Here is a 72,089-nt window from a genome sequence, read left to right as displayed (position 1 = left end):
CTTGTAGATCTGCTATTTTCAAATATTTTAGTACTTTAAGTACATTTTGATGCCAATACTTTTGTACAGTACTTTTACTCAAGTAAATTTTGAATTCTGGACTTTTACTGTAACGAAGTAAGTATTTCTATAACCATGCCCAAAATATTCCCACTTTCTGGATTTTTTTTTTTTTTTTTTTTTTTTTCTGGATTCCCACTTAGTGGAAAGATAAATGACTCGCTCTCGCTCTCTCTATCTCTCTCACTCTCTCGCTCTCACCTGCTGCCGACGTAAATTGCGCAGCCTTTCCTGGTAATAATCGACTTGTGTTGCTTTTCCCACCCAGGGCTCTCTTTCTATCTCGTTTGGATCATTGTTCTTCTATTAGCCATAAGAGAGATAAGAGAGCGATGACTAGTGCAGAGTGGATGGAATTCCGAGATGTAATTCTGTGCATGCGTTAATTGCGTCAAAATATTTAATTCATTCCATGTATTAATTAACTCAGTTAACCCATTCAATCCGGGAACGCATACTGTGTCATTTTAGTTTTTTTTTTAGCTATAATCGTTTTTTTATACTTTGGGGTATTCAAAAATAGCAGATATACTAGCTCATAGCTACGAGTTTGTAGATCTGCATTTTTTTTTTAATCGTGCAAATGTGTGCAAATCTTTCTGTCAGGGACCACCCAAAATGATATGTATTAGTCCGCGGACCCCCCATCTCAAAATATTTTGTTCCAGGGACCCCTCAGAAGCAAAGATTTGCATAACGAATGTAAATATTCAAGATTTGCACATATTTGCACGATTTATTTTTCAAAAATAGCAGATCTAGATCAAGCGCATATGCCCTTGTATATCTGCTATTTTTTAATATCCAAAGAAATCTTAAAGAGGTGGTGCCATGGTTTTGCACTTTTTCTGTTTTTCATGTGTCTATGAGGTTGATAGAACTTCATTAAGCCCCCTGGTGGTGTTTTTATGGTGTTTTATGTCTTCTCTGACTATTTTGAGTTTCTACCTGGGGCTGAAACCTTGATGTTCAAACGTGCCAATAGAGAAACAGCGCTTTAGTGACATAGTATAAACATACCCTCCCCCTCATTATCATAACACAACAGGTGTGGGTATGAGGAGGAGGAGGGACTAGGACAGGTGGGTGGTGCTAAGGTGGTGGAGGAGGTGCTAAGGTGAGAACCAGGTATACCTAATGAACTGGAGGCGTGTCCACATAAAAACATAATTTTAACACTTTCTGTACACTTTTTTGAAAAAAAATCTTCCTCCTAGTATAACCATAATACCTGATGATTATGTTTTAGGGGGGGGGGGGGGATCACTGAAAATCACGGCACCCCGTCTTTAAAAATGACACAGACGCGTTTCCGGTCTTAATGGATTAACTCAGTTATTTTGACAGCCCTGGTAAATACTGTTGTTACAAAACAAAACCACCGTCATCCTTTGTTGCTGCATTATCAACACTTCTGCACATTCAACAGTGGGCCTGTCAGGGATGGGAAAGTGCCTCATAACAAACAACTTGAGGAGAACGAGCGACGGGGAGATCGCTCCTTAAAAAAAGATTCCAAGTGCTTCTAGAGAGGGCTAATCTTAAGGTGCCACGCGAAGCCTCATGCATAAATCATGCAATCACAATCAATGCATATTCAGTGCGTGTGCGTGTGTGTGTGTGTGTCTGTCTCTCTCTCTCTGGGAGATGAGACTCTGACACAGCCCCAATGATTGTAATGAGCAGCTTTGTGGTTTCCTGTACCCAGAAAACAAGTCTAAATTAATCATAATAGCACCCGCCTACTGTGGCGCGGGAACCTCAAGCATCTATCGGCACGTAATTTGGACTTTGAAATACGAGAAAACGGTTGAGATACAGTACAAAGCGAAATAAGCCCCTGAAAGCGGGTTTAATTTGAGTCGTTTGTGGGGAAATGGCTGAAAGAATATGTCCTCAATAAGCAAGTCTTTATGGAAGCTGACTCGAACGGCTGTTGGCTGCGCCATCTGCAGTGAAAAACCTTCAGTAAGTGAGAGGAATGAGGGGACAAACAAGTATTTGGCAAACCCCGGCAAATGCACTGAAATCTACAGCTGGACTCCCGCGTGCGCACACGCATGTGTGTGTGTATGTGTGTGGTGTGAACCAACATTAAAATCTTCCCCCTTCAGTGCTATGCTAATGATTTATATTGCTTGGCAAACTTTGTTAAAACTGATATACTTCACAAAATCATGCTAATCAAAGTCTTAAAATATCATATTTTAAATTTGATTTAAAGGACCACTGTCTATTGACAGTTTCAGTTATATATATTAAAGTTAGGCCTGGGCAATTAACCAAACATTTATCTAAACCGATATTTACTACAATAACCATCTAAATCTTGCTCATGTAGGTTTAATCGAATAATTGCTTAGTTCAATTGATTGATTTTTCCTTTTTAAATCGACTAAACTGATTAGTCTGATTAACCCTGTATTGGTGGTGTACTAAAATAGAGCTTGTAGATCTGCTACTATCAATATTTTGAAATAAAAGTTTGAAATAATCGTGATATTGACTTGAAGTCATATCCCCAGTACATATTTTGTAGAGTTTGTTTGTTTACATTATCTCACAGCCATTAAAATGTTACTAAAATGAATGTAATAAAAATGAATTACAAGGAGGGAAAAAAGGCAGAGTGTACAAATGGAACCAAAAAACTCATTGCACAGATAAGAAGCTGCAAGGACATTCGAATTTTGTTCATAAATCAATCTCGTCTCCGGGGACTATTTGGGGCCCAGACTGTTCAAATCAATCCACGCTTTAAATGCATGAAAATGCAACGATAACATAACTTTGACCCAGAATAGAGGTGACAAAAGGGGATTAACTATCTATCTCAAGCAAGTCACAATTCTCTGAAAGTTGATTTTCATGCCACGCGGTATCGGGTTCCCAAACTTTTCTGGAACAGGGCCCGCTCGAAAAACTTGTGTGACCATCTGACCACTTGAAAGTGGTCGGATGGGTGGGCCTCGTACATTTTCAGCGCAGGTTTATTTTAATGATCAATCAATCGATGTGTTCCTATCACTAGACCATACCCGTTGGGGAATATGAGCACCTAAAGTGTGCAGTTTGGCTTATACGCTGAGAACAGAGAGTTTATCAGGGATCGCTATCATTTCAATGAATGTGCTCAGTGGCGTTTTGAAGCACCCGGAAGTAAGAATAGGAACCAATATGGAACCAATATGAACCAATGGAATCGCTCCATGCGTCGTGATGCGTCGTGAGCATGCGCACAAAACGGGAGAAGCACACGCAGTAGCATTTTAAGTGCATTCTCAGATTTGACCACCAGGCTTGGCCGCTTCAATGTTCTACCGTAGTTCTGGGGGCTTGGTTCCTATAGGATCAATGGAACTAGCATAGTATACTCCTGTTTATCAGTATCAGTAGGATTTTGCTTTAGCTAAAAAAGCATTATTTTACACTTTGGCTATTCAAAAATAGCAGATATATTGATATATATGTAGATCTGCTATTTTTGAAAAATAGTGAAAATATGTGCAAATCTTTGAATATATATTGTTTTAAAGCAAACATTTTGAACTCAAATCTTTGCTTCTGGGGGGTCCCTGGAACTAGATATTTTGAGATGGGGGTCGCCGGCCAAATACTGTACATATCATTTTGGGGGTTCTTGACATGAAAAGGTTTGAGAACCACTGATATAGAAACATACGTTTTTTCCAGAATACCGTTGGGATTTAGAAGACATTTGTAGAATCGGCTTCGGGTCTTAATGGGTTAATATCAATGTTATATTATCATTCAAATCCAATTATTTGGGGGCCCACTTGCAATATCCTCCCGGGCCACCAGTGGGCCCCGGCCTAAAGGTTGGGGATTGCTGCTGTACGAAAATGAACAGGCTTGCTCAACTAGATGGTGTCTAATGCGGCGTTCACGCTGGCAGATACAAACCTACGGGCTACCATTCACTTTCAATGGAGGCCAGCTGACATGAAAGCTACAGGCTACCAGTGGTGGAAAGTATCTAAGTGCATTTACTTAAGTACTGTACTTCAGTACAATTTTGAGGTATTTGTACTTTGCTTGAGTATTTCCAATTTCCAATTCTTTTACTCAACTACAATTATTTGAAAACTTTAGTTACCAATTACTTTTCAGATATAAATTATGAAACGTACATTAACCACTTAAGCCCTATGTTATACCTAGGCTATTTGAAAATAGCAGATCTACAAGCTCACAAGAGCTTGTAGATCTGCTATTTTCAAATATTTTAGTACTTTTACTTTTGGTACTTTAAGTACATTTTGATGCCAATACCTTTGTACTTTTACTCAAGTAAATTTAGATTTCTGGACTTTTACTTGTAACAGAGTATTCCTATATTGCAGTATTGGTACTTTTACTTAAGTGAAGAATTTGCATACTTTTTCCACCACTACATTCATTTTCAGTGGAAGCCAGCGGACATGAAGATACGAAGTGACGCCCGGCGTTTGTGGCTGCCACAAAATCAACAACAAAAAAAGCTACAATCCAAGTTGAGCTGGCTTCAACGGCAGCTATAAAACGACTAAGAGTTTTATTTTGATGGAGACGGTGAACAAGAGACATGGGAAAGGCGCGGGCGGCAAAACGCCTCAAGGAGGATTCAAACCCAGGCCAACTGCACGCAGGAAAGGAAGGACTGTGGTCTTGTTTACATGGTGTGAGCTCTAACCAGCTTATAGCCCCCCGGCGGCTATAAGCTGGTTCCTTTAAAAGTTAGCTAGCTTTACCTTTTCCATTCCTTTAAAAGTTAGCTAGCTTTACCTGGATCCTGAAATATAAATTCAGCTGATGTACCCACATCTTCAGAGAGCATATGGCAGTGGTTTGTGGTTGGTCTGAGACATTGACACTGTCCGGGGTCAGGATTAGACGGGGGAAGAGAGTGTGCCAAGGGTATGGGTCTCATCACCAGCGCTCTTTAGTCACAGTGAGGACGTGCCGCTCACATCCGCTGTGCCTGGAAGCCATGCTCGTCTCATGCAGCAGGTGAACACCAGGACTTAATGAAGCTATAGCAGACGTGCCCGGAGAATATCAAAAAGTTAGCAGTGTGTTTGTTCTCCTTTCCCAACAAACATAACATCAGAAAACATGTGTGTCCAAAACCATTACTTTCCAGGAAATGAGGGGGGAAAAATAACCTGTTTTCCAGTGGACTAAATGTAGTTTATTTAGACACAAGCTCTTGTTAGTTCAATATAAAATCAATCCACAGATACAATTAACCACTCTACATGTTCACAATGCGTCACATCGCGACTTGCAGACTGTGAACTTTGTAGTAGTGGCTATTTTCGCCACTGTTGCGCGACACTCTTGTACGACGAAGAAGGGCTTTCAATTACGAAAAAAAACAGACAAAGTTGAAACATGGAGATAAAAAGGTTTCTGCCCGACAGCATAAGACTGTCTGGGCTGTTGCTGTTGTGCCCTATGTGTCAGGGTTTCTCAATTACATGCAACTTTTTATTGCACGTTAAACATTGTGTCATCCTAATAACACACACACACAGTGTGTGTGTGTGTGTGTGTGTGTGTGTGTGTGTGTGTGTGTGTCACACACACACACACACACACACACACTGATACACACGGTCAGACTAGGACTAACGCATTCCGCTCACATCATCATTTCAGCAGAACTTTTTTGCACAGACAAGGAGAGAGCTCGTTTTGAACTTTGAACGTGAACTTTTGGCGAGGACTTCTTTCCAGACGGAGACAAAAGGTCACGGAATGTCTGCAGGAATGAAGAGCAGTACTTTTAAGTCCTGAGAGACTTCTGGAGAGGTCCACTTGGCCCGGTGTTATCAAATCTCCAAATCTGATATCTGCAGCAAAAACCCGTTGCTTAGACCCTCCAGAAACATAAGATTATGCGATCGCAGAATTTACCGCATAATCATCAAAATGGCGCATAATTATGCGGGGGTAACGTTTTTCGAAAAAGGCCGCATTGCATTGCATAATATGCGCTTCGCATAGCATATTTCGCATCTTTTCACATATTTCAGCATATTTCGCAACTTCCCGCAATTTCACCGCATAAAATTGCCTGCATATTTCATCGCAAAATCAAGGGTTTTAGCCCGCATAATCAAGAGTTTTAGCCCGCATAATCAAGAGTTTTAGCCCGCATAATCAAGAGTTTTAGCCCGCATAATCAAGAGTTTTAGCCCTCATAATCAAGAGTTTTAGCCCGCGTAATCAAGAGTTTTAGCCTGCATAATCAAGAGTTTTAGCCCGCGTAATCAAGAGTTTTAGCCCGCATAATCAAGAGTTTTAGCCCGCATAATCAAGGATTTTTTCCCGCGTTTTTCTAGAGGGTCTAGTTCATTGGTTCTCAAAGTGGGGTCCGGGGACCCCCAGGGGTCCTTGAGGGAGTTTCAGGGGGTCCCCAGATAAATGATAGATTAGGCACCAAATGGACCTTATGGGTCTGTAACTCTGAGAGTGCACGAATACACTCTCAGAGTTAAATTGACGTAGATTTTACAATATGAATTGTGGTCCAAGTGATAGAAATGCCATTAAATGGGGGTCTGTAGCCCAAATGCATGTCAAACTGGGGGTCCTTGAAATTAAAATGATTGAGAATCACTGCTAGAGCCATAAAAAAAATCTTCTCTTATGGGGGTCCCCTGGCATATCTTTTGAAATGGGGGTCCGCGGGATAATAAGTGCCAATTTGGGGGTCCTTGACATGAAAAAGTTTGAGAACCACTGGTCTAGTTGCTCCAAAACAAGGTTGTGACCAGAATACCGAGGCAAAGCACACACAGACTCGCACATTCTGTGTGAGAATAGGGATGCCCAGAAGTAATTTACCCAGAATGACCTGGCGAATGAACATGGGCCATAAAATGTTGAGGAGTAGTGGTTTAATGAATTGGCCTTGCCCTATTCAAACTGTCCCAGCAGAAAAGAAACTAACAGGAGCAAAGCCATAAGCAAACAGCAGGTACCAGGGCCTGTGCCAGCCCATAATGTACTTGCTGACTCCTGTAAATGACGTTGCATTCCATCGCGGCGCATGTCGTTTAGATGGAAGTGAAAAAGCCATTGAACCGGAGCTCTGTACCGCGATGGGGACTGCATGGGAACTCCGTAACCATGTTTATCAAAGGAGAGAACCTTCTGTAGGGGGTCCACAAAAGGGGGGAAAGTGTTACTGTGACGCTCGCGCGCACACACACACACACACGCACACACACACACACACACACACACACACACACACACACACACACACGCGCGGAAAGTAAGGCGAGGGAGGAATGAAACGGAAAAAGGAGTGAGAGGAATGAAAATGGTGAAGGGGTGACGAGTGAGACTGCAAGGGGAGGTGAAGTGTGTGTGTGTGTGTGTGTGTGTGGGGTGGGGGGGGGGGGTACATGGCAGGACAGAGCCATTATACCTGAGCGGAGACTTTTTTGGCCAGCGGATTTTGGACGCCGTCCAGACACCCAGGGGCTGTTATCGTGCCGCTTTGAATGGGAAGTCAGAAGCTCAGCACTAACAGGCCTTTCAAGGGTCTTTTTTTTCTCTTTCTCTCCCCTCTGATGACAGTGGCGTTTTAGAAGCGGGTCAAGCTGACAGGGCAGCTGCCAGCTCCTCTCCCCCCCCCCCCCCCCTCCCCCCACCCCACCCCCCATGTGACCCGTTCAAGTCTGAGTCCAGCTGACTGTGGGGGAGGAGAGAGAGAGAGGGGGGAGGGGGGGGGGGACACACCTGGTGTGTGCAGGCTAAACTGCCGTGCCTGGCGCAGCGCGCACACATGCGCAGTGACTGATTCCCAACTTTTTTTTCATTTCAAGGACCCCCAGTGCATAAGACCCGCCCCGCCCCCACGGCCCCACCATTTCATATGCAATTTGCTATCTGCACTGTAAAATACTCAGTGGTGGAAAAAAGTACTCAAATGTTTTACTTAAGTAAAAAGTATCAATACTGCAATATAGAAGTACTCCGTTACAAGTAAAAGTCCAGAATTCAAAATTTACTTGAGTAAAAGTACAAAAGTATTGGTATCAAAATGTACTTAAGGTTTCAAAAGTAAAAGTACTAAAATGTTTGAAAATAGCCTAGGTATAAAATAGGGCTAAAGTAGTTACATAATATCATAATTTATATCTGAAAAGTAACTAAAGTTTTCAAATAATTGTAGTGGAGTAAAAGTACAATATTTGCCTCTGAGATGTAGTGGAGTAGAAGTAAAAGTATTGGAAATTGGAAATACTCAAGTAAAGTACAAATACCTCAAAATTGTACTTAAGTAAATGTACTTGGTTACTTTACACCACTGAAAATACTCAATGGTCATGTAGCATTCCATTTCAATAAAGGAGAGGATCAAGTTGTTGTAAACAAAAGGTTTTTTTTGAATGAAAGATAAATTAGAATTAGATAAATTGCAGATGAACCTCCTTCCTTCACAGCTCTAGACAATTGAGATTCTAACAAGGTGGGGTTGGGGGGATGGAGGTGGGTTGCTCGTTGCTTGCTGAAAAGAATGAAGGACAGGGTCAGAGGCGGTGATATTTAAAGGCGGAGCCCAATCGCCTGATTGACTGACTGCAGATTGGCTGGAACGGCACTGCTCCCACTTCACTGTGAATTGCACTTACGCTCAGAGCTTTGTTGTACACTCTCAAGAGCTACAGACCGGTGAGGGTCCACGTGGGGACCCCCTGGTGGTCCCCCGGGACCCGGCGTTGAGAACCAGTGCACACGCACACACATGCATGCATGCATGCACATTATGTGCGAGGAAAGAGTACGGCACGTACGGGCGTCGCGATGCGTGCAAAAATAAGACACAGCAGGCAACCCACCAATGCACACAGCTGGGAAATCTTCATGCATTGTATAAGTGTGGCCGGGCACAAACGTGCACGCCACGTGCACGGAGAGATCACGATACACACAGATGGCTTGCTCAAAGAACACAATTACAGTAACAGCAACGTCAGGCAGAAGAACACAATGCCGTCTCCCACTCTGGGGTCTGTCTTCTAGAGCATATAACACAGTATATATACGCACGCCCCCCCCCCCCCTTTATATAGAGTCAGTTCACGCCACTGTCAAAGATTAAGGAAACGCACTTCATGGCTTTTCCTCTCCTACTTGAAACTTCTCTGGATTACAGAGAGAGGACGCCTGGGAGGAGGCGGCGAGAACTCGGTGTTCCTGAACAGCGACCAGCCAGCCAGCCAGCCAGCCAGCCAGACAGACAGACTTCCATCCATCCATTTCGTCTCCGTCGGGGTGGAAACCTCATACGTCCTAAATTGCTACTTTTCAGGATTCCAATTCGAAAGCACCAAAAAGCAGCAGATCTGCAAGCTCGAAACGCGTCGCTTCGCGCTGCGTTTCGAGCTTGCAGATCGGCTGCCTTTTGGTTGCTTCCGCGCGACCGCCGTATAGCGTGATCGCGCAAGGGCGCTAATTTAACGGAGAAAAAAAAAAAAGGATAAAATACAGAGATAAGAGGTTTTCGGGCCCGACGGGCGACGATTTCAAGGGTGGTTGGTGTTATGGCTGAGTGGAGCTGAGTGGAAAGTGGAGACGGCGGAAAAGATGAAGCAAGCAGAGGGAGGAGGAGGAGGAGGCTGGTGGGGTGGGTGTGGGTGTGGGTGTGGGGAGGGGGGGGGGTGCAGTGAACCTTTAAGTCCTTGGTTCTGTCAGTCAATGCTGATCAAACCTTTTTGTTTCCAAGCTGATTTCCTCGACTGTTTTTCCCTCTGAAATGCTAATGTGGCAAACTAAGAGAGCCGACGTCAGCCCGTTCCTACACTGCTGTTTCTCACATCTCCATATCTCTCCTGGACCAGATCTCTCTCTCTCTCTCTCTCTCTCTGTGTCTCTCACATTCATTCACTCACTCACTCACTCTCTCTCTCTCCATGTATTTCTCTCTTCCCTTGTTCTCCCCCCGCTCTCTCTCGCTCTCTCTCTCTCTCTCTCTCTCTCTGGATGTGCACGGCATGAGCAAAGACGAAGCCCAGAGTTGAGTTGCTTGTTTAAAATGCCTGCAAAGCAAGCACAGGGGTCATCAGTCCAGCATAGTTTAGATCCTCGGAGACAACCGGGACAAACAAGCCCCATTCTATTACAGCACAGTGTGGCTGTGCCGACTCTTTTCCTGCAAAGAACCGATTGCTGGTGCACTAAAAAGTCATATGATCTCAGCTGCAGCTTCCTACGGTGTCAAAGTTGGAGAAGGACGGTGTCCCCTGCGATCAAGCACAGGCGCAGAACTGTTCACGTTCCGGGCCCATTAAAATGCACACCGGCTTCTACCTCTCCCTGGCAGACGAATCTAAAATGTTTCTTCGTCCGAGGAGAAGAAGAACGAAAGTGTCTACGATTGTAACTAAAAGGTAAAAGTACAAAAGTATTGGCATCAAAATATAGTTAAAGTACCAAAAGTAAAAGTGCTAAAATATTTGAAAATAGCAGATCTACGAGCTTGTAGATCAGCTATTTTCAAATAGCCTAGGTATAAAATAGGGCTAAAGTGGTTAATGCATGTTTCATAATAACATAATTTATATCTGAAAAGTAACTAGTAACTAAAGTTTTCAAATAATTGTAATGGAGTAAAAGTACAATATTTGCCCTTGAGATGTAGTGGAGTAGAAGTAAAAGTATTGGAAATTAGAAATACTCAAGTAAAGTACAAATACTTCAACATTTTACTTAAGTACATTACTTAAGTAAATGTAATTCGTTACTTTCCACCACTGTCCACAAGCCTATTACGTCGGTCGACTCCAATGTGTCAGACGGCCGGGTTCAAACGCAGCATAATCAAAGGACGGTCGAGCTGGTGCTGCTGCTACTGTTGGGGTGTAAACTTCAGAGCCGACTTGGCGAGGAACTCTAGGGAGTGACACTTTGGATTAGCATCGCGGTGCACCAGGCCTGCTCTCCACTGGACCTGCTCGTTGCCTAGTCCAGCACTTAGCCTGTATCTATTCTAATAGGGAGCCTGAATTAATGGAGAGCGCGGTCAGACCAACATAGCCTCCCCCTGGGAGCAGCCAGCCAGTGCGGCTGACTGTAGCGCTGACAGGCAGAGAGCATTAAGCACAGGGGGCTCCTACGGCCCAGTGCAGGGGCTCACTGAGCCATGACGGTGTCATTTCTTTTAATAGGGCCACTCTCTCTCTCTCTGTATCTATCCGTCTCTCTTTTACACTCCGTCTGTCTAACTGTTCTCTCTCTCTGTCTCTTTATCGCTCACTTTCTTTGCTCTTTCACTCTCTCCTTATCTCCCACTCTCCCACTTTGTCTCTTCTCATTCCGTCTCCGAGCTCTCTCAAATGTTCTGTCTCGGTTCTCGTTTATTCCGCCCCCCCCCCCCCACGCCACCCCACCTCAGGCATCATTTCCCTCTGAAAATGTGTTTCTCTCCTTCATTCTCCCACTTCCTCCCACCCCGCGCCCCCCCCCCCCCCTCCCCCTGCATGGACTGTTTAAAATGCAAGTGCGAGTGGGGATGCGGTTTGTTCCAGAGAGTAGAACCCCAGCGGTGTGCGGGGAACTCTAATTGGTTTGCTTAACCTTCAGAGCAACAATGAGCGAGCTACGCAGGCTCATGATTCACGGCCAGGTAATAAAGCTGAAGAGGGACGTTTACGCGATGGCACGCTCGCGCGCACACACACACACACACACACACACACCTTAAAGACGCCTGAAGCATTAACACACAGCTGCATATGGCGGTTTAAACACAACAAGCGAGAGTGTGTTTGTCAGACAAGCTTGTGGTCCCTAATAAGGCCTTAAGCTATTCCGTTGAAGGACGATTGGGAGGCGTTCTTACATGGCGAGTGCATTTTGTTTAATCAAAAACATGCAAGCAGCATGGCGACCAGGTGTGGATAATTTAAACATTGCATGCCAAGGGGGGGAAAACTATCAGTCCTTTGTGACAGTTGACAACATAATGTAAACATTTTGAGCAGTCAGCAGCACTGGCGTCCAACAGAGAGCCGTCGACACGCCTACGAGACGTGAAACTCAACACGACTGAGACAACTTGACAAACACGGATTAAACATCGTTGCTGTCGGACAGAAACCTTGTATCTCCATATTTCAACGTCTTATTTATATTTTTCCCGGAAATGTATGTTTTTTTTGGGGCATTTTCTGCCTTTATTTGATAGTATACAGTAGACTGACTGTAAATGGGGAGAGAGATGGGAAGTGACGCGCAGCAAAGGTCGTCGGGATCGGGATTCGAACCCGCGACACGCTGTCAGGCATTAGCAGCCTAGGTGCCCCGACAAAAGTGGCAAAAATAGCAGATCTTCAAGCTCACAACGCATGCAATCGTTGGAAAAAAATATCTACGGGGGAAAGTGATTAATTATGTCCGTCTGAATACTGAACCAATAACAAGTATTAACTAATTCAGTGCCTGACTTATTTCTGGCAGTTTGGCTCTGAGTGCCAGAGCCAAAATTCATTGCTTTGAATTCAGTGCTTAGGAGCCGAGATACAGCCTTTTTCAGTAAGAAGTTAAACAAGAAGTGAATGGAGCAGAACATTTTCAAATCATCATATCTCGGGTTCTGAACATCCCCCCCCCCCCCCCCCCCCAATTTTTTTTTTTTTTTACGTCTTAGACGTCCAGTGGCACTGAATGAGTTAACAAGAGCTTGTGTGACTAAATAATGACTACATTGATTGGATCCACTGGAACACCTGGGTTCTTTTTTCACCCCCATTTCCAGAATAGTAAGCATACGTCGAGGTTTCCACCCCGACAGCAGCAATATACTGTACATTAAGCCATCTAAACGCAAACTCAAGTCAGTTTATTAAAGTGCTGCGCGTGGGAACGTCTGTGGTAATTAATGAGAGTACGCTGTGATGGAGGAAAGGCCTTCAGGAAGGAGAAACTATCACACTACTGCACGGGGGCTGAGGGAGCCTTGTTATCACCATAGGGCAACACTTCTCACAAAACTGAATTAACCCATTAAGACCGGGAAAGCAACCACTTTAACCATCATTTTAATGTTTGGGCTATTCAAAAATAGCAGATAAAGCTCATAGCGCGGCACCGAGCTTGTAGATCTGCAATTTTTGAAAAATCTTGAGAAAGTGTAACTCAAATCTTGGCTTCTGGGATTCCTGGATATTTTGAGATGGGGTCGGCGGCCAAATACAAATAATTTTGAGTGTCCTTGACATGAAAAAAGTTTGAGAACCACTGATGTTATAGCAACATAAGTTTAAAACTGTTAGGATTTAGAAGACGTGTAGAATCCCCAGAAGCAAAGATTTGAGTTAAAAATGTTCTCTTTAAAAAACATGTATTCAAAGATTTTTCAAAAATAGCAGATCTACAAGCTCGTTGCACGGCCCTCGGTGCCGCGCTACGAGATTGTAGATCTGCTATTTTTTAATAGGCAAAGTTTCAAATAATGGTTTTAGCTAAAAATCTAAAATGACACAGATGCGTTCCCGGTCTTAGTGGATTCACTTGTGTGCGTGCGTGTGCGTGTTTATGTTTGTATTACTATACTTTTGAGGACCAAACGTCCCCAAAAGTACAGAGAAATAGACATGTGAGGACCATTTTCCCAGTCCTTAGAAGACAAATAGTTGTTTTATGGTGAAAAAGGATTACATTTTGTAGATCGGCTTACAATTATAAAAAGATGCAGGTTGGGGTTAGGATTAGGATTAGACATTTAGAGGTTATAAATTTAAGGGTTGGGGTTAAAGTTTTCCCTAATTTACACTTAGTTGTGCGGAGCAAAATAGCCGATCTACAAGCTCACATCACGCTGCGCAATTTTTCGTCTAATGTGTGGCTATTTTGCCGTCCTAACCGTTTCATGTCCTCACAAGTATAGTTACACTAACAAACCCGTGTGTGTGTGTGTGTGTGTGTGTGTGTGTGCGAGAGCGAGAGCGTGTCAAGCCTCAATGTGCACAAATGCACATGAATATGCATGAATACAGTATGTATGTGTGCACACACACACACCTGCATTGATATTAAGTCTGAACGCATGCGCAAATGTGCATGAATATGCATGAATATGTACATATGTGTGTATGGGTGTGTGCGCGCGCACACACACCTGCGTTGATATTAAGTCTGAATGCGTGCCCATAGACATGAATATGCATGATATACAGTATGTGTGTGCGAGCGCACACACACACACACACACTCACAGATATTAAGTCTGAATGCGTGCCCATACGCATGAATATGCATGATATGTATCGTCTCCGTCGGGTGGAAAGCTCATATGTCCAAAACTGCTGCTTTTCAGGATAAAAATTCGAAAATAGCAAAAGTATCAAAAGCAGCAGATCTACAAGCTCGAAACGCGGCGCGAAGCGACGCGTTTCGAGCTTGTAGATCTGCTGCTTTTGATGCTTTTGTGTGACGCCGTAGTATGATCAAGTAGGGCGTTAGTATACGAAAAAAACACAAAAAGTTAGAATATGGAGATAAGAGGATTCTGCCCGACGACAGCAGCGATATTTGAGCGTGTGTGCGCACTCGCCCGCGCGCTTGACTGTTAGTGTGTGTGTGTGTGTGTGTGTGCGTGCTCGCGCTGATGAGGTATTTTAATGAGGCGGTATAGAGGCAGACTCCGGGTGCGGCAGGTTGTTGCTGTGTCAGGGTATATCGTCTGCCTTTTTTTTTTTTTGAAAGGGCCCTCTGAATAAGTGATGATATTTGTGGAGATAATGAGATGGAGGGATAGAAAGGACGACCGGGACGTGAAGGAGGACACTTCATCAAGCGAAAGGGGGAGAAAAAAAAGAAGAAAAAGTCCCCGAGAGGGACGACGTGGCAGCTGTGGGAGGTTGGCGGGGTGACGTGTTTGTGGTCCTCCAGGGTCAAACTCACACACGCACGCACACACACACACACGCGCGCGCGCGCGCACACACGCACACACACACACACAGACAGACTGACTCTCTGACTGGCCAAAAAAACTTTCACCCTCCCTCAAAGCAGTTTTTTTTTTACGCCCCAGACAAATTGAATTCAGCCCACTGAGAAGACAAAGCATTTCGGTGACACTTCGGTAACGCTGGCCTGCCTGACACGTTCAGGGTGTTACTTGGGACCGATTTCAAGGACCCCCCCCAAGTTTGATATGCGTTAGGCAACGGACCCCCATTTGATAACTTTTCTTCTATCTTTTTTTTTTTCTGGGACCCAAATCCATCTACACTGTAAAATCCTCTAGTTTAACTCTGAGAGCGTTCTGAGAGAGTTCCGTTTGCACGCTCTCAAGAGTTACAGATGGGTTAAGGTTCCATTTGGACCCCCTGGTGGTCCCTGGACCCAAGGTTGAGAACCAGTGGTCTAGAAGAGTGTCTGGTGGAAAAAGTGCTCAAATGTTTTACTTAAGTAAAAGTGTCAATACTGCAATGTAGAAGTACTCTGTTACAAGTAAAAGTCCGGAATTCAAAATTGACTTAAACAAGCTCAGTGCTTAATGAGTCTCCCAGTTTAGTAGACCTTGTATTGTGAATTTGTACTTCCACGTACTGGTGTTCTCATGTCTTACTAAAGTACATCAATCAATCAATACTTCTACCTGACCGAATTACAACTCAAAACTAACCTAATAATAATTCCTGTCCTCAAAATACAAGTGAACATAATCTAACTCCTTGAACACCTTGATAGTAGAATCTCTGATCTCTGACCCGTCTCCGCCTTTCTATGAGAATATACCTAGATTCTACTGACCTTTATTCCAAAAATGTTTTGTATTGTAATGTAAGTATTATGTATTACTGATTAATTGAGTACAATAAACCACAATTGAAACAAGTTTAGCATCACATTTGCCTGTACTGCCTGTACTGTTAATAATTGTGTTAATAAAGTACTGTATTCAATCAATACATGAAAACACTGAATCATATAGACCAAGCAATGGTCCACGAGCCACCATTTTTGTGCTGAAAATGTGCTAAAAACAAGTTAAATAATAATAAAGAATCATTACACACTACTGTTTCTTACACACAGAAAGGTAATGGTTCTTAAAAAAAAAAAAACTTCACCTATAGGCTACTGAAGAACATTTTTTTTCTAGAATGTTCTTTATGTTTCTTGTATTGTTCTAATGAACTGTGCACATGTTTGAAAATGCAAACATTCTCTGAAAATAGCTGATCTATAAGCTCACACTGTGTCACGAAACGTCACACTGTGTCACGAAAAGCAGAGCGGACCAAAAATAGTCTCCCAGGGGAGACACTGGTCTATGGAGTGTAATATACTTCAACTGTTATGGGTTCTTTATATAACTATTACAAGTCTGAAAGGTTTTTACTGGATCCAAACATGTTTTTTCTTTAGCATTACTCAAGAACCAGTTTCGGTTCCAGTTGGCACCTCTATTTTTCTGGTGTGTTCAGACAAAGCAATGAGATACTTTTAATGACAATGAGATGACAACGAGGCATATGCACTACTTTACTGACTGAATTACATGTGAATGGTAAAGCTATTGGCCAATCTATATGTGTCACACCCACCCAACAATGAATCAGGGTGACTTGGCTCAAACACTGGTGATTTTTTTTGGCATAGACTATTTGTATATTGGGGCCTGTTTTGTTTGAATTCAACACATATATTTTACAGTAGCCTAAATCCATCTCCTCTAAATGATTCTCACTACTACCGTCTAGCTCAGTTATCATTATTATTATTATTATTATTTACAACTGTTTCCACCAAGTAAAAGAAAAAGAAAGCTGTGAGATTGTCCTCTCTGTCTAGTCTTTAGAAGTCTTTAGAGTTCTGGTTCTCAATGTGGACCACCAGGGCCCGGGGTCCCAAGCAAATGAGGAACAGTTTAACCACTTAAGTTTTATTCCCTATCCCACTATTTTATTCCACGGCTTTCACAACGAATCGCAATGCAACGCATTGTGAGCTTTTAGATCGGCTGTTTTGTTGACAAAAGTGACAAAATATTATCTTATGGGGTCCCTCAGTCCCTGGCACATACAGTGTGTTTTCAAATAGGGGTTAGCAGTTTAGCAGTCAAGAATGTCTGCAAGCAGCCCTTACAGTTAACTTATACATAAGTAATGTCCTTCCTCAGTGTGAAAAAGTCCACTCACTGTACACCCCTGTTTAAGTCCCACCTCTAGCTCTGCCCATTACATTTCTGTGAATATACCTTATATGATTCACCTGTGACTGTAGTGCCTGTACTGTTAATACCGGTAATCGTGTTAATAAAGTATTCAATCAACCAACTGGATCACGTATAGACAAAGCAATGGCCCATGAGCAACCGACATTGTGCTGAAAATATGCTAAAAACAAATTTAAAAAAAGAAAATCATTACACACTACTGTTTCTTACACACAGAAAAATAATGGTAAAATAAAGTGTGGTTCCAAAAAGAACCTTCACCTAGGCTACTGACTATTCTTTATGTTCTTCATATGGTTCTAATTAACCTCTTGTCAATGAACAGCATCCCAACTTTAGACATTGTTTGAATAGGCAAACATTCACCGAAAATAGCTGACCTGTAACCGCACACCATCTCACAGCACGAACTGCTGTATTTTCAACAAAGAGATTTGGTGTAGAGGGAAAAAGGAGCAGAGCGGACCAAGTATATAATCTCACAGGGGAGACACTGGTCTATGGAGTATAGTATACTTCAACTGTTATGGGATCTTTATATAACTATTAAAAGTCTGAAAGGTTTTTAGAGGATCCAAACATGTTTTTTTCCTTTAGCATTACTCAAGAACCAGTTGCAGTTCCAGTTGGCAACTGTACTTTGTTCTGGTGTGTTCAGACAAAGCAATGAGATACTTTTAATGACAATGAGATGACAACGAGGCATCATCCATATGCACTACTTTACTGACTGAATTACATGTGAATGGTTAAGCTATTGGCCAATCTATATGTGTCACACCCACCCAACAATGAATGAGAGTGACTTGGCTCAAACACTGGTGATTTTTTTGGCATAGACTATTTGAATTCAACACATTTATTTTACAGTACCCTAAATCCATCTTCTCTAAATGATTCCCACTACTACTGTCTTAATCAGTGGTTCTCAAATGTTCAGGTCGTCAAGGACCCCCACATTTACATATATTTGGCCGCAGACCCCCCCCATCTGAAGAATGTTTTGTGCCAGGGACCACCAGAAGAGAAGATGTGTGTTCAAAATGCAAAAGTATTCAAAAATGTTCAAACACTTTCAAGATCTTTTTCAAAAATGTTCAAAAATAGCAGATGTACAAGCTCGCTGCGCAGCACAAAGTGATGCGCGGTGAACTTGTATATCTGCTATTTTTGAATAGCCAACGTATAAAATATGGATAAAGGGGTTAAAATGATGCTGAGGATCCTGTGGTACCCCCCCCAATAACCCCTGGGGGTCCCCGGACCCCACTTTGAGAACCACAGCTGATCAGTATAAATGTCATACACTATTGATTAAACCTCAAACCTGCAAATAGAGGTGTCTTTTTCAATGTGTTGTTCTAATCATTCTTTATCGAGGTACTAGAAAAATAGCATTAGGAAACAAGCCAAATAAGCAACTACACTTTAGAAATAAAGCAAAACAAAAACCAACCACCAATAGTTTTTACAAGCAACTCGCTTATAATAAGCAGACACGGCAACACCGCATCTGATCTGAATTGCACCGTTTGTTTCAGAGAGAGAAAGAGAGAGAGATACAGAGAAATAGAGAATTATTTAACGTCAATCATTAGCGCCCTGTCTCGCATATATCACGGGAGCCTTTCACATTTTCGTGAGACATTTGGAATAAAAACAAATGTATGTATTGGGTCGGGATCACATCGTGGTGAAATATCTTGCAATGAGTGAACCCCTGTCGCCGACCAATCAATTGTGCGAGAACCACAACGACACATATAGCCCGATTTCAAGAGAGAAACTTGTGCAATGTGAAACGCTTAACGATCTGTTTACTCGCCGACCATTTCAAATGTCGGGCAGTGTGTAGGGGGCGGGGCCCTAAGTCCTCAGAGCGGAAGTTAGGGGCGTGGCCAGGAATAGGGTCCTGACTAAATGCAACAGTGGGGGATGTTAACCAATAGTCGTCCAGTACAGTTTCTGTCTATTGTTGGTGTGTCCCCCCCCCCCCCCCCCCAACTCTGATTGGACCATCAGACCCCTTCTGTGAGTATTTAGCAGGGCTCTGTTTTGTATGGTGTCACTTTAATGTGTGTTGTTGTTAAGAGCTGAACTTCTCTCTTCTGGACTTGGTGAAGTTATCAGGTATGTCATTTGTGATTTCACAATTCTTGTGTGTGTTTATTTGACTAGCAGTGATTTCAAAGGCTATGTGGGGGTGCAGTCAGTCAACCAACAATGATCTGGTTTGGTTTCTCTCTGATGTTGATCTATCTGAGAATTTTAGAGGGGCCTGTTTTGTTTAGTTATTATATTTATTTAACTTCTATCTATGGTTATCATATCTCATAGTAGGCCTATATGAATAAAGAGGTACAATTTGAACAGGTTAAAAACAGGTCACAAAGTTGACAAACTACAAAGACAATAACAACAGATTGTACAAATATTGAAAAGGTACACCTTTTGATTGTTTCTTTGTTAAAATTAAAGCTCTATATTCGGATAGTGGCATATTATAAGCATTTGATTGGTTGTTGCACAAGACACTTCAAATCAATTATACACTGAAGAAGTGTAAAAAACTCACAGTGCATCTTCCTGTGATTTATGCAAAAGCATTTTCTTTAAGCAACTGAGAATCAGAGTGTTGGAAATGTCTTACAACTTAGTTACATTTCAGAAAGTAAATTTCAATAGTGTATGAAAGTAAATTTCAATCAAACGCTGTGTCAAAGTTTATTACGTTTAAGGAAACTACAACTACTAGTGCCACTGCTGCTCAAAATGTTAACACTGTTGTTTCCTCTACTAGAACGTTTGCTGACAACATGGCTTCCTGTGTGACTCAGAGTCAGAAGGAAGAGGAGCTCACTTGCCCTGTGTGCCGTGACATCTTTAAGCATCCAGTTCTCCTGCCGTGTAGCCACAGCCTCTGTGAAGCCTGTCTGCAGCAATGGTGGACAGGAAAACCAACCAAAGACTGTCCTGTTTGCAAAACCAGCTGCTCCCATGAGAAACCTCCCGTCAACTTAGCATTGAGGAACCTTTGTGAAAACTTCTTAGAGGAGAGAAGGCACAGATCTTTGTCGGCGAGGTCTGAGGTTGTCTGCACTCTGCATGGGGAGAAACTCAGGCTGTTCTGTCTAGATGATGAAGACCTGGCATGCCTCGTGTGTCGAGATTCTGAAAAACATGCCGGGCACAAGTTCAGACCTATCGACGAAGCTCTACAATACCGCAAAAAGGACATCCAGAAATACCTGAAACCCTTAAAGGAGAAACTGAAGAGCTTTAATCAAGTTAAAGCAAATTGTGATCACACAGCAGGACACATTATGGCCCAGGCCTGGCACACAGAGCTGCACATTAGGAAAGAGTTCACAAAGCTTCACCAGTTCCTACAAAAGGAAGAGGACACCAGGATCTCTGTGCTGAGGGAGGAAGAGAGGCAGAAGAGAGGGGTGATAAGGGAAAAGATTGATGGGCTGAACAGAGAGATGGTGACTCTTTCCAAAGCCATCAGGTATATCGAGACGGATGACATCTCACTGCAGAACTACAAGACCATAGTGGAAAGAGTCCAGTGCACACCTCCGGACCCACAGCTGGTCTCAGGAGCGCTAGTAGACGTGGCCAAACACCTGGGCAACCTGACCTTCAGAGTCTGGGACAAGATGAAGGACATTGTCTCGTACACTCCTGTGATCCTTGACCCCAACACCCAGAATAAAGAACTCAAGCTGTCTGACGATCTGACTAGTTTGGTATATGATGAAAGTGGATATGAACGTAGAGATCTTCCTGACAACCCAGAGAGGCTTAAGAATGTTATTGTCATGGGTTCTGAGGGATATAACTCAGGGACTCACAGCTGGGATGTTGAGGTTGGAGACATCACTTCCTGGGAGGTGGGTGTGTATGAAGAGTCTTTCCAGAGGAAGGGAGATAAGCATAGAGGTATCTGGTGTTTAGCATACGTAGACGATGACTACCAAGTAGAGTCCCCGACTTCAATGACTGTTGTCGGAAAAGACTCCTCGATGAAACTCAGGAAGATCAGAGTCCAGCTGGACTGGAACAGAGGAAAGCTGTCCTTCTACGATGCCGATTCTAACACACACCTACACACCACCACACACACTTTCACCGGGAGACTCTTTCCACACTTCGGTCACACTTCTGACCTTGAAGTCCCTCTGAAGGTGTTACCTAGTAAGGTGTGTGTCACTCTGGAACACCACAGCTAGATGCAGTGGTGGACAAAATGTTCAACCCCAATTATCAGGGTTTAGATAGGAGCACATCTACACAACATATCACCAGATATAGTCAATGTATTACTTTTAAGTTCAAGGGGGGAAGGAATATCTTTTTGTTGCTGTTCCCACCAGTCACTCTTTCCAAACTCATTCATCAATCGTTATTTTTTTTACATTCTTTTTTGTACATTGTATGTACACATGTCATTTTAAAAACGCATTATTATTTTTAAACCACAGTTTAGAGGCCTTGGAATATTTTTTTGTGTTTCTGTTGTGACCATCAGCCACTGTTTTTTGGCTTTGAGTACTTTTTATATAGGCTACTGTATTATTTAAAAACCTACAGTACATTTTTTAAATACTGTTTTCTTAAAAACGCATTATTATTTTTAAACCTTAGTTTAGAGGCTTTGGAATATTTTTTTGTGTTTTTGTTGTGACCAGCAGCCACTGTTTTTTTTGTTGCTTTGAGTATTTTTATATAGGCTACTGTATTATTTAAAAACCTACAGTACATTTTTTTAAATACTGTTTTCTTAACAGAGTTTTGTTTTCGATATATTGCATGTTTGATTTGTACAGGGTTTGTTTTGTATAGCTTGACATCAATAAATTCTCTGTACCTGTAATTCAAGGTGTTTTGTCTGCTTTGGGATCATCTACAAATACATGCTTGGTTATTCAGCACAATAATAAATGGTATTGATATAGTACCATAAAACAATAAATATGCAATAGGCTCTATGCACAGCAGCCATATTATCACTTCCTTCACAGGTGTTACCAATGATACTAATGAAGGCTCTGTTCCATTTAGTCTAGCACAGTGGTTTCCACGACCCCCATAACTCTGAGAGTGTACAAATGGAACCAAATGGACCCTTACTTTGTACACTCTCAGAGTTACACAACCGTAAGGGGCCATTTGGAAGCCCATGATGGTCCCTGGACCCCAACTGTAGACCCACTGGTGTAACAGAGTGTTTCCAGTGGGCCAACATGCACAATATCAGCACCCTGACTCTGTTTGACCAGAATGGAACAGAGCCTTCATTAGTATCATTGGTAACACCTGTGAATGTCTTCATAATATGGCTGCTGTGAATAGAGCCTATTACACTACACATACACACAGGTGTTGGACTCCTGCTTAATAGGGCGGAGAGGATGAACTATTAATGTAAATTATACTCAAAATGTAAATGGCCAAATACGTAGCAGTTGTTCAAAGTATTAAAAATACTAGGGATGTCCGATTTTATCGGCCTCCCGATATTATCGGCCGATATTAGCATGAAAATTGATATCGGGAAAATATCGGTATCGGTTTTTGAAAAAAAAAAACATTTTTTTTTTTTTTTTGCTTTATAAATAAGTTACAGGAGTTCTTACTGTATATGGTGTGTGTGATATGAAATTTGAGCTTACCCTAATCACAATAATCCCCGCATATATCGGTATCGGTTGATATTGGTATCGGTAATTAAGAGTTGGACAATATCGGTATATCGGTTATCGGTAAAAAAGCCAATATCGGACAACCCTAAAAAATACGATAAAATGACATGACATTTCGACAAGGTTATTTTATAAGTTAATTGGAGTGTCACATATGCCCTTATAGTGTCTTTATTTGAGATTAAAGGCAATCATTCTATTTTATTTTCATTCAGATATTTTTTTTGTAATTGATTAATTTGATTATCTGTTGCACCCTTACATCTGTGATACCTTGACATATGGTAATTAATCATATGCTCATTCTCAGTTAGTTTATTTTTTTTAAACACCTATTAAACCTATTTTGGTTCCATTTAATCTCACTCATGGGGTCCTTGAAATTAAAAAGCTTGAGAACCACTACCAGTGGTGGAAAAAGTACTCAAATGTGTTACTTAAGTAAAAGTATCAATACTGCAATGTATAAGTACTCTGTTACAAATAAAAGTCTGGTGTTCAAGATTTACTTGAGTAAAAGTACAAAAATATTGGTATTAAAATGTACTTAAAAGTAGTATATATTTGAAAATAGCAGATCTACAAGCTCTCAACGCGTCGCGATGCGACGCGTTGAGAGCTTGTAGATCGGCTATTTTCAAATAGCCTGTGTAATAGGACTAAAGTGGTTAATGTGTGTTATATAATGTAATAATTTATGTCTGCAGAGTAACTAGTAACTAAAGTTTTCAAATAATTGTAGTGGAGTGAAAGTGCAATATTTGCCTCTGAGATGTAGTGGAGTAGAAGTAAAAGTATTGGAAATTGGAAATACTCAATTAAAGTACAAATACCTCAAAATTGGACTTAAGTACGTGACTTGAGTACATGTACTTGAACCTCTGGTCCGTTAGATCATGATATATATTGTGTGCAAGGTTGACATTTTGGCCTGAGGGTGGCACTAAAAGTCAGTCAAGTACGGTCCATCCACTGTGCACGGCATGCACACGCCGTACATTTCCAACACAGTCTCACTCCCAAGAAGGCACGTATTGCCTTTTGGTCAGAACCCCAGGAAGGCACAAAAGGCAATATGTGCCTTCTTGGGAGTGAGACTGTGTTGGACATTTCATGGCAATCCACCCATTGGATTTTGAGATCTCTTTTTGTGCAAGTGGAAATGTAGCCAAAGGGTGGTGCCAGACGAAAGGCCATGGGGGTCATCTAATATCACTATTTTCAACAAGCAACTCTAAAATCAGGACATTGCTACCCTTATAGAGCCTCACCGCCGGCAGGGCTAAACGGAAGCTGAAAGAGCAAAAGTACGTTTGCCCTTAGGCAGGCTTATTTTGTCTTTGTGCTGTCCCGATGCATAAACTTGGTCGTCTCTTCGGTCATTTTGGGAGGCATAGACTATTCTTGAAATGTGCCCCGAAACATCCCTGCAGATAAGACAGCTGCTGTCGATTCACAACACTGCTGCTCTTGTCCTCTCCAATACCAAGTAAGTGGATCATATGAACGTCAGTTCTTCAGATCTTTTACACTGCCCCCCCCCCTGTCTGCCTGTCACAGAATTTATTTCAAAATACTACCGTTTGGTTTAAAACGCGTTGAATGGTTTAGGGCCAAAAATACGGTTTCTGATCCCGTGCCCACATCATGAACCCAATCCAAGACTGCTCAGGGTTCTGTCTCTGGGAACCCGGGGGTCTAGCTTTCTCTGAAAGCATGCAGCGTTCAGGTCCAGGTCTGGAACAAACTCGCCCGAAAACTGCAGGTCTGCTGCAACTCTCATTTCCCTTTAAATCAAAGCTGAAGACCTGTCTGTTTGCCACAGCCTTTTTTTTTTACTGAGTTTTATTTCTTCTGCCGTTCTCTTATCTTTCTTTTATTCTATTCAGATGTCCTTTTTATAACATGTTCTGCGAGTTCATTGCTTGATGTTTTGCGTAAAGCATTTTGAAATGCCTTGTTCATAGGAACTATAACAATCCAACTTTCCTTTTCCTTGCCTTGCCATTTGACAAACATGTTCTACATCTTGGAAGACTACAGGTCATTACACACCGACGATTATGCGAATATACGCAGAATTCGGACTCGTTCCGATTAATTAAAAGACGCTTTCTCCCTTCGCTTTTTCGCTCCGTGAAAGCTTGCATTGACTTTATAAGGTTTTTTAAAAAAACATATTATTCGCATGAAAACATCGCCCCCGGTGTGTAAGGAGCTTACCGGTGAATTAATTAAATTCTAAGAAATGTACGTAGGTGCTGAAAATCCTACCCGCACCAACGTCTTTTGTTCTACACCTCTCAACTGTGACCTTGACCTTTGACCCTGTCAACCTACAACGTAACCATCTCTTTGGGGCAGAGTTGCCTACTGGGGGGACAGTATTTAAGGTCTATCAATAAAATCAATAAAAAGGTCTAAAAATACTGGTCGTTCCCACTAAGCTTCATGAAATTCTACCACCATCCGTTCTCGGTATAGGAACAACTGAACCGAGCCAAGGTTTCTTTCCACTTCAGAGTAACTCTGCAAAAACAAAGTTAACTGCGACTTTCAACCTGCCGTCTCTATTTTGGGCATGTCAATATTATAGGTGGGGGGGAGAGAGAGAGAGAGAGAGAGAGAGAGAGAGAGAGAGAGAGAGAGAGAGAGAGAGAGAGAGAGAGAGAGAGAGAGAGAGAGAGAGAGAGAGAGAGAGAGAGAGAGAGAGAGAGAGAGAGAGAGGTGAGAGAGGTGAGAGGAGTTAGGTGGTGTCATATGAAAAGGTTGGAGCAATAAAAAGATGATATGGGATCAGTGTTGAGGTGTGGAGGTTGGTGACATGTACTGTAGGAGGCTCAAATGGGAGGTTCTGCTACAGGACACAACGCTCAGTCAGGCAGAAACCAGGCAGTAATGGCAACACAAAAGAAAGAAAGAAAGGAAGAAAGAAAGAAAGAAGTGTGTGTGCGTCAGTGGTGGAAAGTAACTAAATACATTTACTTAAGTACTGTACTTAAATACAATTTTGAGGTATTTTTTACTTTACTGGAGTATTTCCAATTTTCAGTGCTTTTACTTCTACTCCACTACATCTCAGAGTCAAATGGTTTCTTTGTAGATTTTCATTAGTATTACGAAACATACAATACCCACTTCAGCCCGGTATACATTCGGCCGTTTGAAAATTGCAGATCTACAAGCTCACGACGCGTCACGATGAGACGCATTGTGAGCTTGTAGATCTGCTAAGGATTTTTTTATACATTTCATACATTTGAAAACTTGGGAAATGGGACATTATGAGTACTTTTACTTTTGATACCAATACCTTTGTACTTTTACTCAAGTAAATGTTTTATTCCGGACTTTCACTTGTAACAAGAGTATTTCTACATTGCAGCATTGATACTTTCGCTTAAGTAAAGAATTTGAGCACTTTTTTCCACCACTGGGGTGTGTGTGTGTGTGTGTGTGTGTGTGTGTGTGTGTGTGTGTGTGTGTGTGTGTGTGTGTGTGTGTGTGTGTGTGTGTGTGTGTGTGTTTCTGTCTGTGTCTATCAGACTTTGATAAGGGTGTTGACTAGTTCTTCGTGTGGTTTATGGAGGCTGGCAGGGGCCTCTCTCTCTCTCTCTCTCTCTCTCTGAGAACATGTGCCTCACCTGAGCATCAGCAACATGGTGGAAAGTATCCAGGAGAACATAGAGAGGCTGTAAAGCACCACTGCTGGTGCTGGCACACACACACACACACACACACACACACACACACACACACACACACACACACACACACACACACACACACACACACACACACACACACACACACACACACACACACACACACACCCAGGGCACCAAGACACGCAGCCAGCTCATATTCCACCTCACTCTCTGTTGGCCTCGGCCAGATCGTCACCGTCGGGTGGGAACCTCGTACGTCCACTCCGAAACGGTTCCCCGTTAGTTACCACCCTACTCGATGATACTACAGCGTCACACAAAAGTAGCAGATCCGCAAGCTTGTAGATCTGCTACTTTCTTCACTTGAATACTGAAAAGTAACAGCTTGGGACGCATGAGGTGTCCGCCCGACAGACGATATAACATTTCTTATTGGTTAAACATTTATAAAAACACAGACACACTTTCACTTAACCCATTAAGTGATTCATTAAATCCTAACATTTTGAAAACAATATTAAAAAAAAAAAATCACGATTTTTCAAAAAATAGCAGATCTACAAGCTCGTGGCGCGGCACTCGGTGCCGCGCCACGAGCTTGCAGATCTGCTATTTTTTGAATAGCCAAAGAAATCTTAAGTGACACAGATGCGTTCCAGGTATTAATGGGTTAAGTATTATTGTCTCTAATTGCAAAAAATAGCAGGTCTGCAACCTCACAATGCGTCGCATCGTTCGCGACGCATTGTGAGCTTCCGGAGCAGTTATTTTGGCTACTTTTGCGTTTTGCGCGACACCGTGTAAACACACGTCTAATTTACACACACACACACAAAAAGAGAACGTACATATGGCGATACAAGGTTTTCCGCCGCGACGTCGACTACATGACACACACGAGATACAAGTATCTGCGAGTACACAACCCGTCCATCCGCTGAGTTACTGTGCAACATGAGCCCTGAGGATCCTAGCACACAAGCATTCCTCTTACGGCGGAGCTGGCAGCCGACCATGAAAATATGAGTCGGACAACTCAGCTCCCCATGTATTTTGATTCCAATTTTTCTTCTTTTTTTTCCCTCCGCTAAAAATTCTTTCCACAGATATCCTCCTCCGAGACGTTTCGTGACTTTGAACGCGGGGTGGGGGGGGGGGGGGGGGGGGCTTGTGTAACATCGGATGCAATATTTTAACCCGTTAAAACCGGGAAAGCAAAGTCGTTTTACAGTAGATTAGAACCACTTTAGCCGTTTTATACTTTGGCTATTCAAAAACAGCAGATATACAAGCTTGTAGATCTATTTTTGAAAAATCGTGAAAATGTGTGCAAATCTTTGAAAAAAAAAAAATAATATTTAAAAAAAAAATAAATAAAAATAAAAATAAAAAATAAAAAAAATAAAAAAAAATATATATATATATATATATATATATATATATATATATATATATATATATATATATATATATGAACATTTTTAACTCAAATCATTGCTTCTGGGGGTCCCCGGAACAACATATTTTGAGATGTATTTATTTATTTAGCAGGGACAGTGCACATTAATCGACATGAATCAGTTTTCACGTCCGTACGAAAATGAGCCAGAGTTAGCCAGAGGCTAATTCCCATCTGTATAGTCCCTGAGCAAGGCTGTTAAAAAGTGGCGATAAAACTATCCATTAAGAAGGGGGGAGCCCGCGGACCAAATGCATATAATTGTGGGGGGTTACCTTGACATGAACAAGTTTGAGAAACACTGACGTAGAAACGTACGTGTTTTCCAGAAAACTGTTTAGGATTTAGAGGCCATATTATGCAGAGCCGTCCCTCAGGTCTCAATGGGTTAATGGTGCAAGATTGTTTTCAGCTCCCCGTCATGTCGTTGATCTCACCGGGCAGCGCCGGCGCTCTTGTATTCCACTGGGATGAGGTCAGCGCTACAGCGGGTGTCAATCATGGCCGCCGTGTTGTTCATTAATAAACACAGCTACGGAGGCGTGACTGCGCCAGTGGCGCTCCGCCGTTACTAGACGGGGGGAGAAGTCACAGAGGAGATGCCTGTTCAAAGCTGGAGGCAGAAAATAGATCTTTTCGCAGCAAAACAACTCGGTTTAATAAATTACCTTAAAAATAGGCAAGAACTTGGCAGAGGGGATGAAGCCGGCTTTCAAGGACAAGGCGCTGTTTGTAGATAGAGGAGTAAGAGTGGGAAAACTTTGGAAAACAGATTCACCCGGCCTGTGCTGGCTGGCTGTATCTATTTAGACAGAACAGAGATTAGCAACATTTATATTAGAGACAATATCTCTGATAATAGCGCACATTTCATGTATTATATGAGATGGGTCGTTCGCTCGGGCGGCGCAGGGGTAAAGTTGCTGTCCGCCGCTGCAGAGACTGTCGGTTCGAATCCTCCGCAATGCTTTCGGCTTGGTCGGGCGTCCATAGGAGCACAATTGGACGTGTTATGTTTGTGGGAGAGAAGTTGAGCTGGGAGTGCGATAGTTAGTTACTAGTTACTTTGCAGATATAAATGATTATTCAATGATATAATAATTATGAATAATTATTATTATAAAACATACATTAACCACTTTAGCCCTATTTTATACATAGCTATTTGATAATAGCCAATCTACAAGCTCACAACGCGTCGCAATGCGACGCGTTGTGAGCTTGTAGAGCTGCTATTTTCAAACATTTTAGTACTTATACTTTTGGTAGTGGTACTTTAAGCACATTTTGATACCAATACATTTGTACTTTTACTCAAGTACATTTTGAATTCCTGACTTTTACTTGTAACAGGGTATTTCTACAATGCAGTTATGATGCTTTTACTTAGTAAGAAATGTGAGTACTTTTTCCACCACTGGAACCACTACACTGCGTCCTCCCAGTGAGGCAGTGGGTGTCCACGGCGACAGTGTGGGTGTTGGTAAGGTAGCTGGTTCAACCTCCCGGCCTCGGCCATGTCTGTGTGTCAAAGTGTGCCAGCTCCACCCTGAGCACCCTCATCGTGACCATCTGAGCTAGCCTGGTAAAGCCCCACCTTCCGGAAATCTCATTTGATTTCAGGAAGGAGTCTGGCCAACAGGCCTGTCTGGGCGTTTCTCCGGAGTTCACAACATGAACTCTCCTATCAGCGTCCTCGCTCATTGTTCTGTGATTGACAGCGGAGGTTGGCCAATCAGGTGGAACCCGAGTGAACCCGAATGGAGCCGAGTGCAGCCGACCAAAATGTTACGGCGGCCGTTGAAATTCTGTCCGCTGTTTTTTGGTTTCGGTTTTAAAACGTGAAAACGCTCTCAAACTTATTTTTTGAGGCACGGAATTTACTTTTAAGATATCGTTCGGATAGAATTTAGTTGTTTAACTTCATATATGTGGTCAATTCATCATGACAGAGCCTATTCAAAAATAAAAAATCAGAGAACCGGCAGGGGCGGGCAGTGACACGCATGTATCCGAATAAAGCAGCCTATTTTCGGCATGGCCCTTTCAAAAGTCCCCTTGCGTCACGTTGGCTGGTGGTGGGGAAAACAAACTGCTGATTGGCTGAAGGGGAACGAACTGCTGATTGGCTGAAGGGGTTGTCAGTAAACGGTACTAATCCCACCCAGCTGCCGGCCACAGCCAAATTGCCCATACAGGCCTGCAGGCCAGACTCCTTCCTGAAATCAAATGCAAATGAGATTTCCGGAAGGTGGGGGTTTACCAGGCTACATCTGAGCAGCCATCAGCCGGCTGAAGCTGAATTTCCCATGTGGGATTCAGAAAGGTCTACCCAAAAAAAGATTGCGAACGCGGAAGGAGGCGCGGAAGGAGGCGCGGCAAAGCCGCGCCTCCGCCCAAGTGGAGCATACTATGAAACTCTGCTCTCATTGTGTGTCTGTGTGCAGTATGTGTGCACTGCACTGCCTGTGTGCAACCAACAGAGCGGCGCCAGAGTGCAGTCAAAACACACACACACACACACACACACACACACAGTCCGTAACTCGCCGCGATACAAAATATTTTCGAGCTGCGTTCGCTTCCAGCGTTCGCGCGTCTTACTTGTAATATGTGTGGGGAATTTATTTGGATATTTGAATAATGGGAGAAGGGTAATTGAGATAGTTGATCACTAACATTTAATAATCACAAATGAAAAATCACAGGTTCACAGGTGTAAAGGATTGGATGAAATGGGTTTTCGTGCAAAGCACCATTTTTGTTTTTCCAAGAAGGGCGTAGAAGTATAGGGATTTAATAATTAATCTAGTCATTACTCAATGAGGACACGCACGCACGCACGCACGCGCACACACACACACACACACACACACACAGGTTTGCAAAATAAAAAGACTAGTAAATAGATCTGTGTGGAGCAAAAAAACTGAACAAAAACAAAACCATTAAAGGGTTGTACCAAAAGCATTTTCATACAACATTCACCACAGAGAATCAGCAGGGAATATGGGCGGGGGGGGGGGGGGGGGGGGGTTTAGCAGAGATGGATGGTGGTCTCAATGGCAGCAAAGTACAGAGAAACGAGGCACACAGAGCCCCCCCCCCCAGTCTTCATCACAACTCTTGAGACAAATCCAAAACAATACAAGTTAATTAATTATCGACTTGGGGGCAATGGTCGGATGTGTTTCACTGCACACACACACACACACACACACACACACACACACACACACACACACACACACACACACACACACACACACACACACACACACACACACACACACACACACACACACACACACACACACACACACACACACACACACACACACAGCGGAATTCTAAGGTTGGTTATTGGAGTGTGTGTGGGGTAAGGTTTGTACAGTTAATTAGGACAGAAACACTGTCACTGTGGGCCCTTCATCAATAGGCAGAAGATACGCAAGAAAGTCAAATGATGGATGCAGAGAAGTATGCAAGGAAAGCAGATACGCCAAGAACCAGTGGTGGAAAGTAACTACGTACATTTACTTAAGTAAAATGTTTGGGGTATTTTTACTTTACTGGAGTATGTCCAATTTTCAGTACTTTTACTTCTACAAGGGAAATATTGTACTTTTACTCCACTGCAGTTATTTGAAAACTTTGAGCTTGTAGATCTGCTATTTTCAAAAGATTTGTATACATTTGAAAACTTGTGAAATGGGACATTCTGCATAATGAGTAGGCCTACTTTCTACTTTTGGTACTTTAAGTACATTTTGATACCAATACTTTCGTACTTTTACTCAAGTGAATTTTGAATTCCGGACTTTCACCTGTAACAGAGTACTTCTACATTGCAGTGATGATACTTTTACTTCAGTAAAAAATAAATTGTATACTTTTTCCACCACCGGTAAGAAGGGAAATGATGGGTGCAGAGAAGCATGCAAGGAAAGCAGATACAACGAGCACGCACATCTGAAGAGCCCTTGGCGAGAGACACTGGCAGCAGATAACGTTCAAGAGGGTAGCATTCTCACAATAGTTTGGTGAAGACGCGAGCCATAGAATGGTACAACCTTACCAGTACAATCCTCAGTGTTCCTTAACCCATTGAGACCTGAAGCCGATTCTACATGTCTCCTAAATCCCAACAGTTTTCTGAAAAACGTATGTTTTTATATCAGTGGTGCTCAATCTTTTTCATGCCAAGAACCCCCAAAATTATATGTATTTGGCCGCCGACCCCCATCAAAAGATGTTGTTCCAGGGACCCCCCAGAAGCAAAGATTTGAGTTAAAAATGTTCGCTTTAAAAATATTTATATTCAAAGATTTACACACATTTTCACGATTTTTCAAAAATAGCAGATCTACAAGCTCGTAGCGCGGCACTCGGTGCCGCGCTATGAGCTTGTATATCTGCTATTTTTGAATAGCCTAAAGTGTAAAATAATGCTTTTTAGCTCAAATCTAAAAATGACACAGTTCCTAAGTTCCAAGTCCTAATGGGTTAAACTCCTTTAAGTGTACAAATTAAACCAAATGGACCCATTTACGGGGTCCATTTGGTTTCATTTGTACAACTCTTTTGGCGTTAACCACTTAAAAAACCCCAGGATCCATATTCTTGAGGGAAAACCCTTCGCCGGAAAAAAAATAGCAGATCGACAAGCTCGCGGCGATGTTTGCGCTGTGCGCTTGTGGATCGGCTATTTTCAGCGAAGATATTTAATGCAGAGCGGAAACAGAAAACACACTAGTATGGAGCCCTGTGGGACCCCGCTCAACCATATGGGGTTTAAGTGGTTAAAGGAACACTGAGGATTTTATCGCGCGGCAGCCAACCCTCTCCGTGGTAAACGGTACGAGCGAGCGCCTATATTCGTTCTGCAAACTCTGTCATCTGGCAGGGAAAACCTCTAAATCTTGTTATAAGCTCAGAGAGGATAGAGTGGCACAGCATTTATGAACGGTGCATTAGAGCCATGGGGACATTATAAGAATTATTCGTGAGGCTTTTCAATGCCAAAAATAATCACAACAATAAGGTTTTTTTTTTTTTTTCTTCTCGAATGTGACTCATTTTAAAGCCTTGGAGCTCGTGGGTCGTTCCCTGACAAGGCAGAGGAATAGCGAGGTGACTCATGCAGGCCCGGCAGTGGTGGAAGAAGTACTCAGATTATTCGTCTTTTTTTTTACTTAAGTAAAAGAAGCAATACCACGATATGGAAAATACTCAAATACTCGGTTACAAGTAAAAGGCCTGTATTAGAACTTTTACTTAAAAGTTCAGTATTATTGGCAGCAGAATTACAGTAAAGTGAAACTAGTTTTTTCTAAATGTTTTCTTTTCTCAAAAATAGCAGATCTACAAGCTCAGTTGCATCGCGACACGTTGTGAGGTTGAAGATAGGCTATTTTCAAATAGCCGGAGTATAAAATAGGGCTTAACTGCATGTTTAGTAATTATCTAAATCTGCAAAGTAACTTGTAACTAGTAATTGTAGTGGAGTAAAAAGTACGATATTTGACTCCGAGATGTAGAGCAGTAGAAATAAGGAAGTAATAAAGCATTGAAAAATGGAAATACTCAAGTACAGTAAAAGTACCACAAAATCGTACTGAAGTACAGGACTTGAGCAAATGTACTTAGTTACTCTCCACCACTGAGGCACAGGCTTTGTTTATCATTGTAACCTTTTCCTCAAGGCCATGTGACCTCCTCCGCGCTTTACCGCAAACGAACAGCAACAAATCATTTAACGATAAAAATGAAATTTGATAAGGTAAACAGCCGAGAGCGACTCTTTCACGTATAGGCTACAATATGCGGACCTCGAAAACCCAACGAAAACAAAATGGATCGAATTAGCCCATTACGACCGGGAACACATCTGTGTCATTTTAAGATTTCTTTGGCTATTCAAAAATAGCAGATATACAACTCATAGGTGCCGCGCTATGAGCTTGTAGATCTGCTATTTTTTTTTTTTTTATCGTGGAAACTTTGTGGAAATCTTTGAATATTATGTTTTAAGACGAACATTTTTAACTCCGATCTGTGCTTCTGGGGGTCCCTGGAACAACATATTTTGAGATGGGGGTCTGCGGCCAAATACATATCATTTTGGGTGGTCCTTGACATGGAAAAGTTCGTACTGTATAGCGGCGTTTTACAGAAAACGGTTAGGATTTAGAAGACATTTGTAGAATTCCCAGAAACAAAGATTTGAGTTACAAATGTTTGCTTTAAAAAAAATATATATATATATTCAAAGATTTGCAAAAATGTTCCACGATTTCTCAAAGAATAGCAGATCTACAAGCTCATAGCGCGGCACTCATAGTGCGGCGCTATGAGCTTGTAGATCTGCTATTTTTTGGATAACCAAATAAATCTAAATAATGACACAGATTCTTTCCCGGTCTAAATGGGTTAGAGAAAATGAATGTGGCTGACTGTTCCAGGCCTGCACAATAATCGGTCTGCGTCTCAAAGTCATTGTGTTTTCTGCTTGAATGAAAACCGTGGCAAACATGCTTAGGTTGAGCCCTCAGTCACCAGCCCTGTGAGGGTTACTTTGAATGTCTCTCCTCTTTTCTGTCGCACTATCTCACCGCTCCCAAAAAGAGGAGCGCACAAAATAAAATGTGGGAACATCTAGTCCCTCTTGCCTGCGAGGGCCCGGGTGGAGTCTCGGAAATGTTGTGACAGAACGCTTAGCTTGTATTTAGTAGTAAGTCACCATGACACTTAATATAATAAGAATAAGAAGAATGATCAGACACGGTATTAGTGCAGTACCCGTTATCAGAGTACTTGGAGGCCAGTTTATGACGTCAGTCATCTATGACGTCAGTACTGTGTGACATTGTGTCTACTGAATGGACATACATCGACAACAGACATTGGTGGAATTCCTAGCGTCTTGCTCTAGGACACGTCAACGCGCAGCCGCGGGAGGGGCCCGGGGATCGAACCGAGAACTTTTAAGAGTCCAATACGGCACACTCCTGCGCCACTGCGGTCCTAATATCATTACTGTGTTAGTGAAACATAAGCCACATCGGAAAATGCAGAGACAACAACGAACTGGAGCTTATTGGGCTCTATGCACAGCAGCCATGTTGGAAAGAAATTTGGCCTCTTCCTTACTTCCTTCACAGGTGTTACCAATGATTCTAATGAAGGCTCTGTTCCATTTAGTGTAGCACAGTGGTTCTCCAACATTTTAATGTCAAGGACCCCCATAACTCTGAGAGCGTACAAATGGAACCAAATGGACCCGTAAGGGTCCATTTGGTTCCATTTGTACGCTCTCAGAGTTACACACCCGTAAGGGGCCATTTGGAATCCCCTCAAGGAACCATGAGGGTCCCTGGACCACACTTTGAGAACCACTGGTGTAGCATAGTGTCTCCTGTGAGCCAACATGCACAATATCAGCACCCTGACTCTGTTTGACCAGAATGGAACAGAGCCTTCATTAGCATCATTGGTAACACCTGTGAAGGAAGCGGAGAAGAGGCCCAATTTCTTTCCAATATGGGTGCTGTGCATAGAGCCTATTGCAACCACCTACCTTCATGAGGTTAGGGTTTTTCCCCACGCAGCAAGAAGGGTGGGGGGGGTCCTGGTTCAGGTCCCACTGTGGGGGGCTGACTGGGGCCCTTTCTGTGTGCAGAGCGACACCCCCTCGCCACCGTGTTCACGTGGATTTCCTCAACGGTTCTCCGATTTCTTCCTGCACCAGAAAGACATGCATGTCAGAAACACACTGATGCCAGTATCCTGGAATAGAGCTGGAGCTGGTCACATTGCGATGGAGAACGGCTGCTCGCTGCTCCTAACAGTCGGGATGGGGTTAACCACTTTCAGCATGGCGATCATCAGTGGGGGAAAAGTAACTAAGTCCATTTACTCAAGTACTGTACACACTTTTACTCCACTACAATTATTTGAAAACGTGTTACTAGTTACTTTGCAGATATACATTATTACATTATAAAACACCCATTAACCACCCCTATTTTATACCTAGGCTATTTGAAAATAGTCGATCTACAAGCTCTACAACGCGTCGCGATGAGACGTGTTGTGAGCTTGTAGATCTGTTATTGTCAAACCTTTTAGTACTTTTGGTACTTTAGGTATATTTTGATGCCAATAATTGTGTACTTTTACTCAAGGAACAGGCCTTTTACTTGTAACAGAGTACTTCTACATTGTAGGTATCGATACTTTTACTTAAGTAAACAACGTCAGTACTTTCTTTTCCCACCACTGGCGATCATATACATTTAGTAGATCTGCGTGCTTTACAATGCATCACGATGTGACACATTGTGGCTCGGCTAATTTCACCGCACGACTGCGTGCGACCGACACAGTACAATCCTTACTGTTCACTTTAGATTTCTTTGGCTATTCAAAAATAGCAGATATACAAGCTCATAGCGCGGCACCGAGTGCCGCGCTATGAGCTTGTAGATCTGCTATTTTTGAAAAATCTTGAAACATTTTTGTTGTTTTTTTCCATAAAACTGTTAGGATTTAGATTTTTTTTAAAGATTTTTTTAAAGAATCGCCTCAGGTCTTAATGGGTTAATTGCAAAGATTGGACAGTGCAAATGGAACCTATAACAACCTATTAGTTGTTGTTGCGGTAATTCGTCCTCTGCGTTGAACCACCCTGACTAATAGGAGCAGTGTGGACAGTTGCCGAACAGCACCCATGGGAGCAGTTGGGGATTCGGTGTCTTGCTCAAGGACACTTCAACGCAAAGCCAGGAGGATAGCCCGGGGGGGGGGGGGGGGGGGGGGGAGGATTTAACCCGGGAACCTCCTTGGAAGCCGGTGAGTCTCCGCTGCCCCCTACCTGGCAGTGAACACACTGCACGTGTACACACACACACACTGCTCAGTTAAAGTTCCGTGTGGGACAAGAAGACAGCGGGTATTTCAGTGATATTGATTTATGGCTTGGCAATGCTGCCCTTCAGTGGCAGAGGACTAGAATGACTTTCACTGCAGTTCAGTGGGGATGCCTTGGACTGTATGGACTGTAAATGCTGTGGTGTTGATAGCCGGAACACATTAAGAGGCCATTCTTAAAAATATTTTCTAAATCCTAACAGTTTTCTGAAAAAAAATCTAAAAAAAAAATGTGTCAAGATTTTTCAAAAAATAGCAGATCTACAAGCTCATAGCGCGGCACTCGGTGCCGCGCTATGAGCTTGTATATCTGCTATTTTTGAATAGCCAAAGAAATCTAAAGAGACACAGATGCGTTCCAGGTATTAATGGGTTAACCCTGGCCTGGTGTCCCTATTTTTTGGCACAAAAAAATAAAGATAAAATGTTCCAAAATAGCAGATCTACAAGCTCACGTGTTGTGAGCTTCTGGATCCGCTATGTTCGTATAAACTAGGGCTTAAGTGGTTAAAATATCTGCTCACCTACTACAGAAAGTACTCATAAGTACAAGTAGACAAAGAGTACTCCATTTTTTAAATCAGCATCTTTACAAGACAGCCATAGCGTCCCAGTGTCTATTGAATTCCAAGACGGTACGCTTCATTCTATTCACTTAAACCACTAAAACCCCAGCGTCCTTAGCATCTGTGTCACTTTAGATTTCTTTGGCTATTAAAAAATAGCAGATATACAAGCTCATAGCGCGGCACCGAGTGCCGCGCTATGAGCTTGTAGATCTGCTATTTTTTTTAAATCTTGAAAACATTTTTTTTTTTTTTTCAAAAAAACTGTTAGGATTTAGAAAACATTTTTAAGAATCGCCTCAGGTCTTAATGGGTCAATGAGGAAGAGTATAGAAACCACTGTTGAGGTCAGAGGTCATCATCCCTATCCTCCCAGTTGGGTGGAACCCGCATTATGTCCAAAACGGTTACTTTTCAGGATTCAAATTCAAAAATAGCAAAAAAAAATAGCAGATCGACAAGCTCTGTGTGACACTGTAGTATCATCAAGTAGGGTGTTCATTTACAGGAAAAAAAACACAAAAAGTTAAAATATGGAGATGTCTGCCCGACAGGTTCCAAGGGGACCGGCTGGATGACAAAAACACTGCTATAATAACACCTTAATTAAAGAAATCAGGGTTGTACAAAACAAGAGTTCAAAAATGTAATATGAACTGGCCTTTGCATTGTTCGAGATCTGCAAAACAATTGTGTTTTGTTATTTGTTATTTTGGCCAGTTGTAAATTTAAGCTCTAAATAACAATCATTTCATTTGGAATTTGGGGGAAATGTCAGTAGTTTACAGAATGAACACACATTTTACTCAAACAAAAAAGGTAAACCAGAGGAACTGATCATTTTGCAGTGATCTTACATTTATTTAAATATATAAGAATGTTCATAAAATGTTAAATCTCTCACACTCTCACACACACACACACACACACACACACGCACACACGCGCGCACTATTCAATGACTGTCTGTCCGTGTAGGAGCGCATGATGAGTGTACCTCTCCGTAGGCCAGGACAAGTGCACGCAAAATGTCAGAAGTTGGCCAAAAGAAATAAAGACAGATGTTTTGTGGCAGCTGTCTGAAAAATAAACTGAGTGGGCAATCCATCAAGCCCCGAGTTCCAGCTCTGCTTAGTGTACGAGTTTCATCATCCGTGGCTCAAGGACAGAGTAATCCACACACAGCCTCTACCTCTGGTTCCCTGCTTCAGAGATCAAAGTGTCTGTGTCTGAGGAGAACAAAACGAAAGTCCAGCTTTGAATCCTCAAAATGGAGAAAACACGGTTGTCACAGTCAATCTGGTTAAAACCATGTCCTCAGCTGGCCCCCTTGGTACCAAAAAATGTCAAACGGTTTCTTGAATCGGGGTGACTGACGCGTGTTTAGAGCATTTGATGTTGTTGTACACAGAGCCGCGCTGTACTCTGAGTGATCATTACCTCTCCCCCCCCCCCCTCTCTTCCTGTTATCATAACGTTGAGCCTGACAGGGTCCGCGTGTAATTAGATATAATTATGTACACGTATGTACGGTGGGGTCTATTACAGTGTATGTATTCTATATGGGAAACGTTGGAATAGCTTGCCGTTGTTTAGGGTTATCATGATGAAATGATCTCTTTGTTTTTCTTCAACAACAATATTGTGAAATATTTACCGTATTGAGATTTATACTTCATTTTTCATCTCGGTGGCAGGCCAAAAAGGAACACAAACAGGGTCCACGCCCTCCCCGCGTCCCAACCCCCTCCACCACCCACACAACAAAAGAAAGTGGCAAACAAATATGACAATGAAAAATAGCCTACTTGGCACCCCCCACCCACATAAAGCACATAGGTAAACAAAATATTTCAACAATTATGCTCTCAAAGTGGGCTCCGGGGACATGGGGCTCCCCAGCAACACCGGGAACGGTTTAATTTCACGATTATTTAACCAGCTAGAAGTTCAGCCCCATGAGAGAATACGAGTGAATATTCACATCGCAGGATTTCACTTTCTCCACTGTTATCTCCGCACCTACAGTAGCCTATAGATGGTTGTTGAATTCTGCGTTAAATCTGATAACAACAAAACATCTTCTCTTACGGAGGTCCTTGGCACAGAAATGTTTTCAAATCAGGTTCTGCGGGCCTAATATACATGTCAATTGTGGGGGTCCTTGGTACAAAATGTTTTCAAATCAGGGTCTGCTGTCTGATATACATATTTTTGGGGGTCCTTAGCATGCAAATGTTTGAGAACCGCTGATACAAAACAACTCAAAGACACTCAACACACAGCAATGAGCCAAATTGCAATAAAACTATTATTAAACCATGAAAAGAATACATGGGGGGGGGGATACACACATGCGTATACATGCAGGCCAAAAGAATGTCAGTGATTGAGACAATACATGCAATGACTGCTAGAGAAATGAAAGAAGCAAGAATAACATGGGGGAAATCCAAGAAAACCCCTAGAAAACCTATGAATCTCTTTCCAGAAGCTATTTTTTTTGCAAATACTGGATTTATCCAGTAGGTGTTGCTAAAACACTGACTAACATTGATCCACAACCCCATAGAAATTGTATGGAGAACCTATGCCCTGGATCACTAGCTCAAGACCCAAAAGAGAAATTAGACCTTCGCCCGGGACACAAAACTAGTGCAAATAGCAGATCTACAAGCTCACAAGGCCACGGTGTTGTGAGCTTGTAGATCGGCTGTTTTCACTACTTCTTAAAAATGTGTTTTCCAATCTATGGAATTTCTTTGATTTTCTTTATTCATGAAATTCATGAAATTCTTTTGGGGGAAAAAATCATTGAATTTGTTTTTAATTCATGAAAGATTTAGCATTTTTTGGGGAATATATATATATATTTAATGTTTTGAAATAATAATAATTAAAAACAAAATGTAGGAAACTACAAAATATGAAGGGATAGTTACTTGTGACCCATAAAAATGTGTCCGCGACCCACAGATGGGTCCCGACCCACTGTTTGGGAAACAGTGCCCTGGATTGTCTGGGATCGTAATTGACCCGAGCCAATCACAGTGTTGGTAGGCGGGCCTACCATTGTTACTACAGATACACTGAAGAAGTTTGCGACCACCGGACCTGACTAAACTGCAGGGCTGCACCTATGAGCTCCTATGTAGGCGTCCTGGACCTCATAAGCTTTTCATGAAGACCCAGCACGACCAAGACAAGGACAAAACGACCCCCGATTATGCCGAGATAATAGTAAATCAATAAAAAAGTACTTGTTACTTTTGCCGCTCTCTAACACCACCCGATCATGGCATGCGATGGTTCTCCCAGGGAGGATTTCCCGGACGAAGTGATGCCCAGATCAGGACCCCCTCCTCCGTGCACATGCAGCAAGAATAAGTGCACGAAGACCAGGATCAGCAGCAGTTCAACCAGCATCACCAGCACCAGCACCAGCAGCACCACTAGCTTTATCTTCTTGGGATTATTCATGCTGTCGCTCTCGTTGCACGCGATCACGCTCGTCTGCTACTTGGATCTGCGATCGGAGGTGAAAAGGGAAATATTCCACCAGAAAAGGGACTCATCGTCGGCGATGCTGGTGACACTGGGCGGAGCGGATCTGATGGCCGAGCCGGCGCTGGACTCATCGTCCAGCAGCAGCAGCGGCACTGGCGGCCGTAGTGGAGGTGGTGGAGAGGGGCATCATGATGGAGAGGTAAACATCTTCCCCCCCCCATCCCCACCAGAGATTAGAAGAAGAAGCCCCCCAGTAGGCATTTCGACATTGTTTCCATTCCGATCAAACGAGAGACGAGACATGTTTCGTGTTGATTCACACCTCTGCTCACTTCTCCTGTTCCATATGCAGGGTGTCAGGTTGTGTAGTGTGCTCTGTTATGGCATGTTTTTCTGGGCAGAGTGTCTTACAGTAGCTTGTCCAAATAATGATTCCTTCCCCCCCCCCCTTCCTTCCTCACACACACACCAGTTCAGGTGCTGCTGCTTGCGGATCGGTTTCCATGTCAAAGATTGCCTCAAACATATTTTGTGAATAAGTAATGCTCGTCTCGGCGTTGCGTGTGATTCCTAGACTTATTACGAGGCAATGCAATACCGGTTAGAAGAAGCCCTGTGTGCTGCCTGTCACCTGGCCAAAGCTCCCTTTCTGCCTCTTGACAGTGATTCTCAAACTTTTGAAAGACCCTCAAGTTTGATATGCATTAGGCGACACCCCCCCCCCCCCCCCCCCCTGTTACACTGTAATTGAACGTAATTACACTGTAATTACATTTTTTTTTTTAAATCATCAGCGTTAATTTAACTCTGAGAGTGTACAAATGGAACCAAATGGACCCGTAAGGGTCCATTTGGTTCCATTTGTATGCTCTCAAGAGTTTTATGGGGGTCCTTGAAATTAAAATGTTTGAGAACCACTGTGCTACACTAAATGGAACAGAGCCTTCATTAGAATCATTGCTAACACCTGTGAAGGAAGCAATTTCTTCAATTGATTTGTACACTCTCACTACAGACCTCATAAAGGTCCAGTTCGACCCCTGGTGTAGGACCACTGTAGTACCAGCCAGGAGTCAACTCTTAAAAGTTGGAAGAGTTTAAAATGTTCCAACTCTTCAAATTCTTGCCAGAAATTGTTTTCAGACTATGGTCCGAAAAATGGACTATAGGCCCTCTAATGGAAAGTTAGTTGATAAAAGACCAATTGTGTCCAAAACGAAAACTGTCTTCTTGCCCTAGTTGCTCCAAAGCACACAGATAGAACGTGGAGTATGACTCCCATGCAGTATCTTATTCAGGCAGAGGGGTCAGTCGGTGTACGTGATGGAGCAGGTGGAGGAGGGAGGGGGAAATGTACTTAATTACCAGCAGGTGCAGCGCCCCGGGGCTGATGTGAATTCATCAGGTTCTGGATGGGGCAGTTGGTAACATTACTTGGGCCGCGGCCAGATTCATCTAACATGTGTTTTCTTTTCTGGCACTGGGACTGGACTGATCAAATGTTCATTCTGCTCGTCTGCGCCTCAGGTAACTGTTAACCCCCCCCCCCCCCCCCCCATGTAATTAATTCACAAAACATTGGTTAAAAAAAACAAAAGACTTTGCACTACCTGCTCCTTTTTAGCTTGTGTGTAATCTGTGGCGAAACCTTAGATTATGATCTATTTGGAGCGGTAACTGAATTCATAATGTTAGTGCTGATGGTCCTTGCTATTGAATGGCAAAGCGCCCTTTTGAAGGGTTAACATCATTTAGGCTACAGTCAAGTTATCTTTAGATAACTCACTGTAGCATCTTTGTCAAAGTGACCAAAGATGCTGACGATCAAATCCCAGATTGGTCTTTGGTTTTGCATCATTTTCCTGTCATAAGAAGGCAGGCAACCCGAGGGGCCTATTCATTTAGGCCTTTTCATTTAGGCCCCACGATGTCCTTTGCTAAGCTTATTTTAGATAGTGGTGGTTTTCCCGGTTGAACCCGATTGAGATGGGTTTGGTATTCAGCCCAGATGGAGATGCTTCATGAGGTGAAAGACTGTGGCCCAGCTGTAAATATTTAACAGCGCTGTGATGCTGTCCTACCCAGATGTCTGCATTAAACAACTCTGATTACACATCCCACAGTTTACATAGTTGGAGAAACAGGAGCATGTGGCATTTGGACGTAGAGGCCGCACTTGTTAGCTTTTGAGACATTTACTTTGAAGAACTTTTTTTATAGGCCTAAACATTGTTTATTGGATTTTTCACACAAGTCAACATCAAAGGCACGTCAGAAGCATCAATGAGATTCAATGTGATATGCAGGTATACAATCAAGCATAATTGAATACGAAAAGTCTGCATAGAAAAACAAAGAATAATCCCAAAAGGAAAAAACTAACAAAAGGTAAAGCAACAACAAACAAACAAGCATCCACACGACATGCCACACATACCACACACTAAATACATTGGGGACGTTACAATGTATAACTGGTTGATCGGTTTAATCTCAAACAAACATTCCAAGTCCTGGTTAAACTAAAATAAATCGTAAGTACAAATAGATGGGAAAGAAGGCTTTCTAAATGTATGTCACAAACTACTTTTTACACTGTATTGATTCTGATATGCTCCTCCTTCAGAGGGAGAAGGACAACAGCGGTCTCTCTGTCCCTTATGTTCTGGCAGGGCACAGTCGGGATAGAACTCCAATCTGTTTTGTAATGGCAACAAGCTCCAGACGGATGAGGAAAGAACAGCCCAAACACTGTGCAAGGATGGACAAGGCCAAATCACAGAGGGTGGGACGGGGGGGGCGGGGGGTGCAGGCAACTCTCACCCAGTGATTAGAAAAATGGGAGTTTTGTTACTTTTCACTGGGTTGGTCAGGGTCCAGCACGGATCAGCCTCGACAACTAGAGTAACTCTGCCCCGTAGTTCCTCTGGTATTTCTGGTTGTAAGTGCTCCTCCTAAACAGCTTCAAGTGTTAGAGATGTGAGGAGCAAAGAGTGCATTTGCTCATGAATGAGGTCATGCTGCTTTGTGGGTAAAAGTTTTATGAAGAAGCCAAAAGGTGGGGCCTCGGAGAGATAGGGGAGAGTAAGCTTCCACAATGGGAAAATATGAATCTGTAATACCTGAAGAATTATGTCTCAAGACACGGCTAAATCCTGACTATTAGTTTAACTCTTGAGTGTAAAAAATCACCTATAAGGAACAATGTGGTTGAAAGGATGCAAAGCAGTTCATGATTACTTCATGTAATCCTTTTAATGTTAAACTTTGATTCCCCATCCTCATTTTAAGGCATTTGTTTTAATATACTCACAAAAAATGTCTGTTAGGACTTATTGTTTTTTTTTATTTAGTTTTTGCTTAGCTTTAGTCGACAAAATGTGTAAATAACTTTTTAATAGGCTATAGATCATACCTTACCTCTTATGAACCAAGTAAGTCTTTTTTTTCCTTTGAGGTTGAAGGACTAGATAAACCTGATCTCAAGCAATTAATGGCTGATAAAACTCCCAGCTCAGGATCTATATTTGTCTCAATACTACACGTTTCTGAATAATTTCTTAATCCTTGGTGCATACAACAGGTGGGGTGTGCTTTTCAGTGTGCTACAGTGCTAGAGCTCAGAAGTTGTGAAAGGATAGCAGAAACAGAGTACAGGAGTACTTGCTCATGTTTTTCAACCAAATGCAACACAAATCCTTATGTTAAACTGTTTCAGTAAATTGAATACGCGTTTGCGTGTTAACAAATGTTAATCTCATACTTCTGAAGAGATAAAAGTATCCGTAGAATTTCAAGGTGGCATATTTTTGTCTGATCCGAGTCAAGTTAAAGTAAAAACAAAAATAGTTGCCAAAATGAATACCTCTTCATCTTGCCAGAGAATGCAGAGTTAAGGCATGATTTGTGACGAGACAGGCGAAGGTAGCGAAGTGTTTTTCCTGCTCAAACTGGCATTTCAGCACTCCTCCAACTGCCAGAGAGGGAACAGGAGAAGGCAGGATTTGTGGCAAACCAAGATAAGGTGGAAGTGTTTTGGAGCCTAAACTGGCACTTGAACCATTTCCAGATCTGCTTTTAGTGTAACAGAGAATGGACATTACATAAGAAAGTGTATGGTAGGTTATACACTAAGGTCCTCTGCCTCCAAATGCAGTAGGCAAATGGTCAGCTGAAAGTATGCCCATGATTCAAACCAAACGTCTACTGCTCAGGGGTCCAAAGGGGAATCCCCTTTGGCCAATGAGATGCTAGGCTCCTGGGCTGCAGGCAGGGCTACTCTGCTACATTCACTCCCCCTTTGACCTCCACCCAACCCTACCGGGAAACCCAATCCGGATGAGTCCCCAATGTGACCACCTGAATTTGAACCCGGGTTTCCTGCCTAGTGGGAAACCAAACAAAGGGGATTCCCCCCCCCCCCCCCCCCCCTTGGCCAAAGGGAGACATTAGGCTTTGATCTTCAGGCAGGGATACTCTTCAAGTGATTTGTAAAGTACAAATAGATCGGAGGATTAGTCTAATTAGATTGTCAACCCGGACTTGAACAAGATGGAACCCTTTTAGTAGGATATTGATCCACACACATCTTAACACAATGTGAAAATATCAAGTCGATGACACATCTCTGTCTTTGATCCATTGTATCGGTTATGAGTCTAATGATTTAAAGATTCTTCAATAATATGCTTGTCAACAGGACAAAACTAGTAGAACGACTAGAAACCCAGACAAAATATCTGAAAAGCACTTGTCATGCCCTACTTTAACAGCGTTTTGCCTCCCAAATTTAACACAGTTAACATGCTCACATAGAATCGTAATTAAGCTGCTGTATTTCTAGATGTTTTTTTATCAACACAGGTAGTGAATGGTCAATTGACATTTCTAATAATTAAGACAACAGAAACCTATTACTGTACTGCAATTCTCAGTCTACAGCAGATAGATCTGTGGCCTGCTCAGATGTACAATTAAATAGGTTTCATTGGATTGCCTGTTAATTTGCAATGGCTCCATTGTTATGGCTGAGTGTTTTCAAATCTGTAGGGTTTAGCAACGTGTGTCATCTGATATAACTGCTAGCTATAGCAGGACCTTACCCACCACCACATACAGTAGATGAAGTCTTAAGTTACAGTTTAGGATCTATCCAGTGCTCTGCTTTGAGAGACATTGCATGTGTGATGATGGATGCGGCATACATACATAGCTATGTATGTATATACATACATAGTATGTATGCTGTATAGTCAATCGCTAATCAATCGGTTTGGCCTTAGTCAACCATGGCTTTATTAGTTGATTAGTATTTTTGTATGCTTTTTTTCTATGCACATCTCTTGTGAACTCTACACATCTAGGCCTGATCCTTTCATTCTGCCAGTCTATCACTTTAAATAGCCAGTAGTTATTGTGAAATCAACATTAAAATGTTCAGTTCTCAACCTCACCAACATGAAACGGCTGCTTTCTGCATGATTGTGTGCAGCAAACATTATTTTATTTGTTGATTAAATCATCAAATCAAATTGTGGACAAATCCCTATGACTATTAGTCAACTAAGAATGTCTTTAGTGGAGGATAACCCTAATAAGCAGGAGATGCCCGTTTTTACGTATGCTGAGAAGAATGCCTTAGAAATAAGCCTGTGAATGGTAGGTCATGGGTTTAAGTCTACAGGCCCTCTGGGGGAAAATCTGGGCTGTGGAAGAGAACAAACAACACTTTCCCCTTCAACAGCCGCAGTTAATGTGCCCTTGAGCAAGGCAATAAAGCCCAGCTGTCCAATGGAGCTGTGCGATTCCCAGCACTGAAAGACTTGCGGTTGTACTGGTCAGGTTCCAGGTGTGAACGCGGGACCCTCCCTGCTGGAAAAAAAAAACAGCAAGTGTCTTTCTCTGTCATCTCAACGCCGGGTAAATAAAAGTTAATAAAAAAAAGTTGTTTTAGAAGAATGATTAGCTGCCTTTAGTTCAGACACTGTCGATTACTTAAGCTTAAGCGTTTTCTCATAACCAGTATATGAAATAATCTCTCCTCTGATGTTTGCCTTCAAAGTCTCACAAAGAACAGATGCTGAAACATCTGGAGTCTAGTTAACAGCTATTAAAAAGAGTCAAGTTTGATGGGACATAACGTCCTCAGCAGCCTACATGCACTGGGGGGCGCCAGGGTGTGCTGTCAACCCCATCAACATCTGAGTTAATTGTGACCAGGGCATGATCAGATATAACAACAGTATCATATGAACACACACACATGGAAAGCGCCTCGTTTCTATCAGGAATTGATCGATGTTGTTTAAAGGTGTGATTGGAGCCAAAGGCAGATGAGTTAAAAGCACCACAGAGACTGAATCATCTTGGCGGACCAAGTGCAAAACCGGGTCAAAAACGTCGCACGCCCTGTGGCGATATTTTTTATTTTTTTTGAAGCCGATAAGTGATCATTTTCCCCCCTTTTTTTGACAAACCGTGCGAGCGCAAAATTGCACATCCCTGGAGTAAGTGAAATTTAGTCATATCCTCGGAGCAACGGGGAAGCATGTCCTCGGCGCGCAGCAGCACCCCCCACACACTTTGAAGATTTAAAGGCCCTCTAATTAATAGGTTTTTTTTCCCCTCCCGTGCTGAACAATGAAAGGTTTACTCAATAGTTGGCACTTGGCATACATACCAACACATTGTCATCCTGATTTACTGTAACTCTGCATGTCTTTGAAGGGTATAGGAGCTGTAAATACTATAATGGCATGAAATGAAGCAAACAATACCACACAGTCCCAAAGGCAGTCATATAATAGGGCGGAAAAAACCTCCTGTGAACTTTGACTTTTTTTCCGTCTGTTTATAGCTTCCATGTAATGTTTATTAAGGCACCAAACAACATACTAGCTTGGTAGTAGCCTAGCAGATTGTTTGTTTGTTTTGTGTTTTTTGATGGAGCTTAATCTCGGGGCCCCGAAAATTGGCCGTTGGAATCGTGTTTGGCTGTCAGAACAGACGAAAGTGTGATGCCATATGCTCGAACATACACCCAGAACCCTTTGAGGGGTAAAAAGCCCCCCTATATGCCAACAGCTGGAGTGAAGATGTGGAGACAGACACCTGCGCACCAAATGAACAGCAAACGTCGCTGCTCGCAGGAACATCTGGAGGCCTGTGTGCCGATAAACCGTTCCAACACATAGCTCTGCATCAGGATGGAATTCCCGTGCTTATAAGGTCAGACATGGTTGGCGGCTGGTCAGGGATGTGGACTTTAACTACTTTCAGCTTGCCTGACACAGCCCTGGCGGGGGTGAGGCTGGGTGTGTGTGTGTGTCTGTGTGTGTGTACGTGGGGGGGTGTTCGACATGATACAGCTCATCCCTCTCTGGGGGGGTTCCACATCTGAGTTGAGGTATAGACAAGACCCGAAACATAACTTTTCCTGTCTGTCTTCCTATGGGTCTTTCAGTGGCTGTAGCGTAAAACCACACAAAGAGACAGCGAGGGGTCACCCTGTATTCAGTAGACTGATCTGTTCTTTGTTGCCATTGAGGTTAAACTACTATGTTTATTTGACTGTCACAGATGGAGAGACGAGGGCCTTGTCGTTTCGGGGATCAAATTGGGTTTGCACCAAATGGAAATAAAGAGGTGAAAGTGTCCGTCAGCAAGCCTGCCTAGCCTGCTCCTCGGTGATTCATTCCCAAGCAATAGGATTAAATGATACATCATTATTCATCATTATTTGATTCAGGCTTTCGGTGCCGCACGTGTCAATGCTCCGGAGATGTCAGTTACACAAACTCTGAGCAGATGTCCAGTACAATAACAGTTATGGGCCTATTTGTCCTCAGCCATTGACAGCCTTTATGTCTACACTTCTTGCCATCACTCACCCTGACACTCCAAAGTGCGACCGAGAGTGATCTCCTAAGATTGCGAGGCTCGACGAAAAGGCGGCTGGGTGGTCTTGTTGTGTACCAGCGGAGAGCTTCTTTTGTCTTTTTAGTCTCGTTCTGGGAGCTCTCCCAAAGATGTGATCACACACTGGCTCTCTAACAGCATGTGACTTTGAACAATAGGACTCTGCTGCGTTTTTTGGGGGGAACGTCGAATTTTGCGGCGAAAACGTTTAACTGTCGGAGTTGGTCGCGTTTGCATAAGTGTCGGGCGGTTACAGTCGGGTCAGGGCGTCCCGCGGAGTTCATGTGAATGTAAGTCGACCAGAGCCAGTCACATAAGAACACAGGCATGCGGTTTGTCCTGCCACTCACACCCCCATGGGAACACCCCCCCCTGCTGTAGCATAGCCCTTCCTGTTTTTAGAGATGAGCTCAGACCAGCTCCATCAGATCCTTTCTTCACCTCCATTTATTAGCTTATTCATGCCACTTCTGAATAGGGTTGGAACCAGGTGCCACATGAATGGGGTATTACTCTCAGATTAACCACAATTCATGTCCTCCTTTTGTATAAAAAGGTGAATTTTAGAGCAGTCGTGCCCAGGTGACTGTCTCAAGCGGCAGAGACACAGACAAAAGTGACTTGGGTTACAGGATAGGTTACAGCACCATTGGGACAGACAATGGCTTGGCCCCGAATGAGTATGTTTGGTTGGCACTGTCTCGCAGCTTTTCAAAAGGCCCAAGTTGTCTCTGTGTAAACATTATACCCCAAGAATAGAGAGAACACTTGTAATGTGGCTCTCACTCCTCAAAATATCCTATCACGTTTTTCGTTTTGTTACACACAATCATTAATCCGCTTAAGCTTTCTCCAGAATACTATTCACATTTAGAAATTGCGTCTCTGCAAAAAGAGTGGGCCCCATGCTCTCTCTCCGTCTTGGACTTTTGTGCAAAAAAAAAAACAAGTTTCCATCCTCACTCGTGTTTATTTTTTTTGTCTTCTTTCAGCAGGAGAAGTTACTACACCGGCATAGTGACTTCCACGCCACAGAAGACAGCCGAGGAATAACTCAGCGATCAAAACGGAGCCCAGGCAAACAATCAGACTCTGGTATGAACTTTTTTGTTTCTCCTTTTTTTTGGGTTCAACCACTTTTTCATCACTGTTCTTTCTTCCTTTGGTTGTGAGACCGTGGTTACCTTGGCCCCCATGTCCCCACAGTAAACCTCCCGTCCACTTCTGTAAAGCTCAAATGACAAAATTCAAGCAGGAGACAGACTTCCAATGTGCATCGCTCTTTTCTGTGTCCAATCAGTCAATATGGAGCTTCAATACCACAGACCTTGCATTGACGTCAATACATAATGTGTATTATACCGTACATAATGTATATAGCTTATATTTTAAGAACCCTAGCGTCCCTATTCTGGGGACAAACATCCAGCGACAACAGCAGATCTACAAGCTCACAAGGAGTCACAACGCGATGCCTTGTGAGCTTGTAGGTCTGCTATTTTCGCCAAAGACATTAAGAGGTTTAGAGCGAAAACAGGCGGGGGCCTACTACAGAGCCCTGGGGGACTCCAGTAAACTAAGTACAGGGTTTAGTGGTTAAATACATCGACCATACATTTCTGGAGAATAAAAACCTCTCTGCTGGACACATGTACTATAATTTATGTTTATTTAGAGTCAATTAACAATGGATTCATCCAGCAATAACACTTGATCCGTGACTTCTCTTACCATTGTTTGTTTGGGGCGATTTGCTCGAATCCAAAAAGCTGTCTTATGGTGGATTTAAGGCTCTTAAATTTTTTGTGCAAACAGTTTGTTAATGGTTTCTCACTTTTTTGTGGAATTGATTTTTTACTGCTCAGTGCTTACTTAACAAAGCAGCTCCACCGCATAATGTTGCTCGGTTTATAGAGCAAAGGATTTAATGGAATGGGATTGATTATTACTTGGACAGCTAACAAGGCAAACAGGGTTTGGGAGACTTTTCACCAATTTGAAACAGACAGCGAAGCCTGTGTTGATTTCCCACTCTCAAAATAATATCAATTCCCTGAAATATCTTTTGAATCGAAGTTAGCCTGAGCCCGTATAGACTCGGAACTTGGAACCGGCAGTGTTGTCACTCAGGCCCACGACCGTCGGAAGATAAAGACATGAATTCATCATTTTCTTTTTAGTGGAACGTGCAGTCGTTTCAGGGGGAACCAGGTGGCCATTTAAAAAAGAAAAGAAAAAAAAACGCGGGCTATCAGCTCGGAGGCAGAGAGGCTTTGATGGCTTTCATTAATTTTCATTGATTTGATTTATCACAATCAATAGCCCAAAACAGAAAACCATATGGCCAATATGCTCAAACTTTCTTGTAGCTTTTGTTTAGAATGTGAGCTATGCAAATAAAACAGCAAGCCTTTTGAAGTCCCATGTCTGAGTGCAACAAGTGCAGCATGATCACAAGGCATTCCAGCGTCTGTGGCGTGACACTGAATACTTGGGGGGAAGTTTAGTGATTGTGTTTAAATTAGAAGAAAAAACTCACCTTTGAGACTTTCTACATAAATCAGTAAAGTCCCGAGCCCTCTAAACACTAATCATTACCAGGTCTCTCCTCTGCTCACAGCATACAGACAAAGGCTTTTGTAATCTCAGCCTTAGATCTGTGTGTGTGTGTGTGTGTGTGTGTGTGTGTGTGTGTGTGTGTGTGTGTGTGTGTGTGTGTGTGTGTGTGTGTGTGTGTGTGTGTGTGTGTGTGTGTGTGTGTGTGTGTGTGTGTGAGAGCGAATGTGTAAGTACTGTGTGTGTGTGTGTGTGTGTGTGTGTGTGTGTGTGTGTGTGTGTGTGTGTGTGTGTGCGTGTGTGCGTGTGCGCGCGCAAGTGTACACACGTGCGTGCATTCTCGGCACTCCTAACGGGCACCAGATTCCAGATAGGGCTGCTCGTTAAGAGAAATCCATGCGGATGCATCCACTCATTTACCCAGAGGAGAAACGCTGGCCATATGTTTGAGGGTCTCAAACTGTGAGGTTTTAAGGTTAAATGGCCTTTGTAGTTGTAATGACATGGTAAACACAAGAACAGCGAGACGGCTTTTTTGAAAAGGATTCCTTCAGCTGCGCACACAGCCCTGCACACGCACAGATGCACACAAGTGCATTCTGTCTTTTCAAGGCACTGACAGAGATGCCCCCACCAAAACACATGCATGCACGCACACACACACACACACGCACACACACACACACACACACACACACTTGCGCACGCACGCGCACACACACACTGACGCACACACACAGCTGTAAAAGTAACACACACTCAAGCAGACATGCACACACACACCGCCATGTACACACACTTTCATCTGCATTCCCCATCTGGGCCTAATTCAAAGAAAAGGATTTTGGCAGGATGAAGTATCTCTCTAATGATCTTCTCCAGTTCCACTGCCTGTGAATGCTTAAGGCACTTGTTCATACAGAGGAGGTGAAACCACACTTACAAATTACTACACTAGAAGATACCACAGACTGACATACCTCCACTCAATTGCTCATTGCAGCACATCTGAATCTGTTATTGTAGCCTGTTTAGTATACCTACACGCTACGAGCTGGATACACTAGACGTTATCGGAGATGATAATTGTTCAGGAGACCATTTCAAACCTTAACCCATTGAGACCTGAAGCCGATTCTACATGTCTCCTAAATCCCAACAGTTTCCTGAAAAACGTATGTTTCTATATCAGTGGTGCTCAATCTTTTTCATGTCAAGGACCCCCAAAATGATATGTATTTGGCCGCGGACCCCCATCAAAATATTTTGTTCCAGAGACCCCCAGAAGCAAATATTTGAGTTAAAAATGTTTGCTTGAAAAATATATTATGTTCAAAGATTTGCACACATTTTCATGATTTTTCAAAAATAGCAGATCTACAAGCTCGTAGCGCGGCACTCGGTGCCGCGCTACGAGCTTGTAGATCTGCTATTTTTGAATAGCCTAAAGTGTAAAATAATGCTTTTTAGCTCAAATCTAAAAATGACACAGTTCCAGGTCTCAATGGGTTAATCACTTTGTTTTCGTTTTCTTTCAGAATCAACGGGAAAGGAGAGAAGGAAAGAACGGAATAAAAAAGGTAAATACGAAGTCCAGCCTTAATTTCTTCCACGTCGTTGCCATTGATTAGGTCTCCCGCTGCCTGCCTGCCTGCCTGCTCAGCGGCAACACACCACCGATCCAATATTGCAATCCAATAGCCGTCTTGGCTCAGAGTAATGTTAAGCATTCAAGTTTCCTGTGTTTCTGTCCTCCGGGACACCCCGAGCGCGCACCGAACAGAGCCCCTTAACCTCCCCTCTTGCCTTTCCTTGTATCGGGACGTATGCGATCGGAAACACGTTCACAAAGGATTTTGAGTGCTGACCGACGCTTTTGTTCATCATCTTTCTCAACCTTCCCAGGTGGGAAAAGGCGCCCAGGTGCGCAGGGTCCCCCGGGCCCGGCAGGTCCCCCAGGGCCCCAGGGGCCACCGGGCATCCCAGGGATCCCTGGCACCCCTGGCATTCCAGGGAGCAACGTCGCGGGGCCAGCAGGAGCTCCTGGACCCCCGGGGCCTCAAGGGCCCCCAGGCCTCCAAGGTCCTGCAGGTATATATATATAACTTTGTTTTGTGTCATTTATGTGTGGTGTGTGTGCCATATATCGTAGTTCAATTGATCATTTTAAAGAGCTGGTGCCATGTTTTTGCACTTTTTCTGTTTTTCATATGTCTATGAGGTTGATAGAACTTCATTAAGCCCCCCGGTGGTGTTTTTATGGTGTTTTATGTCTTCTCTGACTATTTGGAGTTTCTACCTGGAGGCTGAAACCTTGAGGGTCAAACGTGCCAATAGAGAAACGCTTAGTGACATAGTAAAAACATACCCTCCCCCTCATTATCATAACACAACAGGTGTGGGCATGAGGAGGAGGAGGGACTAGGACAGGTGGGTGGTGCTAAGGTGAGAACCAGGTATACTTAATGAACTGGAGGCGTGTCCACATAAAAACATAATTTTAACAATTTCTGTACACTTTTTTGAAAAAAATCTTCCTCCTAGTATAACCATAATACCTGATGATTATGTTTTTTGGGGGGGGGGGTGTCACTGAAAATCACGTCACCCCGTCTTTTAAACACAAAGAAATCGCCAAAAATAGTCGCCAAACATCGGCAACCTACAAGCTTTCACAGCACGTTGTCGCTAGCTTGCAATTTGCCAATTTGTGAATGACACACTCTTACGACGAAGTATAAAACAGGGCTTAAAGTGTTGCTAGTTTTGAAATTCACGCTACTACATTCGCCCCGGGTTTAATCATTGGATGACGCTCCTCACTTGCTGGAGGCAGTCGCCATAACAAGTCACAGTACTTGGTGAATAATCCACTGGCTGAGAGAGGCTTGGACTTGGTTTGCGAAAACCGTCAGAAATGTCAGCACGCAAATCTTACACAAGAAAAGTCTTCCCCTTCCCACACTACAAGAGGGGTCAAGCTGCCAGAATCAATGAACTCATTGTCATCGCATTAAGTGATTTCGGTGCAAGATGTCAAACATTGTGTGGGAATGCAGTGATCAGGGCTTTATACTATGTCACTGGCTGTTTTGTTTCAACTGTCATCTCTTCCTTTTTTGTTGTTGGCTACGATATGACGATGTCTCTCTCTCTCTCTTCTCGTTAGGGGTTGCCGATAAGAGCAAAACAAAGGAATTCCAGGTATAGTACGTCACGTCTTTTAACACAAACTGTATCCCATGTGGAATGTCCCTAATTGAATGGAATTGTGATCATTTATTACTCATCACTGACTCATCACTGATTCTGACGATTTGTTTTATTTATTTTTTGCAGCCCGCAGTGGTTCATTTACAAGGACAGGAAACCACCATCCAAGTAAGGGAAGGTAAGGACAGAAAGCTAATGTTAAGTTCATGAATTTAATCTCGGTTTTTACTTTTATATGTTCAGCTACTGTTCGCATATCTACCAGGCTCTTATTCTAAATACAGTTAAAAAGGACCACTTCACCCATTTTCAGCCTATCTTCATATAATTGGTCCTCACTTAATGCTCACTATAAGATGGCACCATTTCTGTCTACTCTACTGTGTCTCAGAGGAGGGCTGTGGAAAGTTCAGAAACCTGCCTACCAGTGACATCGTTGGTAGGCAGGTTTGGTTCAAACAAGATTTCAAACTTCTTTTTTTTATTAGCCCATTAAGACCGGGAACGCATCTCTGTTTCAATAAGGCATCTGTTTTTGTGTCATTTTAAGATTTCTTTGGCGATAAAAAAAATAGCAGATCTACAAGCTCATAGCGCGGCACTCGGTGCCGTGCTATGAGCTTGTAGATCTGCTATTTTTTTGAAAAATCTTGAAAATGTGTGCAAATCTTTGAATATATATTTTTTGAAAGAGAACATTTGTAACTCAAATCTTTGCTTCTGGGGGTCTCTGGAACTAAACATTTTGAGATGGGGGTCCGCGGCCAAATACGTATCTAAAAATGTTGTTCCAAGGACCCCCCCAGAAGTACAGATCGGAGTTAAAAATCTTTGCTTTAAAACAGATATATTTACATATATTCAAAGATTTGCAAAAATTTGCCACAATTTTCTTTTTAATTGCAGATATACAAGCTCATAGCGCGGCACTAGAGCTTGTAGATCTGCTATTTTTTAATAGCCAAAAGAAATATAACAATGACACGGATGCATTCCCGGTCTTAAAGGGTTAAAACAAGATTGGCTTCTATTTCAGCATGCCAACTTTCCAGGAAGAAAAACACTATAGTTTCTATTACCATTGATGATGTCATTGGTAGGCAGGTTTCAGAACTGCCCATAGCCCACCAATGAGACGGAAATCTAGTAGATGGAAACTGTGCCATCTTATAACAAACATTAGTTTGGACCACTTATATGAAGATGGGTTGAAAATGGGTGAGGTGCTCCTTCAAAGTAGGATCATGTAGTGGTTTAGTGTCATGTAAAAACTGTGCTCTTTATATACTTATATGTGAATGCTTGTCTTTGTTCCATATAAGATGAAAAGTTGTATTTTAAACATAAGCAGTTTCATATCAAACATAAGTTAATTGTACTACTATTATATATTTTAGAATTAACATATCAAACATATTGAGCAAATCCACTATGACTGGGTGAAACTCAATTCCTTAAGCCATGATGGCATTGACCAACATCTAAATTAATCGCATAGATTAATAGACTGATTCATCAGTTAAGAAAATACTGGTTAGTTGCAGCATTAAAAAAGGTAGTGTAAGTGAATTTTAATGGTTAAAACAAGGTTTGTTGTAATATTAATAATAATAATAATCATTGCTATAGAGTGTTTATTCAGTAACAGCGGTCTCCCCGTCTCTCCAGCTCTTTAGCAAATAGAAAATACATTTTCAGGTGTGTGGCCAATTCCATCCCATCAGGAAAGAGTACCCATTTATCAGCTTCAAATTGTACAGTGTTCCAGTTCCAAATGTGTCTCCTCACTTCTTTGTGTCATCAGTTCCAATTTCACTTCTCTGTCTTGTATCCTGTATGAGTTCTCTCTCCTGATCGGATCAAGTCGGTATCCCGACCCGAAAACACATGTTCCGCTCGCCTAAGGAGCCGGGGTGGGGGACCGCCTGTTAAACTGAACAAACACCCTATAGCAATGATTACTATCAGAATAATAGAGCTATGGATGTGTTCTTTCTTTAATTGACCGCAGCCTCTCGTTTCTTGTCGTGTCTAGACCTATCGGAGGGCGTGCTGAGGAACTGGAAGATGGTGTCCATCCACCACCGCGTCTTTAAGATGCACTCTCGCTCCGGAGAGCTAGAGGTGCTGCTGGACGGTGTCTACTTCATATATAGTCAGGTAGAAGTGAGTACGGTCCTGGACCTAACTCTTATATATTACAGCAGTGATGCGCCTACCGTTGTCATTTCCAAGGACCCCACCCCGCAGTTTGATATGCGTCAGGCCACGGACCCCCATTTTGATGCAATTTCTTATCTCTGGGACCCCAATGTATGCTTTTCTTTACTCTGAGAGCATACAAATAGAACCAAATGGACCCGTGTCTGAGAGCGTACAAATGGAACCAAATGGACCCTCACGGGTCCATTTGGTTCCATTTGTATGCTCTCAGAGTTACAGACCCTTTCGCATCCCTTTGGGTTCCTTGGAGGTCCTCGGAACTCGTGTTGAGAAACGTAAGCAGCGTTTTACAGCCCGCAGTCAGCCATCCTGGCTGTTAAGTTCAGCCGTTCGGTCACACAAAGCGTTTCTTTTTCTTTCTTTGTTTTTTCTAATGTCTGGCCACGAACCGTTACGATGTTTAACATGAGGTATTTAAATCATGAATTAATAAATAACTTAATAAATCTCTGTTTCCCAGCCCTCTCTTGGCTGAAAGTTTAACATTCATAACTCAAACCATTGGGCCACATTCCACCGCAAATCCCTATAAATTTCAAACCAAGCGGTAAAACCATCAATATGAACTTGTCCTATTACCCGTTCACGGGTCTTATTGTATTTTATGTCTTCCTGCCTTCTCGTTCCCAGGTATACTACCTCAACTTCACTGACATTGCCAGCTACGAGGTGATGGTGGACTCGACGCCGTTCCTGCGCTGCACCTGCAGCATCGAGACGGGCCAGCGCAAGTTCAACACCTGCTACACGGCTGGCGTGAGCCTGCTGCGCGCCGGCCAGCGCATCTCCATACGCATGGTGTACGACGACACCCTCATCAGCATGACCAACCACACCACCTTCCTGGGAAGCGTCAGGCTTGGAGAGGCACCCTCTGCTGGACACCACTAATAACTACGCGTCTTTTGCAAATAAGGCCCACACTACAGCACTGGTTCTCAATGTGGGGGTCTGGCGGGGGGGGGTCCTTGAGCGGGTTCCTGAGGGGGTCCTCGGCTAAATAGTTAGGAACCAAATGGACCCTTATAGGTCTGCAACTCCGAGAGCGTACAAAATGTGACCAAATGGACCTATAAAGGGTCCGTTTGGTTACATTTTGTATGATAAACTGAAATTAAAAAGAGCTTGAGAACCAGTGCACTGACAGACTGCTCCCGTAGACGTTGCTCGCGAGGGCAGATTCAGTCCGAAAGAAGTCCCCCCCCTCCTTCCCTCTCTCCCTCCCTCCCTCCCTCCCTCCTTGTAGCTGTTGCAAGGATTGATAACGTCGATTAGATCTTTGTTTAGAAAGCGACGTTCTAGCGAAAACTTTGCTCGCGCCGTTAGGACGCCCTTTGAGACCCTGTTAAGAAGATACTGTAGGCCCTTGTGTTGATTCCGAGTGAGTTTGAGGAGTGACGGGGGGGGGGACATGTGGAAAAAAAAGAGGACATGTGGAACAAGGACAATAGAAGCTCTTCCCCGTGATGTTGGTTCCGTGAGAAATGATGACGAGCCTTGACAAGCCAAAAGGTCCTTTCCTCATCATTGAAAAAAAGAGTTCTTATTTATAGCTACGATTTTGTTTCAACACATAGACGACATCTCCCTTTATATCAAGGAAGGACACTGCGCTGACAGATACTTTTATATTTACGTACCTTAAGTGCTGTCGAATGTTAACCTTGTATCTCCAAAATAAAAAAAACATATATTCAGAGAATAATAAACATTTGTTACCGTCAGATTGTAGAACTTGCCTGTACAAAATTAGCAAAGAGAGAATGAATGGGGTTTCATGGTTTCCAGGTTCCTGGAAATGACTCACGGTCATACAGAACAAGATTACGTCAACAAGTCCATCAACATTGGAGTTATAAGGTTTTCACATGACAACAGCACTATTGTTTTTGCGCACATTTGCACTACAGCATCCCTGCAGAATATCAGAGTGATATGTTTTGTTACAATGCTATTGTTTAGTTACCGTATGAATGAATGAATCCATGTTGAAAAATGATAGTTATGTTTATATGTCAACTGTATATATTGTATATAAAATGGGATATACTTTTGTAAATGGATTTGATTGATGGATTAAAGTGTTTCATTTTCTGTCTGACGGCATTTGTCTGTTTTTGGCGTTTTCACAGCTGGTGGTATTGATTTTAAAAGGTTACAACTGTGCTTTCATATTGGACTCTGTTGGCACGAGTACTGACAAGAACAAATGATGTTCTTTTGAATAAAGCCTTTGTCTATATTAAAATGTGGCTTTTAACTTGGACTGAGAGTTTCACAATGCGCTGCAAATTTGGCTGTAATCTTCATACAATCTAAATGAGTTCCATGTTGCGATGCAGAGAGAGGACTCTCGAGGAGATAGTTCCTCATTTAGAATCTCATTTTGAAACTCAACATTTCGAGTTTCCGGGGGTTAACTGATGACTGTGACCTCACCCTTTTCAGTAACTCGAGGACACCCACTCTTCAAGTGTCAAGATGCTTTACTACACTTTCTTATCAGTAAGTGCCTTGGTGTTTTGTCTTAGCCTTTCCCTGGTGTACAGAGTAAGTGTTTTAGAGAGTGATTTTAGAGCGCTCCGACGGGACATAATTCACCAACTTAATCAGCCGCCCTCTGAGGAACTCATGAGTGATGGGAGCGCGGCCAAGATGTCTAAGGCGAGGAGGGAGGTATGTCGCAAGTTAGGCTGGGATGGAGTCATGTTGGACACTGCACTACTGAGATTTGTGCCATTATCAAGTACTCGGATAGCCCTGCAATAATAAATTCTCTCCCAACTGCTGTTTTCTCTCAGGACATAAGGCCAAGTGCTTTCCAGCAAATTCAAAAGGGCTCTCTCAAATCATCCCTCAGGAGGGATAAACGGGAACCGGGTGGTTCTAGAGGTTGGTTTTGTCAGTTGAGAGTCAGCTGAGAACGTGTCCATCAGTTTAAATCTAATCTGGAGGTGAGGCCAAATATGTCATTACTATAATTGTATGTTTATTTTCACCCGTTACCAGCTCCACAGTCATTTCTGCAGTTGTCGGCCAACACTAACAAACAACCATATGTAAGAGGTAAAGTTAAATTGAAGACTTTTGGCTTTAGCGGGGAAATGTCTGTCATTAATTTGACTAAGTGTATTTGACCTTTTCCCATAGGAAATGTAACCGTGATCCCTTGGTCTGTTGCCGTCCAGAATGGACAGGCCATTTCACTGAAGGAAAACAAAATTGTTGTCCAAGAGGATGGATATTACATGGTGTTTGGACAAGTACTGTGTCACCACGGCCTGACCCTTGAGCATAACTTAATTGATATTAGATCAAATATGTTCTGACTAGGCTGCCAATGTTCCACTTCATTCACAGGTCTTGTTCCAAGGCCCAGGCAATATTATGGGCCATGTAGTTCGTAGCTGGAGTTCCAGTGAGTCAGGGGTGAGCGTGACAGAGCTCCTGCGCTGCTTGCAAGAGATGCCCCCGACAAACGGTGCCAATAGCTGCTACACTGCAGGTCTGTAACAGCACTGCACTGTATATCGAGTTGTTTGTGTATTTAGATTATAGGATCAGGGTTGCCAGATCTGCTTATTATAATTTCCCCGCAAGATTGTATTTGAAAATCGCCGATCTACAAGCTCACAATGCGTCGCATCGCGAAGCGTTGTAAGCTTGTAGATCGGCTATTTTCAAATAGGTGATGTATATGTTAAAGTGCTCATGTGGCCCATAGTCGCTTCTTTTGGGCTGGTTTTCCTAGACCTGGTTGCTTGTTTCTCTCACAGAATCTGGCAACACTGTATAGGATAGTAGAGCGAGACGACAAAGGACATGCAATGCAGGTCTCCCATCAGGGGGACTGCCCATTAGCTTTATTCAATATTTAGATTTGAACATTTGACATCTGTATTGGCTCAAAGTGAGTTAACAGATGTACATTCTATCAAATTGTAGCCATCACCACACCAGTTAATAATGCATGACTATACATGTATCACCAATTCATATATGACTGGATATGTAGCTACAGTCTATCAATAGTGAATATACGATTTAGGCATACGCTCTTATCCAGAGCGACTTACAAACGGCAACATCGGAGTAAATTGCCTGAATCCTAGTCAACAAATGACAGGGTAAATTGTCAAGTAAAGTGCAAAAGCCATTAAGACCTGGAACGCATCTGTGTCACTTTAGATTTCTTTGGCTATTCAAAAATAGCAGATATACAAGCTCATAGCGCGGCACCGAGTGCCGCGCTATGAGCTTGTAGATCTGCTATTTTTGAAAAATCTAGAAAACATTATTATTATTTCTTTTTTCAAAAAACTTAGGATTTAGGAATCATTTTTAAGAATCGCCTCAGGTCTTAATGGGTTAAACACATTTTATTGTATTTTAATATCAACAATGACTATGGATATAAGTAAGTAGTTACGTGGTCCACAACAAGCACAGCCCTATCAAAGCTGCATTAGGTGCGTCTCTTCTGTGCCGTTATTTGAATGGTGGTACTGTACTGTACTGTATGTTGTGACAGCTATGTCTAGGCTTATGCCCCGAGTCTAAATGACACCTATCCCGGGTCACAGGGATAGTGAAACTACAACAACAGGATGGGCTTGAACTGCTGGTTCCTAACCGGCCCGACGATGCACTGATCTGCGCGGACGCAGACTCGACCTTCTTCGGTGTCATGCTGCTCGACTGACTGCTGAGGAAATATGAACGCGTGCGATAAGGACGCAGCTTCGCTGCTGCAGGATGTGAGACGCCAAACGCCATGCTGGCTGTTAGGACGCTGATAGGGAAGACAAACGTGAAAACCTGTCATCTAGCCCGAAGAAAGAAAAGAGGCCGATCCTGCCGAATTCCTGTGACAATCCATCCATTCTGTAAAGACAGCCACAGTGCTATTAAAAGTCATTGTAAGAGCTGTGTGTTAACATAAAGCAGGACTATGTAACTTTTTTTACATTAATAAAATGTAATTTTGTCCACTCTGTATGGTAGAGTATGTTAACACAATATAACGTATACAATTGGAGTGGTTGTATTTTGTCTCAATGCTCTTCTATTGAGACATTTAGATCGTGTCAAAGGTCATGTCTCACCTAGACACAGGATCTGACACGAATTTTGACCTGTCAAGATTACATTTATCCCCTGAGCAAGCAGGCCGGCTCTATTAGCTCAATGGTAAATATATGTCAGCACTTGCGCAGGAAAAACGGGTTCAAATCTGGGGTAGAAGAGTTGCATGGTTACATGCAGTGCAGCTTTAAGGCGACAGCTGTTGATTATGTTCTTAGCGAATACTTGAATAATATAATTACAGTATATCTAATAATTGAGAATCAAGTTTCTTTATTAAATACATGTACACGCATCGCAGTGAGCTTGTAGATCTGCTATTTTTGCAACTGAAATTAAATCAATAAAAAGGGATTATTTTATTAAAGTAAAAAAAAAAAAAAAAAAATCTATTAGTGTACTGTACTGTATGTCAGTGTTAGTCTCCCATTAGGCCAGTAGGCCTACTGGTCATCTGTGTTTGTGTCCCTCTCTAGACCAGTGGTTCTCAAACTCTTTCATGTCAAGGACCCCCAAAAGGATATGTATTTGACTGCGGACCCCCATCTGAACATTATGTTGTGCCAGGGACCTCAAAGCAAAGATTTTGGGGGGAAATAAATGCATATATATATTTTATTTTTCTTCTAAAATAGCAGATGAGCTTGTATCTGCATTTTTTAAATAGCCAAAGTTTAAAATATGGTTAAAGTGGTTAAAATGATTGTGACGCTATATTGACTAATTTAGCTGGGGACTCCCTGGTTACCCCCCCAGGACCCCTGGGGGTCCCCGGACCCCACTTTGAGAAGCAGTGCTCTCTAGACCACCTGTAAGTCTGTGTTTGTGTGTAGTAGGCCCCTCCTGTACATGTGTGTTTGTGTGCTCTGTCACCTCATTCATCACATCCCTTATACCTTGCTGGGGGGGCTTCCGTCCACCTCCACACCACTCTGTTTATTTGTTCCTCGTCTATTTTAGAAAAGAAAAGAAGGTTTCCGTTTTCCCAAGACTATAGCAGGAACACACATTATAATTTAACCCCTTAAAACCGGGGACGCGTCTGTGTAACCACTTTAACCATTATTTTATACTTAAGCTATTCAAAAATACCAGATCTACAAGCTCATGAGCTTGTAGATCTGCAATTTCTTTTTAAATTGTGGAACAATTTTGCAAATCTTTGAATGTATATATTTTTTCAAGCGAACATTTTTAACTCAAATCTTTGCTTCCGGGGGGGTCCCCCGACACATTTTGAGATGGGGGTCGGCGGCCAAATACATATAATTTTGGGGGTCCTTGACATGAAAAAGTTTAAGAACCACTGATATCATATTAGCAACATAAGTTTGTTTAAACTGTTAGGATTTAGAAGACATTTGTAGAATCCCCAGAAGCGAAGATTTGAGTTAAAAATGTTCGCTTTAAAAATATATATAGTAAAAGATTGGAACACACATAAAAAAAAAAAAAAGAAGCAGATCTACTTAAGCTCATAGCGCGACACTCAGTGCCGCACTATGAGCTTGTAGATCTGCTATTTTTGAATAGCAAAATGAATCTAAAAATGACACCGATGCATTCCCGGTCTTAATGGGTTAACATCGCTTAGAGGTGGTGTTTTCCCTTAAGTCAATTCCAAATGTCAGGATGTGCTCAAATTAAAGAAGATATAAAACAGGGTAATTCATGACGCTACCACACAACACAGTGACTTGAATTAAACCATTTTTAACGGTTTTACATTTACCTAATGGTGTTTTAGAATAACCAAAAATCATCATATTTGATTATAATTGATTTAAAGACAGTAGGCCTGTATGTCCCCAGCCCAGAAGATACTTTATAAATAATGCTCCATAGTGTTGTGCTTTTTGTTTTGTTTATCGTGTCAATAACACAGTGTCCACAAAGCCTATCTGATGTCCACAGATGTTTTTCCTTTTTTTTTCTCCTTCCTCTTTCTTGTTGAAGCACAGCTATAAATGGGTGTGTATGTTTGTGTGTGTCCATGTGAGATCTGACAAGACCAGACTGTATAGTAGAACAGTATACACAGTACAGTAGCAACAGCAGCAGAAAGACAATGGTCTGGCACAGGCTCTCTCGTGTCCTACTACTACTCCTCTGGACATTTGGCCATGCAATGCGTGTCACTGGAACGCTGTACTACAATCCACAGGTAGGCCAACTCCACACACACACACATACACACACACACACACACACCGCATGTACAGTGAAACATTGTGAAATGTGTAGTGGTAATGAACAGAACCAGACCAATATATCTATCGATATATACATATTTGGCCGATGTATCAGCCATTATTTGACCATCGGTATTATATTGGCAATCATGCAGTCGATGTGCCCCGATTTGTATCCTTTCAAGCACACAATTGCGTCGTGAGCTTTCAGATTCCTGAAAACTTTTGAATAGGGCTGAAGATTGTAGGCGAATATAAAATAAAGCATGTGTATTTTATATTTATTTTATATTTATTTTTTATCAAATACGTTTTTTTCAAATTGATTTCAATATTCATAACAAATACTTTGTTTTTATTTGACAAAATATCAGTCAAAACATCACATATTGGCGAACTCTCGATCGATCGACATCCGACCCAAAAATGTAGCATCGGTCGGGCTCTAGTTAAGAAGAGCTATTCATTGACCTCTAGTCATAGGACAGTGTTTTGTGCCAGGGACCCCCAGAAGAGAAAATGTATGTAAAAAAAAAAAATCTAAATCTTTTTTTAGAAATTATTTTAGATCTTAGATATTTTTCAATATTTTCCTTTTTTTTAATATTAACTTTTTCAAATATAACAGACTTAATGCACCCATAACCTTCTCCTCAACCATGCTTCGCTGTCCCTGGCCTGTCCGGACATTTTGAAGATTACATTTTGGCAAATGTATCCATTTATTAGATGATATTCATATCTCATGACTATACCAATGAAAACCAATGTCTTAGGAGACTCGCTGATTGTGGGTTCCTGTGGGAGACTTATAACTTTCACTCATTTCTCTTATTTGTAGGAACAATCTTGGAGAAACCAGGACCTCCATTCTGTTCCTGATAATCTGGACGTGAGGCTTAGGAGACTGGATATGTCCAATAACTTCATCACACAGTTGCACACACTTGGTTTGCCACACCTGCAGCGCCTGGACATAAGCTACAACCAGCTGGATCTCATCTCCGAAGGGGCTTTCGTAAGCCTGGCTCGGCTTGAAGAGTTAAATCTGGCCAGAAACGCTCTAAACAACAACCTTGGCAGTAACAGCAAAGCCCTCCAATCCATCAGCAGGCTGAAAACGTTGGATATATCGATGAACCGTTTGAACGACGACACAGTGGAACTCTACCTTCGAAACAAATCCTCACTTGTTCAGCTTAAACTCGCGGGCAATGGTTTAACAAGACTAACACGCAACATGTTCCGAGACAGCAAATGTTTGAGAACCATTAGCATTGATAATAATCTCATAATGCACATTGAACGAGGGACATTTGAACCACTAAGGAAATTAGAGGCATTAAACTTGGCCAGAAATAATCTTGCCCATATCTGCAATTTCAAATTACATCAGGTCAAATACTTGAATCTCAGTCAAAACTCAATCGAGTTCTTTGTCACACAGGAGGACCACAAGCAGTACAGGCTTGAAACCCTGGACCTGAGTCATAACAAACTCCTTTATTTCCCAATTGTTCCAAAGATCAATCGTTTGAGACATCTTTATCTACAGAATAATATGATTGGAGCCTCACATTCAGAGGAGGCAACACTTGTCTCAGACGCCACCTCTCTGTATAAAGACATAACGTCTGACGAGGACAACGCTGTCGAAAACGATAACATATACTCCAACTGGAGGCTCATGCCATTGGTCTACATTGACCTAAGCAACAACAACTTCAGGTCTTTCCCGCTGGAAACTCTCAGTCTTCTCACATCATTGGAAACCCTGAATTTCAGTAATAACTGTCTGCAAACCATCAACTGTAATATTACAAAGGCTAGGCTGTTGGAATGCCATCACCAGCCTTCCTTCTCTTCCCTCAGGAATTTTGCCCTGCAAAACAATGGACTTGTACACATTTCTCCCCTCTTTCTCGAGGCCCTTACAAACCTAGAAACGCTAAATCTGCAGGAGAATTATGTGAAACCGTGCGCCCCCGCGGACCACCCAGGACCATCCGATTCAGCACAACAAATCGTAACATCAAACGTGTCTTGTGTTGCCTTTGGACAAATGAAGAGGCTTAAACACCTCAACCTTGAAGAAAATGGCATAAAGATTCTCTACCCAGATACTTTTGAGAAGAATCCTTTGGTTTCCCTTAACCTTGCAAGAAATCCAGATATGTTCATGCAAGTGGGTGCACTAGAGGGCTTGCAGAGGACTCTAGAATCCCTCAGTATTAGTGAAACCAACGCGACTAGCTCTGGCCTGTCGTTGCCCTGCATGCCAGCGCTAACTCAACTAAACATCTCCAACAATCGACTGGACGCTGTGCCCGGCAGCTTGAGCTGTTCTCGTCTGAGAGAACTGGACATAAGGAATAACGCCTTTAGGGCTTTAAATCATTCTTTGATAAGAGATATATCTGCACACCTTGATGTCATGTATATTAGCGGGAATTATTTCAACTGCTGTGATTCACAATGGTTGACGATCCTGAGCGAGTTGGCGACTAAGCTGCCGGACATTGGTGGAGCTGAATGCATTACGAGCATCAATAACGTTCTTCTGACGGACTATTTGAAAGAGCCTTCCATATACTGCCTGTTTCATACAAAGTCCCAAGAAGTTAGCATGGGGCAAGCAACTATAATTGTCATATTTGTAATTGTAGTATTTACAATGTTAATCATATTTATCAGGGAAGGGTTGTGCCACCAAAAATCCTTTATAGTGTGATGTGTAGTCATATTATTTAATATTTCTTCTGTGCATTATTCTCTTCATAGATATGGAAAATAAAGATACTGAAACTTAACAAATAACTGAAAAACGGTCCTATTCATCAGCATTAGTCCTGAGACTTGTTCTTGTTCCATCAATGTTTGTATAAATAAACAGAAGTTTGCCATTTCCCAGCTAATTGCTGTATTTTTTTATTGCGTGCTTGTTATTGTCATTAAAATGTTACCAAACATATCAGAATGACCGAGTCCATGTCTGCAAAACATCATTGCACAGCTTAGAAATCCTGGACATTTGAATTTCAATTGTACTGTATCTTTTCTCCAGGCACTATTTTCTGTTTTAATTTTCAAATAGATATGTGCTTTAAAATGCATCAAAACGCAACCATAACATAACATTGACGAGAAATAACCCCACAATGATATTAAGTGTGTTGTTTACCTATCTTAAGGAAGTTTTAAGTCTCTGCAATTTGGTTTTCAAACGGTACTGAAATGAATTGAACAACAACCCACAGGATGCTTGAGAAAATGGTCGGCAGTAAATATACTGTGAGTCATAGTCAATGGACTAAACATGCCAGACCACTGGCATGGTCCTTTAAGCCATGAAGAAGCCAATGTTTTTCAACCCAATTTCCAAACAATTGGAAGAAATTCAGTGAAAATGGCATCTTTCAGCACTTAGCATTAGTGTGAATCATTTCCTGAAGCCTCGAGCAAAATCTCTGGCATGGCACACATTTTTAGGAAGTAGAGTATGCAATTGGACCTTTGCAGTTAAAAGACCAAGTTTAAGTTTGTATTAATTTAACAACCATTCAACATAGCCCAAATTAAGTTATTACCAACCATCATTTCTTAATTTGGTAATTGTAAAGTTCATCTATTCTAGTCTTTTTTCAGATATCTCATGCTTTTCACAATATTCCTTTTTTGTTCAAGGTTTCTGTATTATTATATATTTTTTACTTTTTCGAATACAACAGACACACATTTATTAATGCAGCCATAACCCTGCTCCGCTGTCCCTGGCCTGTCTGGACATTTTTAAGATTACATTTTGGCAAATGTATCTATTTATTAGATGATATTAATTTCTCATGATAATTATATCTGTTTTCTTCTTGAAGCCATTGAACGCCAGCGTATCAATTATAAAATAAAACATGTTCCGTGCCTATTAAAATTCCACTTCTATCAAATGAGACATTGTGATATTTTCATGAGTTACGTTAAAATCAAATCAATGTGAATTTCTACTAAATTTGGAACAAATAACAAAAAGGAGCATGAAAAATGGGTGCAAGGACAAACGCTTGCAGTCTCCTGATCTACAGAGCTCTGGTGACAGATGAGAATGGGTTACTAACTTAATCTCATCCCAAAGAAGATACTATAATCTCTTGCAACTTTCAAGCCAAACGTTTACTTGGGTAACATACCGGGGTAGCCCAGAAGCAACAGATATTGGTGTGAACAGGAAAGCCTGGTGCAAATTATGGCAACATGAAAATGTGTGGAAATTACACTTTAAAAGGAATATCCCAACAAAACCTTATAGTATGTGGGTACGAAGCAGTACAGCCGCCTGCCACTAGAGGTGTTGTAGGAAACAGAAACATGTGTTGTTGGAGGATCTTGTTTACAAAGAGCTCTGTACTTCAGTGGTTCTCCAGGGGTCCTTGAGGGGGTTACCAGGGGGTCCCTAGCCAGGTTAGTTAATATAGCATCAAAAGCAGTTCAACCACTGTAAACCTATGTACCGTACAAAACGTCACATCGCATTGCGACGAGCTTGTAGATCTGCTATTTGCAACAACAAAAATATAAATGTTTTGACAAATTCTGAATATTTTTGAAACATCTTCACAATACAAATCCTTCAGGGTCCCCACACATTTTTAGCAATGAATTTCCAAAACTTTTCCAAAACCTTTCCAGAATATTTAGCCCAATTTCCAGGCCTATATAACAATCATTCGGCGCAATAATGTGTCTCTTACTCCTATGTAGAATGCCCAAAGATAGGCAGTGTAGCAAAAATAAAGTTTGAGACATACATTAGGCTGCCGTCACACAGCCCGTTCGGCGAAAAACTACTTATGTTACATATTTCGTGTAATATCATTCATGTTTATGAAAATGTTTTGTTTTAGCAAAATCAATAGCCAAAAACAATGCATAGCCAAATATTTTTCCAGGACCCTTGATAAATTCCAGGACCTTTGATGATGTTTGATCAATTTCAAACCTTTTCCAGTACTGGATTTTTTTTTTTTTAATTTCAAAATATTTCCAGGAATTTCATGACCGTGGGGACCCTGATCCTTTTATGGGGGTCCCTGGCACCAGATATCTTCTGATGGGGTCTGCACCCAAATACATTTGGAGGTCCTTGACTTGAAAGTTTGAGAACCATTGTTGTGTGTTATACACACACAGGACTGTAATGCCTCAATGTGCCATGTACTCCTCTAACTTTAACCACTTTTACCCTGGGCTGGCCTTCCTAGTTTGGGCATATAATAATAATAATTCTAATACTTCATTATGCCATTCACAGTTCAGGTGTTGTGTCTTCAGCATTAAGCCTAAATGTCAGAGGTCACACAAGACCTATTTTATGAAAGTTATACTCAAGGACATTTCCTTCTTGCCCCACCCACAAGATTTACTAGATCAAGTAGCAGCTTGACATGTTCAAGCAAAGAGCACTCAAAGAAAAGAACACGGATAGTATTAGCAGTAACACCATAGGAATGCATCATTCATTCATTCTTCGTGGTGTTTTATGTCATTTGGCATGCTTGTGTTACTAGCTGCTGGTTTCTTTAGAAGTAAATACTGCAAATAGACAGACAATATTACAAACTATTCATCTTAAATTGTAATGGTTCTAATAGCCCACATTTTTACTAGAGTCCATGTCCAAGCGAGGTCAATTCGCCTATGCTATTACATCTTTTAATATACGCAGTCCCATCCTGTCTCACTTCCTCTAATCTTCCACAGCAGTTCGTTACCATTGCAATCTATTTGCCAAGATGCCTTGTTTAATCCAGATGAAGCCGCTTACTGTTTGAGCTGCTCTCTTGTCAGCAAAAATCACACGACTTCCGTCGACTCTTCGCTGCTTCAGCACTTCTCTCTCCTTCATCTTTTCATGTTTTCTTGCCTCCTATAGTTCCACTTGGGACAGACACCAGGCAGAATTAACCCCTACATGAACCCTATAGCATCCCTATTCTGGGGGGCAAACGTTTGGCAAAAACAGCCGATCTACAAGCCCACAACACGATCACATAAGATATTTGGTGTAGAGGGAAAAAGGGAGGGGGCCTACCCGGCCTAGTAGTATAGCCCCCTGGGGGACTCCGGTCAATGAGGTATATAGGGTTCAAGTGGTTAAAAGTTTCCTTTACAAAAAAGCACACTGCTCTCCTTGCACATCTTTAAACCACATCTCTAAAGTCAAATCAGTTCCCTTGTAAGACTGAAACATGACCATATTGCTCACAACAAGTAGCATTTCAGTAGAGGACATGCATGGTTTCAGATTAATCCTCACTGCCAACTTCCCATCCCGATTACCACAAAACCATCTCATTTTCCTCTTTCTCTCCGTGGCCCCAGTGGATACATGTAAATCTAGCTTCACAGACACCTGCAGCCCTTGCTGAATCATTCCCTGGCGTTTGGCTGACTTTGATCACTGTTAATGTGCCAAACTTGCAGTGAAAAACTTGTCCCACATGCTTTTACTTTTTTTTCCCCCCACTCTAATCGTGATGCCATATTGCAACAGGCACCAGAGAAGCAGAAGATAAATCAAAGTACCCCACCATGCTTTCCTCCAAAGACTAAAGAAATTGGCCTATAGTATGTGATAATCAGCTGCGCAGGCTCAGCAATTCCATCTTTGTGATTTTTCATGTGGCACACACATTTTCAGAGGCTGAAAGAAAAATTAGGTTGATTTTCTTTTTCTTTTTTGCTTTTCCATGTAAGTAGATCCATTGACATACAAAGAAAGTTTGCACATTATCCGTGTCTGTCAGGCTGCTGAGCAGGCACTGAGCCCTGTCAGCATGCCAGTCATATAAGCTCCCACCCACTGGCACTATCACGTTATGTAGATGACTCACACTGAGAACCATGTTTGATATCTGCTGATGTCTTTATTTGAGAGTCGGAGGTACTCTGCCTTTATAGCTATGAGTGCACATTATGTTTATATGCGATACTGTTTTAGACAGTGTTAGATACTTTTCAGTAACTGCAATTCGTGGGAAGCTTGGACAAAATAAAATAAAAAAAGTCACCCACTCTTTCACACCTGTGTCACTGTGATGTTACAAAGTTGAAGTTCTGGGCTCTTGCAAAGTCCAACTGTACATACAATCAAAATGTTCAATGTAAAGACATTTTACCACAGTTCAACACAGCAATGGATACATGATGTGACAGTGTCAAGTTTTACGCTATTTTAAGAGCATCTGCCCTATCAACTTTTTATGGTATGCTACATGCTTACCACGGTGATCATGGTTAACAGGGAATCAGGGTTCATGTCCGGAGAGAGGGAGCCTGAGAAACAGCTACCACATCCAAGGAAGGCAGGCAGCAGGCGTGCAAATCATCCACTCCTGGCACGGTGGGGCAGCGGCGAAAAATAGCAATCCAGGACTCTTTGGAGGAACCTGTAATTGGAATGAGAGGACATTAATTCCTTTTAGCCAAGCCTAAGGCAGTTTCGATGGTACAAGCATGACATGACATTAGAATGGACAAGTTAGCAGGGCAATAACCAACATGCATTGCACTACAAGTAGAGCAGGATGAAGCGCAATCTCAGTTACTAACCCCCACCCCCCCAGATCCTATTCCTTACCCCTACCTCAATCACACCAAGCCATACTAACCGTGCCTTTAATGAATTAACCACTTGAGCCCTGTATCATGGGTTGTGTCAGAGTTACTACAGGGAAGCAGCCAAATCTTTGTGTCGTGTGAAATACATTTTCTTTTTTACATTAATACCGTGAACCCTAGC

General features: G+C 42.3%; 3 protein-coding genes and 1 pseudogene across 7 annotated transcripts; all 4 read left to right on the top strand.

The window, feature by feature from the left end:
• Nucleotides 1-20,085: 20,085 nt before the first annotated feature.
• Nucleotides 20,086-21,504, top strand: LOC311033475 (E3 ubiquitin-protein ligase TRIM35-like; the record flags this gene model as incomplete). The annotated part of the gene is made up of 1 exon (XM_084040986.1): nt 20,086-21,504. The coding sequence occupies one exon, from the start codon at nt 20,086-20,088 to the stop codon at nt 21,502-21,504; it is 1,419 nt and encodes a 472-aa protein (XP_083897112.1).
• A 19,226-nt stretch (nt 21,505-40,730) lies between these two features.
• eda (ectodysplasin A) lies at nt 40,731-59,119 on the top strand. Of its 4 annotated transcripts, none has more exons than XM_084085879.1 (8): nt 40,731-41,307; nt 50,021-50,120; nt 53,120-53,161; nt 53,487-53,672; nt 54,751-54,785; nt 54,921-54,972; nt 56,830-56,960; nt 57,648-59,119. In XM_084085879.1, the coding sequence occupies exons 1-8, from the start codon at nt 40,897-40,899 to the stop codon at nt 57,906-57,908; spliced, it is 1,218 nt and encodes a 405-aa protein (XP_083942005.1). In that variant the 5' UTR covers nt 40,731-40,896; the 3' UTR covers nt 57,909-59,119. The 4 variants fall into 4 exon arrangements, with proteins under 4 accessions (XP_083942005.1, XP_083942007.1, XP_083942004.1 ...); XM_084085881.1 differs by having other exon boundaries at nt 50,018-50,120; nt 56,830-56,954; XM_084085878.1 differs by having other exon boundaries at nt 50,018-50,120.
• A 379-nt stretch (nt 59,120-59,498) lies between these two features.
• Nucleotides 59,499-61,951, top strand: LOC311033582 (tumor necrosis factor ligand superfamily member 13B-like; annotated as a pseudogene). The gene is made up of 5 exons (XR_014602928.1): nt 59,499-59,693; nt 59,819-59,909; nt 60,027-60,083; nt 60,168-60,522; nt 61,601-61,951. The product of XR_014602928.1 is annotated as a tumor necrosis factor ligand superfamily member 13B-like (transcript).
• Nucleotides 61,952-64,119: 2,168 nt separating this feature from the next.
• Nucleotides 64,120-67,185, top strand: LOC311033684 (transforming growth factor beta activator LRRC33-like). Its single transcript, XM_084041290.1, has 2 exons — nt 64,120-64,266; nt 65,136-67,185. The coding sequence occupies exons 1-2, from the start codon at nt 64,171-64,173 to the stop codon at nt 67,023-67,025; spliced, it is 1,986 nt and encodes a 661-aa protein (XP_083897416.1). The 5' UTR covers nt 64,120-64,170; the 3' UTR covers nt 67,026-67,185.
• The last annotated feature ends 4,904 nt before the right edge of the window (nt 67,186-72,089 follow it).

The sequence above is a fragment of the Gymnoscopelus microlampas genome, assembly GCF_963454915.1.
Source record: "Gymnoscopelus microlampas genome assembly, chromosome: 18".
In the NCBI taxonomy this organism is placed as follows: domain Eukaryota; kingdom Metazoa; phylum Chordata; class Actinopteri; order Myctophiformes; family Myctophidae; genus Gymnoscopelus; species Gymnoscopelus microlampas.
The sequence above is the reverse complement of the archived record's forward strand: the minus strand, read 5'-3'. Positions and strand labels throughout refer to the sequence as shown.

Coding starts and splice junctions, on each gene's coding strand:
- eda (XM_084085878.1), top strand. CDS start 40,897: ATGGCATGCGATGGTTCTCCCAGGGAGGATTTCCCGGACGAAGTGATG. Junction 54,973..56,829: donor CACCATCCAAGTAAGGGAAG/GTAAGGACAGAA, acceptor TGTCGTGTCTAG/ACCTATCGGAGGGCGTGCTG. Junction 56,961..57,647: donor TCATATATAGTCAGGTAGAA/GTGAGTACGGTC, acceptor TCTCGTTCCCAG/GTATACTACCTCAACTTCAC.
- LOC311033684 (XM_084041290.1), top strand. CDS start 64,171: ATGGTCTGGCACAGGCTCTCTCGTGTCCTACTACTACTCCTCTGGACA. Junction 64,267..65,135: donor CGCTGTACTACAATCCACAG/GTAGGCCAACTC, acceptor TCTTATTTGTAG/GAACAATCTTGGAGAAACCA.